This window comes from Canis lupus, unplaced genomic scaffold, assembly GCF_011100685.1.
Source record: "Canis lupus familiaris isolate Mischka breed German Shepherd unplaced genomic scaffold, alternate assembly UU_Cfam_GSD_1.0 chrUn_S2186H2386, whole genome shotgun sequence".
Lineage (NCBI taxonomy): Eukaryota > Metazoa > Chordata > Mammalia > Carnivora > Canidae > Canis > Canis lupus.
Genome location: NW_023331068.1, coordinates 28,138 through 80,040, shown reverse-complemented (window position 1 = coordinate 80,040; position 51,903 = coordinate 28,138). Strand labels below are relative to the sequence as shown.

Here is a 51,903-nt window from a genome sequence, read left to right as displayed (position 1 = left end):
TCGAATCCCACATCGGGCTCCCGGTTGCATGGAGCCTGCTTCTCCCTGCCTGTGTCTCCGCCTCTCTCTCTCTCTGTATCTGTCATAAATAAATTATAACCCTACAGATACCCTATGACCCAGCAGTTGCACTACTGGGTATTTACCACCAAGATACAGAGGTAGTGAAAAGAAGGGGCACCCAACACCAGTGTTCACAGCAGCAATGCCCACAATGGTCAAAATGTGGAAGGAGCTCAGATATCCATCGCAGATGAATGGATAAAGAAGATATGGTCTATAGATCCAATGGGATATTACTCAGCCTTTAGAAAGGATGAATTTTTAACTTCTATCCGACACGGATGGAACTAGAGGCTATTAGTCCGTGAGTGAAATAACTCAGTCAGTGAAAGACAATTATCATATGGTTTGATTCATATGTGAAATATAAGAAACATTGCACACAATTACAGGGGAAAGGAGGGAAAATTGAATGGGAAGTTATGAGAGGGAGGAGAGCAGAAAACCCCATGAGAGAAACTTAACTCTGCGAAATAAACTGAGGGTCGCTAGAGGGGAGGTGAGAGGGGGGCATTAAGAAGGGCACGTTTTGTGATGAGCACTGGGATTACCCACAAATGGTAAATTATTGATCACTACATTTGAAAACTAATGGTTTTATTATATGCTGGCAAAATGAATTCAAATTTTTAAAAAGTAAAATAAAAATATGATAAAATAACATATTTGTGTAAATAGAATGGGAAAATAGGAAACCAAAATAATGAGAGACAAGGCTGTCAGCAAGATGCCAGAAGAATAGGAACACAAAATCTCCAGTCCCTACCAATCTACCTAGATAACTTTCAAACCATCCTGAAAACCTACGAATTTGGCCTGAGATTTAAAGAGAGAACAGCTGGAAGACTACAGTAAGGCACAGCCCAGGATCTGGCGCTCCCTTCGGGACAGGCAGAAGCAAGGAGGGCACAGAACAGCAGGGACACTCCTGCCCCAAGCTGAGCAGATCAGTGGCCCCATCCCCAGAGCATCCAGGTCCCTGTAGACTGAGAGCTCCATAGTTATTGCAGGAGCTGAATGCAGGGCTCCAGAGCTGGCTGCTGCCACTGTTGTTCCTCCTGGGTCCCCACAGGATAAACAACCCCACTGAGCCTCACAGTGGCCTCACTGGATAAACAGCTTAAACATCTTTCACTAAGCCCTGCACCAGGCAGGGGGCTGAGCAGCTCCCCCAAGTGCTAACACCTTAAAATCAGCACAGCAGGCCCCTCCCCCAGAAGACCAGCTAGACGGAGAGGAGAAAAACAAATTATTGACCAAGCAGCACCGGCAAGTTCCAGGGGAAAGTCGAAGGAATTACAGTATACAGAATAAGAGGATACTCCCTCCCCTTTTTTTTGTTTTTGTTTTTTTTTATTTCTGTTTGCTCACCCCCCTGTTTTTTTCTTTTCTTCTTTTTTTCATTTTTCTTTTTCTCCTTTTCTTTCCTTCTTTCTCTTCTTCCTTTTTCTCCTTTTCACAATACAACTTGTTTTTAGCCACTCTGCACTAAGAAAAATGACTAGAAGGAAAAACTCACCATAAGAAAGTACCAGGGGCAGCCCCGGTGGTGCAGTGGTTTAGTGCCGCCTGCAGCCCAGGGCATGATCCTGGAGACCCTGGATAGAGTCCCACATCAGGCCCCTGGATCGAGTCCCATGTCGGGCTCTCTGCATGGAGCCTGCTTCTACCTCTGCCTGTGTCTCTGCCTCTCATTCTCTCTCTGTGTCTCTATGAATAAATAAATAAATAAAATCTTTATAAAAAAAAAGAAAGAAAGAAAGAACCAGAAACAGTCCTCTCTCCCATACAGTTACAAAATTTGGATTACAATTCAATGTCAGAAAGCCAATTCAGAAGAACTCTTATAAAGCTACTGGTTGCTCTAGAAAAAAACATAAAGGACTCAGGAGACATCATGACTGATCTAGAATTTAGGTCTAATCAGGCAGAAATAAAAAATCAATTGAATGAGATGTAATCCAAACTACAAGTCCTAAAGATGAGGGTTAACGAGGTGGAAGAACAAGTGATTGACATAGAAGACAAGTTGATGGCAAAGAGGGAAACTGAGGAAAAAAGAGACAAACAATTAAAAGACCATGAGGATAGATTAAGTAAAATAAAAGACAGCCTGAGGAAGAAAAACATATGTTTAATTGGGATTCCCTAGGACGCCAAAAGGGACAGAGGTCAAGAATATATATTTGAACAAATCATAGGTGAAAACTTTCCTAATTTGGGAAGGGACACAGGCATTCAGATCCAGGAAATAGAGAGATCCCCCCCCCCAATATCAATAAAACCGTTCAACATATCTACATTTAACAGTTAAGCTTGCATATTCCAAAGATAAAGAGAAGATCCTTAAAGCAGCAAGAGACAAGAAATCCCTGACTTTTATGGGGAGGAGAATTATGGTAACAGCAGACTTCTGCACAGAGACCTGGAAGACCAGAAGGAGCTGGCAGAATATATTCAGGGTCCTAAATGAGAGAACATGCAACCAAGAATACTTTATCCACCAAGGCTCTCATTCAAAATGGAAGGAGAGATAAAGAGCTTCCAAGACAGGCAGCAACTGAAAGAATATGTGACCTCCAAACCAGCTCTGCAAGAAATTTTAAGGGGGACTCTTAAAATTCCCCTTTAAGAAGAAGTTCAGTGGAACAATCCACAAAAACAAGGACTGAATAGATATCATGATGACACTAAACTCATGTCTTTCAATAGTAACTCTGAAAGTGAATGGGCTTAATGACCCCCTCAAAAGGAGCAGGGTGTCAGACTGGATAAAAAAGCAGGACCCATCTATTTGCTGTCTACAAAAGACTCATTTTAGACAGAAGGACACCTAGAGCCTGAAAATAAAAGGTTGGAGAACCATTTACCATTCAAATGGTCCTCAAAAGAAACCAGGTGCAGCCATGCTTATATCAGATAAATAAAATTTATCCCGAAGACTGTAGTGAGAGATGAAGAGGGACACTATATTATACTTAAAGGATCTATCCAACAAGAGGACTTAATAGTCATCAATATATGTGCTCTGAATATGGGAGCTGTAAAATATATCAATCAATTAATAACCAAGTTAAGACATACTTAGATAATAATACACTTATACTTGGTGACTTCAATCTAGTGCTTTCTACACTCGATAGGTCTTCTAAACACAACGTCTCCAAAGAAACGAGAGCTTTAAATGATACACTGGACCAGATGGATTTCACAGATATCTACAGAACTTTACATCCAAACTCAACTGAATACACATTCTTCTCAAGTGCACATGGAACTTTCTCCTGAATAGACTGCATACTGGGTCACAAATCAGGTTTGAACCTATAGCAAAAGATTGGGATCGTCCCCTGCATATTCTCAGACCATAATGCCTTGAAATTAGAATGAAATCACAACAAGAAGTTTGGAAGGACTTCAAACACGTGGGGGTTAAGGACCATCCTGCTAAAAGATGAAAAGGTCAACCAGGAAATTATGGAAGAATTAAAAAAAATTCATGGAAACTAATGAGAATGAAGATACAACCATTCAAAATCTTTGGGATACAGCAAAAGACTTCCTTAGGGAGAAATATATCGCAAAAGAAGCATCCATTCAAAAACTGGAAAGAACTCAAATACAAAAGCTAACCTTACACCTAAAGGAGCTAGAGAAAAAACAGCAAATAGATCCTACACCCAAGAGAAGAAGGGAGTTAATAAAGATTCGAGCAGAACTCAATGAAATCGAGACCAGAAGAACTGTGGAACAGATCAACAAATCAGAAGTTGGTTCTTTGAAAGAATTAATAAGATAGATAAACCATTAGCCAGCCTTATTAAAAAGAAGAGAGAGGATATTCAAATTAATAAAATCATGAATGAGAAAGGAGAGATCACTACCAACACCAAGGAAATACAAACGAATTTAAAAACATATTATGAACAGCTATACACCAATAAATTTGGCAATCTAGAAGAAATGGAAGCATTTCTGGAAAGCCACAAACTACCAAAACTGGACAGGAAGAAATAGAAAACCTGAACAGGCCAATAACCAGGGAGGAAATTGAAGCAGTCATCAAAAACCTCCCAAGACATAAGAGTCCAGGGCCAGATGGCTTCCCAGGGGAATTCTATCAAACGTTTAAAGAAGAAATCATACCTATTCTACTACAGCTGTTTGGAAAGATATAAAGAGTTGGAGTACTTCCAACTTCGTTCTATGAGGCCAGCATCACCTTAATTCCAAAACCAGAGAAAGACCCCACCAAAAAGGAGAATTATAGACCAATATCTCTGATGAACATGGATGCAAAAATTCTCAAGAAGATACTACCAATAGGATCCAACAATGCATTAAGAAAACTATTCACCATGACCAAGTAGGATTTATCCCCGGGATGCAAGACTGGTTCAACACTCGTAAAACAATCAATGTGATTCATCATATCAGCAAGAGAAAAACCAAGAACCATATGATCCTCTCATTAGATGCAGAGAGAGCATTTGACAAAATACAGCATCCATTCCTTATCAAAACTCTTCAGAGCATAGGGATAGAGGGAACATTCCTCAACATCTTAAAAGTCATCTTTGAAAAGCCCACAGCAAATATCATTCTCAATGGGGAAGCACTGGGAGCCTTTCCCCTAAGATAAGGAACAAGACAGGGATGTCCACTCTCACCACTGGTATTCAACATAGTACTGGAAGTCCTAGCCTCAGCAATAAGACAACAAAAAGACATTAAAGGCATTCAAATTGGCAAAGAAGAAGTCAAACTCTCCCTCTTCGCCGATGACATGATACTCTACATAGAAAACCCAAAAACCTCCACCCCAAGATTGCTAGAAGTCATACAACAATTTGGTAGCGTGGCAGGATACAAAATCAATGCCCAGAAATCAGTGGCATTTCTCTACACTAACAATGAGACTGAAGAAAGAAAAATTAAGGATTCAATCCCATTTACAATTGCACCCAAAAGCATAAGATACCTAGGAATAAACCTAACCAAAGAGGTAAAGGATCTATACCTTAAAAACTATAGAACACTTCTGAAAGAAATTGAGGAAGACACAAAGAGATGGAAAAATATTCCATGCTCATGGATTGGCAGAATTAATATTGTGAAAATGCCAATGTTACCCAGGGCAATTTACACGTTTAATGCAATCTCTATCAAAATACCATGGACTTTCTTCAGAGAGTTATAATAAATTATTTTAAGATTTGTGTGGAATCAGAAAAGACCCCGAATAGCCAGGGGAATTTTAAAAAAGAAAACCATATCTGGGGGCATCACAATGCCAGATTTCAGGTTGTACTCCCAAGTTGTGGTCATCAAGACCATGTGGTACTGGCAAATACAGACACATAGATCAATGGAACAGAATAGAGAATCCAGAATTGGACCCTCAACTTTATGTTCAACTAATATTTGACAAAGGAGGAAAGACTGTCCCCTGGAAAAGACAGTTCCTTCAATGAATGATGCTGAGAAAATTGGACATCCACATGCAGAAGGATGAAACTAGAGCACTCTCTTGCACCATACACAAAGAGAAACTCAAAATGGATGAAAGATCTAAATGTGAGACAAGAATCCATCCAAATCCTAGAGGAGAACACAGGCAACACCCTTTTTGTAGCCACAGTAACTTCTTGCAAGATACATCCACAAAGGCAAGAGAAACAAAAGCAAAAATGAACTATTGGGACTGCCTCAAAATAAAGGCTTTTGCACAGCATAAGATACAAGTCAACACAGCTAAAAGACAACCTTCAGAATGGGAGAAGATATTTGCAAATGACATATCAGATAAAGGGTTAGTTTCCAAGATCTATAAGGAACTTATCATAATCAACAGCAAGGAAACAAACAATCTAAACGTTAAATGGGCAAAAGACATGAACAGAAATCTCACAGAGGAAGACATAGACATGCCAAGAAGCATGAGAAAATGCTCTGCATCACTTGGGGTCAGGGAAATCCAAATCAATTTGACATTGAGATACCACCTCACACCAGTGAGAATGGGGAAAATTAACACAGTAGGAAACAACAAATGTTGGAGAGGATGTGGAGAAAGGGGAACCCTCATGCACTGTTGGTGGGAATGTGAACTGGTGCAGCCACTCTGGAAAACTGTGTGGAGGTTCCCAAAGAGTAAAAAATAGACATGCCCTACGACCCAGCAATTGCACTGCTGAGTATTTACCCCAAAGATACAGATGCAGTGAAACGCCGGGACACCTGCACCCGATGTTTATAGCAGCAGTGTCCACAATAGCCAAACTGTGGAAGGAGCCTTGATCCAATGAAAGATGAATGGATAAAGAAGATGTGGTTTATGTATACAATGGAATATTACTTAGCCATATGAAATAAAAAATACCCACCATTTCCTTCAACTTGGATGGAACTGGAGGGTATTATGCTGCATGAAATAAGACAATTGGAGAAGGACAAACATTATATGGGCTCATTCATTTGGGGAATATAAAAAATAGTGAAAGTAGTGAAAGGGAATAAAGGGGAATAGAGAAAAATGAGTGGGAATTATCAGAAAGGGAGACATAACATGAGATTTCCTAATTGGGAAACGAACTAGGGGTGGTTGAAGGGGAGGTGGGTGGGTGTGGGGGTGACTGGGTGGCAGGCACTGAGGGGAGCACTGGATGGGATGAGCACTGGAGGTTATTCTATATGTTGGCAAATTGAACACCAATATAAAATAATTATATAAAAAAAGAAAGTTATCTAGGTAATTTGGTGTGGACAGGTGACTGGGGACACTACTCTTTGGCCATCTTGTCCCCTCCTTCTCTGTTTTCCATTTAAACATGGTTTCTAGGCAGTGATATCAGCTGGGTCACTGAGAAAGCTATCTGACATCGGCCACCTGAGCTGCATGGTGATTGGCCACCTGAACCAGGCCACCCAAGGAGCCTGCCTGATTGGACGGGCATGTTGGTGACATCACAGAAGGGCACTCTGATGCACCTTGGCTGTTATAAAAGCATGGCAACCACGCACTCCCCTATGACAACAGAGATGGCACTTCAGGCACAGATCTCGCTACTCTCCCTAAGGTTCTCTGCCCTGTTTTCTGCCCCTGCCCATGGCAAGCCCCCTGTTTACCCCTCATGCCCCAGGCCTCTCTCCAACTCTTTGGGCTCCACCTGGATGTTTGCACCTCCCTTCATGCCCCTCTGCGGTCCAGAGAGTCCACGAACCCACAGCAGGCGACTCCTGGTCCCATATCCCACTGTGAGGTTGGCCTGGCTGCTCACGGACATATTCCCATGTAGCCTCTGGGAGCGGGACACTGTGAATCGGTACCCTGGATACTCAGACAGAGGGGAAAAATCTCTCCGACACCTCTGGGGTCAACCCAGGGCTCAACACAGGAAAGCTGCGAGTCCATGTCCTGCGGGAGCCCAGGGCACTCCCTGCTTCTCTGGAGTTCTCCAACGCAGCTCAGCACAGGAGACATGAGTGCCCTACACCTCTGGTCCACCCCCATGTGTACAATGACTGCAGTGTCTTCCTCCAGTCCACCCCCATGTGTACAATGTCTGCAGTGCCTCCAGGCACCCGGCAGAGAGGGGATTTCATGAAACAAGTAAGTCCTGGGAGAAGGAGCCACCACATCACTGGACATGGTGGGGGCATTGGAACACGGGCCCTCAGACCAGGAGCTGCCTGCCCCAGCTCAGTAGGGACAAAATGATCCTACATCTGAAACTATTGGTGTATGATATGCTGGCAGATTGAATTCAAATTTTTAAAAAGTAAAACAAAAATAATATAAAATAAAATATTTGCGTAAATAGAAAGGGAATAAGGTAATCAAAAGACTGAGAGACAAGGCTGTCTGCAAGATGGCAGAAGAGTAGAATCCCAAAATTACCTGTCCCCACCAAATTCTGGGCATTGATTTTGTATCCTGCCACACTGCTGTATGAGTTCTACCAATCTTGGGGTGGAGTCTTTTGGGTTTTCCATCTAGAGTATCATGTCATTGGTGAAGAGGGAGAGTGTGACTTCTTCTTTGCCAATCTGAATGCCTTTTATTTCTTTTTGTTGTCTGATTGCTGAGGCTAGGACTTCTAGTACTCTGTTGAATAGCTGTGGTGAGAGTGGACATCCCTGTCTTGTTCCTGATCTTAGGGGAAAGGCTCCCAGTGCTTCCCCATTGAGAATGATATTTGCTGTGGGCTTTTCAAAGATGACTTTTAAGATGTTGAGGAATGTTCCCTCTATCCCTACACTCTGAAGAGTTTTGATCAGGAATGGATGCTGTATTTTGTCAAATGCTCTCTCTGCATCTAATGAGAGGATCATATGGTTCTTGGTTTTTCCCTTGCTGATATGATGAATCACATTGATTGTTTTACAAGTGTTGAATCAGCCTTGTGTCCCGGGGAAAAATCCTACTTTGTCATGGTGAATAGTCTTCTTAATGTATTTTAGTATCCTATTGGCTAATATCTTGTGGAGAATTTTTGCATCCTCGTTCATTAGGGATATTGGTCTGTCATTCTTTTTGGTGGGGTCTTTGTCTGGTTTTGGAATTAAGGTGATGCTGGACTCATAGAACGAAGTTGGAAGTACTCCATCTCTTTCTATCTTTCCAAACAGCTTTAGTAGAATAGGTATGTTTTCTTCTTTAAACGTTTGATAGAATTCCCCTGGGAAGCCATCTGGCCCTGGACTTTTGTGTCTTGGGGTTTTTTTTATGACTCCTTCAATTTCTTTTCTGGTTATTGGCCTCTTCAGGTTTTTTATTTCTTCCTGTTCCAGTTTTGATAGTTTGTGGCTTTCCAGAAATGTGTCCATTTCTAATAGATTGTCTAATTTATTGGTGTATAATTGTTCATAATATGTTTTTAAATTGTTTGTATTTCCTTGATGTTGATAGTGATCTCCCCTTTCTCATTCATTATTTCAATTTGCCAACATATAGAATAGCACCCAGTGCCTATTCCATCAGTGCCCACCTCAGTGCCCGTCACCCAGTCACCCCCACCCCCTGCACATGTCCCCTTCCACCACCCCTAGTTCGTTTCCTGGAGTTAGGAGTCTTTCTTATTCTCCCTTTCTGATATTTCCCACTTATTTTTTCTCATTTCCCCTTTATTCCCTTCCACTATTTTTTATATTCCCCAAATGAATGAGACCATATAATGTTTGTCCTTCTCTGATTGACTTATTTCACTCAGCAAAATACCCTCTGGTTCCATCCACATTGAAGCACATGGTGGGTATTTGTTGTTTCTAATGGCTGAGTACTATCCATTGCATACATAAACCACATCTTCCTGTTGCAGTTTTGGTAGTGTGTGGTTTTCCAGACTTTTTTTTTTTTTTTTTTTGCTCATAAGTTTTTAACATCATTTGTGGTGTTGGTGATGATCTCTCCTTTCTCATTCATGATTTTAGTGAGTCCTCTCTCTCTTCTTTTTAATAAGGTTAGCTAATGGTTTATCTATATCATTAATTCTTTCAAAGAACCAACTCCTGACTTTGTTGATCCATTCCACAGTTATTCTGGACTCTACTTTATTGAGTTCTGCTCGAATCTATATTATACTCTTCTTCTGCTGGGTATAGGATCTATTTGCTGTTTTTTCTCCAGCTCCTTTAGGTGCAAGGTTCGCTTTTGTATTTCAGTTCTTTCCAGTTTTTGGATGGATACTTGTATTGTGATGTATTTCTCCCTCAGGACTGCTTGTTGTGTATCCCAAAGATTTTGAACGGTTGTATATTCATTCTCATTATTTTCCATGAAACTTTATAATTCCTCTCTAATTTCTTGCTTGACCTTTTCATCTTTTAGCAGGATGTTTCTTAACCTTCATGTGATTAAAATCCTTCTAAACTACTTCTTGTGATTTAGTTCTAATTTCAAAGCATTATGGTCTGAAAATATGCAGGGGACGATCCCAAACTTTGGGTGTCGGTTAAGACCTGATTAGTGTCCCAGTATGTTGTCTAATCTGGAGAAAGTTCCATGTGCACTTGAGAAGAATGTGTATACAATTGTGTTTGCATAGAAAGTTCTGTCAATATCTGCGAAATCCATCTGGTCCAGTGTATCATTTAAAGCTCTTGTTTCTTTGGAGATGTTGTGCTTAGAAATCCTGTCGATTGTAGAAAGTGCTACTTTCAAGTCACCACGTATATGTGTATTATTATCTAAGCATGTCTTAACTTTGGTTATTAATTGCTATACTTGGCAGCTCCCGCATTCGGGGCATGCATATTGATGATTGTTAGGTCATCTTGTTGGATAGATCCTTTAAGTATGATATAGTGTCTCTCTTCATCTCTTATTACAGGGTTTGGGATAAACTTTAGTTTATCTGATCTAAGAATGGCTACGCCTGTTTCTTTTGAGGACCATTGGAATGGTACGCAGTTCTCCAACCTTTTATTTTCAGGCTGTAGGTGTCCTTATGTGTAAAATGAGTCTCTTGTATACAGCACATAGGTGGGTTTTCCTCTTTTATCCAGTCTGTAACTGCAGCTGCACCTTTTGCTGAGGTCGTTAGGCCCATTCACGTGCAGAGCTACAACTTAAAGATATGTATTTAGTGTCATCAATGATACCTGTTCAGTCCCTGTTGTGGATTGTTCCCCTGGACTTCCTCTATTACATACTCCTCCTTAGTGTTTCTTGCAGAGCTGGCTTCATGATCACATATTCTTTCGGTTTCTGCCTATCTTGGAAGCTCTTTATCTCTCCTTCTGTTCTGAATGAGAGCCTTGCTGGATACAGTATTCTTGGCTGCATGTTCTTCTCATTTAGTACCCTGAATATATCCTGCCAGCCGTTCGTAGCCTGCCAGGTCTCTGTGGAGAGGTCTGCTGTTGTGCTAATACTTCTCCCCATAAAAGTTACAAGTTTCTTGTCTCTTGCTGCTTTAAAGATCTTCTCTTTATCTTTGGAATTTGCAAGTTTCACTATTAAACGTCGAGGTGTTGAGTCGTTTTTATTGATTTTAAGGGGGGTTTCTCTATTTCTGGATCTGAATGCCTGTTTCCCTCCCCAAATTAGGGATGCTTTCAGCTCTGATTTGTTGAAATCAGTATTCTGGACCTCTGTCCCTTTTGGCACCCTCGGGAACCCCAGGTAAACATAGATTTTTTTCCTTCTGAGGCTGTCATTTATTTCCCTTAAGATATCCTCATGATCTTTTAGTCGTTTGTGTCTTTTTTCCTCAGTTTCCCTCCTTGCCTTGTCTTCTATGTTACTCACTCGTTCTTTTACCTCATTAACCCTCATCGTTAGGACCTCTAGTATGGATTGCAACTCATTTAAGTGATTTTTAATTTCGGCCTGATTAGATCTAAATTCTGCAGTCACGAAGTCTCTTGAATCCTTTTTGCTTTTTTCTAGAGCCACCAGTAGCTTTATACTTGTGCTTCTGAATTGGCTTTCTGACATTGAATTGTAACCCAAATTTTGTAACTCTGTGGGAGAGGGACTGTTTCTGATTCTTTCCTTTGATGTAAGGTTTTTCTTCTAGTCATTTTGCTCAGTGCAGAGTGGCCAAAAATGTTATACTTGATAGAAGCATGAACTCTTCTCTCACTGTAGCATTCCAGCTGCTCTCTCCTTAAATCTCAGGCTGAATTCCTAGGTATTCAGGGTGATTTGAAATTTATTGGGTAATTGGGAATGGACAGGTAATTTGGGGACCCTACTCTTCCACCATCTTGCCTCCACCTCCTCTGTTTTCCGTTTAAGCATGGATTCCAGGCAACGATATCAAGAGGGTCACTAAGAAAGACGTCTGACATTGGCCACCTGAACTGCATGGTGATTGGCCACCTGAACCAGGCCACAATGTGAGCCTGAGTGAAGTCACAATCGCACTTTTCTCAGATGACATGATACTTTATGTGGAAATCCCAAGAGTTTGCAACTTTGCTAGGACTCATACTGTAATTCAGCAATGTGGCAGGATGAAAAATCAATGCAGAGAAATCAGTTATAACTGATTGTCTACAAATACTGAAAAAAGGGAAATTTAGGGTTGATCCTACTTAAAATTGCACCATAAAACATAAAATACCTAGGAATAAACATAATGAAAGAGGTAAAGGATCTGTAACTAAAAACTACAGAATACCTATGAAAGAAATTGTGGAAGAGCAAAGACATATATTAACACTGCATGTTCAAAGATTTGAAGAATCAATATTGTGAAAATGTCCATGATACCCAAGCAATGTACCCTTTCAAAGTAGTCCCTATCAAAATACCCTTGACATTTTTCACAGAACATAAATAAATAACTCTAGGATTTGCATGGAACTGGAAAAGACCCCAATTAGCCATAGGAATGTTGAAAAAGAAATCAAAAGCAGGTTATATCACAATGTCTGGATTTCAGGCTGTATTTTGTCTAAGGTTTTTTCTGTATGTCATAGACAAAGCTGTCATCATCAAAATGTTATCATACTGGCACAAAAACAGACACATTGATCAAGGAATGGACTAGAGAACTCAGAAATGGACCCTCAACTCTATGGTCAACTAATCTTCGACAAAGCAGAAAAGAATATCCGCTGGAAAAAGTACAGTCTCTTCAACAAATTGGACAGCCACATGCAGAAGAACTCAACTGAACCATTCTCTTACACCACACACAAAGATAAACTCAAAATGGATGAAAGACCTAAAGGTTAAATAGCAATCCATCACAATCCTAGAGAAAAACACAGGCAACAACTTCTTTGATCTTGGCCATAGCGACTTATGCAAGACATGTCTATAAAAGCAAGGGAAACAAGAGAAAAACTGAACTACTGGGACTTCATCAAGTTCAAAAGCAAAGGAAAAAGTCCATAAAACTAAGAAGCAACCTACAAAATGGGAGAAGGCATTTGCAAATGACATATGAGACAAAAGGCTAATATCTAAGATCTATAAAGAACTATGGAAGTCTACACTCAAAACAAGTATCCAGCGAAGGAATGGGTGGAAGACATGAACAGACATTTCTCCAAAAAATCCTACACGTGGAGAACAGACACATGATAAAAAATGCTCCACATCACTCATTATCAGGAAAATACAAAACTAAACAAAACCCACAATGAGATACCATCTCACATCTGTCAGAATGGCTAAAATGAACAAGGCCGCTGGCCCCTGCCAGAGTACTGGGAATCAAAGAGAGGCTCGAGCTTCCTGGCGGCGAAGCGTCCTGGCTCAATGGACTGGATGGGCACAATGACAAGGGCCTGGTCTTCGCCATCAGCATGCCCGACCACAGTATTCATCTGGTGTTGTGGAAGGAGCACGGCTGACGCCACGTGCTGGCCGCCGGTGACTGTGGGTGCTGGGGCTCCAGGGTTTCAGTGCGACCTCTGGCAGCCGACTGCATGAACCAAAGCTCTCACCTAACGGTAGCGCAGTGCACAATCATTTATCTGTGTTTGCCAGGGGGCCAGAGCTCGGGCGGGGGAGGGCTTGTTTTCTTGACACACAGCACAGCATGCTAACAGAGTACACCATTGACTTCATTTGTACTTAGTTACGTTGGTCAGTATAAGAGGATGCATTGAGGGTTCATCTTTCTTGAATATTGGTTTTCAGTAAAGAAAGTTAAATGGATAAAAAAAACTGGCGATGACAGTGTAAGTATGGCCAGCTGTCGGTGGTCTCATGGTCATTAAAGAGTTAAAGATTCTGAGTATTTAAGTGCTAATAATTACAATTTTTATCCAATTTTTTATTAAGTAAATTCTAGCAAGTAATATACATATTACTGCAGATAAAACCATCATTGGGAATTATTAAATTGATTGCATATTTTGAGCTACTCTTTATGAAGAGAAGTAAAATACTTGGTATGTGTAAGGCAGCAGAGAGTTGGCTTAGGGACTCTCAGCTATTTCTAGAAAAATTGGTTAGTAAAAATAGCATTCAGCTTATTTTCCTTAGCAAGACTATTCTGAGGATGGAATCTGTGACTCAGCAGCAGCGCAGACGCTGTCCCTTCAAACACCTGGTTGCCCATTTTCCACTGTTATGCTGATGCCTTTTTACTCATCTCATGTTTGATTAGGCGTCCTCCCTGAATGAGCTGGGCTACTTCATTTGTGGCATGGCATGCAAACAGAAGCCAGGTTCAAGGCTGGACCTTGTAGGCAAATCTCATGAATGTCAAGGAGTAACAACAGAGGGCAAATGTCATCCGCCCACTGATAATCTCTGGAGACTTTTTCATGTCATTGATGGCAGCAATGGGAAGACCCCAGTTGGCTACAGGGCCCCAGAAATGCGTACTCATGAGGCAGTCCCAAAAGTCCTTGCTCCGGACATAGTCTGCCACCAACAAGAAATGTTGGCGAGGATGTGGAGAAAGGGGAACCCTCTTGCATTGTTGGTGAGAGTGCAAACTGGTGCAGCCACTCTGGAAAAGTGTCCCCAGGACAGGAGAGCCCAGCCTGGAGAAGCAGGAGTTTCACCATTCTTCCCGGACAGGAAGGCGCTCTCAGGGAGTTAGAGCAGGATCCCAGGAGGGCAGGGATGACCTCAGACTCCCAGGGACACTAACAGACCACCTGCGCCCCAGGGAGAGCACACCACACCCCACGGCTGAGCTCCCTAAAGGGCTGCAGCGTGCCTGGCTGGACCCGTGAACAACTCAGAGGCAGCTCAGGTGGAGGCACCTGGGGCAGGGGGCTGCTCGTCCAAGGGAGCAGCTCGGAGGCAGCTTGAGCAGCGGGGGGTCTCCACAGCCCCCAGGAGCAGCTCAGATGCGGCTACAGCAGAGGCTCCACGCAGAAGGGGCTGCGCAGCTGGGAGCGCGAATCCAACAGCGCAGGCCGGGAGCACAGGGTGCCTGCGGACACAGTCCAGGATCCGGCGCTCCCCCGGGGACAGGCAGAGGCCAGGAGGGACAGGACAGCAAGGACACTCCTGCCCCAAGTTGAGCAGATCAGCGGCCCCTCCCCCAGAGCATCCAGGCCCCTGCAGACTGAGAGCTCCGTAGTTACTGCAGGAGCTGATTCCAGGGCTCTAGAGCTGGCCGCCGCCACTGTTGTTGTTCCTACTGGGGCCTCACAGGATAAAAAAACCCCAATAAGCCTCATAGTGCCCTCACTGTATAAACAGGTTAAACATCTTTCACTGAGCCCTGAACCAGGCAGGGGGCTGAGCAGCTCCCCAAAGTGCTAACACCTGAAAATCAGAACAGCAAGCCCCTACCCCAGAAGACCAGCTAGACAGACAGGAAAAAAAAATTATTGATCAACCAGTGCTGGAAAGTTCCAGTGGAAGTCGAGGAATTTACAGTATACAGAATCAGAGTGTACTCCCCTTATTTTTTTTTTGTTTTTTGTTTTTTGATTTCTGTTTGTTCCTCCCCCCCCCATATTTTTGTTTTTCTCTTTTCTTCTCTTTTTTTACTTTTTTCTCTTTTTTTCTCTTCTTTTTTAAGTTTTTTTTCTTTCCTTCCTTCTCTTCTCTCTTTTTCTCCTTTCCCCAATAGAAATTGTTTTTGGCAACTCTGCACTGAGCAAAATGACTAGAAGGAAAACCTTACCTCAAAAGAAAGAACCAGAAACAGTCCTCGCTCCCACAGAGTTACAAAATTTGGATTACAATTCAATGTCAGAAAGCCCATTCAGAAGCACTATTATAAAGCTACTGGTGGCTCTAGAAAAAAGCATAAAGGACTCAAGAGACTTCATGACTGCAAAATTTAGATCTAATCAGGCCGAAATTAAAAATCATTTAAATCACTTAAAAATCCAAACTAGAGGTCCTACAGACCAGGGTTGATGAGGTGGAAGAACGAGTGAGTAACATAGAAGACAGGTTGATGGCAAGGAAGGAAGCAGAGGAAAAGAGAGAAAAACAAAAGACCATGAGGAAAGGTTAAGGGAAGTAAATGACAGCTTAAGAAGGAAAAATCTACATTTAAAGGGGGTTCCAGAGGGTGTCGAAAGGAACAGAGGACCAGAAAGTGTATGAGAACAAATCATAGCAGAGAACTTCCCTAACTTGAGGAAGGAATCAGGCATGAAGATCCTGGAGCTAGAGTGATCCTCCCCTAAAAGCAATAAAAACCATTCAACACCCTGATATTTCATCATGAAACTTCCAAATTCCAAAGATAGAGAAGATCCTCAAAGCAACAAGATACAAAGGATCCCTAAACTTTATGAGGAGAAGTAGTAGGTTAACAGCAGACCTCTCCCCAGCGACCTGGGTGGCCAGAAAGGGCTGGCATGATATATTCAGGGTCCTAAATGAATTGCCAACATATAGCATATCTCCCATGGTCATCACGTCAAGTGCCCCCCTCAGCGCATGTCATCCAGTCACCCCAACCATCCAGGAAACTCCCTTACCAGTACCCCCTTTTTCATTGCTCAGAGTTAGGAGTCTCTCATATTCTGTCATCATCAACTGATATTTTCACTCATTTTCTCTCCGTTTCCCTTTATTCCCTTTCACTATTTTTTATTATGCCAAATGAATGAGACCATATAATGATTGCCTATCTCTGATTGACTATTTTCCCTCAGCATTATACCCTCCAGTTCCATCCACATCGAAGCAAGTAGTATCTCTTTGTCGTTTCTATTCTTTTCTTTTTTCTTTTTTTTTGTACTTAACAAATATATTCAGAACATTTCATCCTAAAGCAGCAGAAGACAGTCTTTTTGAGTGCATATGAAACATTCTCCAGAATAGATCACATACCAGGTCACAAATCAGACCTGAACAAGTACAAAAAGATGAAGACTATACCATGCATAGTTTCCAACCACAATGCCATGAAACTTAAGGTCAACCACAAGAAAAAAACTGGAAATACCACTAATACATGGGGGTTAAAGAATATCCTACTGCTTATAATGAATGGGTTAATCAGAAATTAAAGTGTAAATTAAAAAATACATGGAAGGAAATGAAAATGAAAACATGAAGGTAATATTAAAAGATGTCTTTACTGATCCTCTGATTTTCACACATGCTCTTCTTAACCTCCATTATGGAGTTCATCCAATTTCTACCGGGTATTTGGGATTAATCACCCAGCCAGCATAGTAACTTCCTTCCTTGCCTATTGATTCAGGGGCCTGAAGAGCTCAAAGTGGCCAGGCACCAGTTTCAATTTCCAGATCAGTGGGATTGTTTTTGTGTCTCTCTTTGAACCTGAGACCTCTAGGCCAGCAGAATAATAAATCGTGGGAAAGAAAGAAACATTTTGCAAGTAGATCATGACGGGTTATAGTGAGTAGTACAACTCCCAGTTCCAGTCCTTGATTCCTGCACCTGTAAATGTGAGCTATGTGAGAAACAGCATCATACATTAGAAGCTGATTTAGAAGATATATAGCCCTCTGGGGAACCTTGTCCTACCCTGCAAGGAATTGCCACCTAGATAGCACTACAGCTGAATCTTTTATTTTTAATTTTTCTTAAATTTATTTTTTATTGGTGTTCAATTTGCCAACATATAGAATAACACCCAGTGCTCATCCCATCAAGTGCCCTTCTCAGTGCCTGTCACCCAGTGACCCCCAAGCCATGCCCACCTCCCTTTCTACCACCTCTAGTTCATTTCCCAGAGTTTGGAGTCTCTCATTCTGTTTCCCTTTCTGATTTTTCAGACTGATTTTATCTCATTTCCGCTTTATTTCCTTTCACTATGTTTTATAGTCCCCAAATGAAGGAGACCATATAATATTTGTCCTTCTCCGATTGACTTATTTCACTCGGCATAATACCCTCCAGTTACAACCACATCAAAGCAAACGATGGGTATTTGTCGTTTCTAATGGGTGATTGAGTTCAAATTTTAAAGAGTAAAATGAAAGTAAGATAAAATAAAATATGTGTGTAAATTCAATGGGAAAATAGGAAGTCAAAATAATGAGAGACATGGCTGTCGACAAGATGGGGGAAGTGTAGGATCCCGAAATCACCTGTCCTCATCAACTTACCTAGATAACTTTCAAATCATCCTGAAACCCGATGAATTCGTCCTCTGATTTAAAGAGAGAATAGCTGGAAGGCTAAAGTGAGAAGCGTTTGCGCTTCTATCAAGGTAGAAACACGGAAAAATAAATGAGTACACTCCAATGGGAGAGAGCCTCCACAAGGAGCCAGGCTAAGGCCAGGCAGGAGAGACTCCAGGACGGGAAAGCCCAGACCGGGAGAATCAGGAACTTGACCAACATTCCTGGATGGAAAGGCACTCACAGGGAACTCAGGCAGGATCCCAGGATGGGCAGTGGAGCCCCCAGGTTCCCGGGGTCACTAACATAGGAAATGGGGAGAGCCGCCACAGACCATGGACGGAGCTCCAGCAATGGCTGGAGCGCGTACCCAGTGGGCCCCGGAACAGCGGAGGTGGCGGCTCTGGCAGCGGCTCGGCTAGGAGGGGAATGCATGGCCCTGGGAGAGCAATTCCAGAGGCACAGGCCCCGGACCCCAGGGTGCTGGGGGACACAGCAAGGATCCGGTGATCCCCTTGGGACATGTGGGGGCCGGGAGGACACAGGACCGCGAGGACGCTCCTGCCGCGGGGCCCCCCCGAGCTGTGCAGGTCAGTGCCCCCCATGCCCGCAGCATCCAGGCTCCCACGGACTGGGGTCTGCAGGAGTTACTGCGGGAGCTGACTCTAGGGCTGAAGAGCTGGCCACCGCCAGTGTTATTGTTCCTCCCTTATGTCACATTGTGCCTGGGATGGAGCGGGGCCACCAGGGAGCATGGGTCTCACAGGATAAACAGCTCCCAGGTAGCCATGCCCCTGGCAGGGGCCGGGGCAGCTCCCTCGGGGCACACACCTGACAATCAGAAAAGAAGGCCCCTCCCCCAGAAGATCACCTGGAAGGAAACAGGAAGAGCAAGTTCTTGACAAAGCAGCACTGGAAAGCTCCAGGGGAATTCGAGGGACTTAAACTATATAGAATCAGAGGCTACACCTCCTTGTTATTTTTTTTTAATTTTGAAATGTTTCTTTTTTTCCTTCCTTTCCCAGTACAACTTGTTTTTAGCCACCATGCACTGAGCAAAGTCCCTTGAAGGAAAAACTCACCCCAAAGAAAAAATCAGAAATAGTCCTCTCTCCCACAGAATTACAGAAATTGGGTAAAACTTCGATATCAGAACGCCGATGCAGAAGCAGAAAAATAATGCTACTGGTGGCTTTGGAAAAAAGTATGAAGGATTCAAGAGACTTCATGCCTGCAGAATATAGATCATTGATATTGGGTGGGAAAAATCTATTTCCTGTATCTGAATGCCTGTTTCCCTCCCCAATTTAGGAAAGTTTTCAGCTATGATTTCTTCAAATACATATTCTAGCCCTCTGTCCCTTTTGGTACCCTCGGTAACACCAGGTAAATGTAGATTTTTGTTTCTGAGGCTGTTATTTTTTCCCTTAACCTATCCTCATGATCTTTTTTCATTTTCTCTTTTTTCCTCAGTTTCCCTCCTTCTCATCAACTTGTCTTCTATGTCACTCACTCGTTTAATTGATTTTTAATTTTGGCCTGATTAGATCTAAGTTCTGTAGTCATGAAGTCTCTTGAATCCTTCATGCATTTTTCAAGAGCTTTATAATTGTGCTTCTGAATTGGATTTCTGACATTGAATTGTAATTCAAATTTTGTAAATCTGTGTGAGAGAGACCTGTTTCTGATTCTGTTTTTGAGGTTAGTTTTTCCTTCTAGTCATTTTATTCAGTGCAAAATGGCCAAAAACTAGTTGTATTGGGAAAAGGAGAAAAATAGAGAAGAGAAAGAAGAAAAGAAAAACAAAAAGAAAAAAGAATTTAAAAAAAAGAAAAGAAGGAAAAAAGAATAGAATAAAAGAAAAAAAGATGGGGGGGGGGCAAAAAAACAGACACATAGATCAATGGAAAGAATTGAGAATCCAGAAGTGGACCCTCATCTTTATGGACAACTAATATTCGATAAAGGAGGAAAGACTATCCACTGGAAGAAAGTATCTTCAATAAATGGAGCTGGGGAAATTACACATCCACATGCAGAAGAATGAAACTAGACCACTCTCTTGCACCATACACAAAGATAAACTCAAAATGGATGAAAAATCTAAATGTGAGACAAGATTCCATCAAATCCTAGAGGAGAACACAGGCAACACCCTTTTAGAAATCGGCCACAGTAACTTCTTACAAGATACATCCATGAAGGCAAAAGAAACAAAAGCAAAAATGAACTTTTGCGACTTCATCAAGATAAGAAGCTTTTGCACAGCAAAGGATACAGTCAACAAAACTAAAAGACAACCTACAGAATGGGAGAAGACATTTGCAAATGACGTATCAGATAAAGGGCTAGTATCCAAGATCTATAAAGAACTTATTAAACTCAGCAGCAAAGAAACAAATGATCCAAACAGGAAATGTGCAAAAGACATGAACAGAAATGTCACAGAGGAAGACATAGACATGGCCAACAAGCACATGAGAAAATGCTCTGCATCCCTGGCCATGAGGGAAATACAAATCAAAACCACAATGAGATACCACCTCACACATGTGAGAATGGGGAAAATTAACAAGGCAGGAAATCACAAATGTTGGAGAGGATGTGGAGAAAGGTGAAACCTCCTGAACTGTTGGTGGGAATGTCTAAAATGAGTCTCTTGTACACAGCAAAGAGATGGGTTTTGCTCTTTTATCCGGTCTGAATCGGCAGCTGCACCTTTTGCTGGGGTCACTAAACCCATTCATATCCAAAGTTCCTATTGAAAGATATGTATTCAGTGTCATCATGATACCTATTCCGTCCCTGTTTTTGTGGATTGTTACCTTGGACTTCCTCTATTACAGATTCCCCCTTAGTATTTCTTGCAGAGCTGGCTTCATGATCACATATCCTTTCAGTTTCTGCCTATCTTGGAAACTCTTTATCTCTCCTATTATGAATGAGAGCCTTGCTGGATAAAGTATTCTTGGCTGCATGTTCTTCTCATTTAAGACCCTGACTATATCCTGCCAGCCCTCTCTGGCCTGCCAGGTCTCTGTGGAAGGGTCTGCTGTTATGCTAATCCTTCTCCCCATAAAATTTAGAGATTACTTTTCTCTTGCTTCTTTAAGGATTTTCTCTTTATCTTTGGAATTTGCAAGTTTCACTATTAAATGTCCAGGTGTAGAGTGGTTTTTATTGATTTCATGGGGGGATCTATCCATTTCCTGATCTGAATGCCTGTTTCCTGCCACAAATTAGGGAAGTTTTCAGCTCTGATTTGTTCAAATACATATTCTGGGCCTGTGTCCCTTCGGCACCCTCGGGACCCCAGATAAAAGTAGATTTTCCTTCGGAGGTTGTCATTTATTTCCATTAGCCTATCCTCATGATCTTTTAGTCATTTTTCTCTTCTCTTTGTTTCCTCAGTTTCCCTCCTTGACATCAACTTGTCTTCTATGTCACTCATTCATTCTACCACGTTAACTCTCATCGTTCTGACCTCTAGTTTGGATTGCATCTCATTTAATTGATTTTTAATTTTGGCCTGATTAGATCTAAATTCTGCAGTCATGAAGTGTCTTGAATCCTTTAGGGTTTTTTCTAGATCCACCAGTAGCTTTATAATTATGCTTGTGATTCGGCTTTCTAACACTGAGTTGTAATACAAATTTTGTAAGTCTTTGGGAGAGAGGGCTATTTCTGATTCTTTCTTTTGAGGAGAGTTTTTCCTTCTAGTCATTTTACTCAGTGCAGAGTGGCCAAAAAGAAGTTGTATTTCATAGAAGCGTGAACTCTTCTCTCACTGTAGCATTACAGCTGTTCTCTACTTAATTCTCAGGCCAAATTCCTAGGTTTTCAAGATGATATAGTTGTTATGTAGGTAATTGGGTAAGGATAGGTGACTTGGGGACCCTACTCTTCCACCATCTTGCCCCCACCTCCTCTGTTTTCCGTTTTAACATGGTTTCTAGGCAACGATATCAGGAGAGTCACTGAGAAAGCCATCTGACATTGGCCACCTAAGCTGCATGGTGATTGGCCACCTGAATCAGGACACACTGAGAGCCTGCCTGATTGGCTGCGGCATGGTGGTGACATACAGAAGGGCACTCTGATGCACCTGGGCTGATATAAAAGCATGGCAATCACACAGGCCCCCATGATGACAGAGATGGTACTTCATCCACAGATCTCCCTGCTCTCCCTCTAGTTTGCTTCCCTGTTTTCTGGCCCTGCCCATGGCAAGCCCCCTGTCCCATCACCTGCCCCAGGCCTCTTGTCAAAACTTTGGGCTCCACCTGCATGTTTGCACCTCCCTTCATCCCCCTCTGTGGTCCTGAGAGTCCTCGAACCCACTGCAGGCAACTCCTGTTCCCTTTTCCCACTGTGAGTTTGTCCTGGCTGCTCACGGACATATTCCCATGTGACCTGTGGGAGTGGGACACTGGGAATCGGTACCATGGATACTCAGGCAGATGAGAAAAGCCCCTCCCACACCTCTGGGGACAACACCGGGATCAGCACCGGAAAGCTGTGAGTCTATGTCCTGAGGAGCCCAGGGCACTAACTGCTTCTCTTGAGCTCTCCAACCCACCCAGATCAGCACAGGGCTCATGAATGCCCTAATCTTCCAGTCCACTCCCATGTGTACAATGTCTGAAGTGCCTCCATGCACCTGGCAGAGAGGGGTATTATGAAACAAGTAAGTCCTGGGACAAGGAGTCACCACATCACTGGACACGGTGGGGGTCATTGGAACACAGGCCCTCAGACCACGAGCTGCCTGCCCCAGCTCAGTAGTGGAGAAACGGATCGTCCAGATCCCTGGCTGACCAGGAGCCTGCAAAGGACAAATCCTCGAACACAGCAGGGCATGGAGAAATGCAGTCCCCAGAACAGAGCACCTACCAGGAGCCCTCAGATTGGGAACCTGCTGATCCCAGGTGCCCCAGGGCATGTGGGTCACCCAAACACTGAAGGGACCAGGAACCCTCATACCACCAGTCTCCAGCTGAGCCCAGAAGAAGGCAAGGGGGTCCAGGGAACACTGGGTTTGCAGAATGCCTCCAAATAATGAGCCCTGCATCCCAGCTCATCATTGGGGAAATGAGGCACCTGCACAGTGGGATCAGCATGTTGCTTGGACCTGGAGACCAACATCACAGCTCAGCTTTACTCACTTAGGCCACTGGTAAGTGGGCTCACCTTGTGATTTTGGACTTGTGGTTACACAACCTAGACATGGCTAGGCCAAGCAGGCCCCTGGATAGCAGGCTCACCATGTGCCATTGGACCCCTAGACTCACAGCATATCTCAGCACTAGGGCAAGCTGGCCTCTACTTAGGAAGAATTCATGAGATTGAGAAAGCTCTCAAAGGACTTCTCAAAGAAAAGATAAAGAATCCCAACAAATAAAATCATAAATGAAATTGGCAGATCACAACCAACTCCAAATAAATGCGAACAATTATAAAGGCATTCAAACTGGCAAGGAAGAAGTCAACATCTCACTTTCCTCAGATGACATGATACTTTATTTGGAAAACACAAGAGTTTGCAACTTTGCTAGGACTCATATTGTATTTCAGCAATGTGGCAGGATAAAAAAATCAATGTAGAGAAATCTGCTTTATTTCTAGACACAAAAATGATATAGACGAAAGAGAAATTAAGGGCTGATCCTATTTACAATTGCACCGGAAACCATAAAATACCTAGGAATTAACGTAATGAAAGAGGTAAAGGATCTGTAACTAAAAACTATAGAACACCTAAAAAGAAATTGTGGAAGAGCAAAGAGATTCATTAACATTCCATATTCATGGATTTGAAGTATCAATATTGTGAAAATGTCCATGCAACCCAGGACAATGTACACTTTTGAAGTAGTCCCTATCAAAATACCCTTGACATTTTTCACAGTTCAGAAACAAATATTTCTAAGTTTTGCATGGAACCAGAGGAGACCCCAATTTGCCATAGGAATGTTCAAAAAGAAATCAAAAGCAGTTTATATCACAATGTCTGGACTTCAGGCTGTATTTTGTCTAAGGTTTTTTCTGCATGTCATAGACAAAGCTGTCATCATCAAAATGTTATTGTACTGGCACAAAAACAGACACATTGATCAAGGAATGGAAGAGGGAACCCAGAAATGGACCCTCAACTCTATAGTCAACTAATCTTCGACAAAGCAGAAAAGAATATCCGCTGGAAAAAGGATGGTCTCTTCAACAAATTGGACAGCCACATGCAGAAGAATGCAACTGGACCATTCTCTTACACCACACACAAAGATAAACTCAAAATGGATGAAAGACCTAAAGGTGAAATAGCAATCCATCACAATCCTAGAGGAAAACACAGGCAACAACCTCTTTGACCTTGGCCATAGCAACTTATGCAAGACATGTCTGTAAAGGCAAGGGAAACAAAAGCAAAACTGAACTATTGGGACTTCATCAAGATAAAAAGCAAAGGAAACAGTCCATAAAACTAAGAAGCAACCTACAAAATGGGAGAAGGCATTTGCAAATGACATAGGAGATAAAAGGCTAATATCCAAGATCTGTAAAACACTTATGGAACTCAAGACCCAAAACCAGTAATCCAGTGAAGAAATGGGCAGAAGAGATGAACAGACATTTCTCCAAAGAAGACAACACGTGGCCAACAGACACACATGAAAAAAATGCTACACATCACTCATTATCAGGAAATTACAAAACAAACCAAAACTCACAATGAGATACCACCTCACATCTGGCAGAAAGGCTAAAATGAACAAGACAGAAAAACAACAAACTTTGGCCAGGTTGTGGAGAAAAGGGTACCGTCTTGCACTGTTGGTGAGAATGCAAAGTGGAACAGCCACTCTGGAAAAGGGAGCAGGATCCTCAAGAACTTAAAAACAGAGCTACCCTATGACCTAGCAAATGTGCTACCGCGTATTTACCACAAAGATACAGAGGTAGTGAAAAGAAGGGTCACCTGCACCCCAATGTTCACAGCAGCAATGTCCACAATGGTCAAAATGTGGAACGAGTCCACATATCCATCGCCAGATGAATGGATAAAGAAGATGTGGGCTATAGTTACAATGGGATATTACCGAGCCTTTAGAAAGGACGAATCTTTACCACTTCTATCGACATGGATGGAACTGGAGGGTATTAGTCAGAGAGTGAAATAAGTCAGTCAGTGAAAGACAATTATCATATGGTTTCATTCATATGTGAAACATAAGAAACATTGCATAGAATCATAGGGGAAGGGAGGGAAAACTGAATGGGAAGTCATCAGAGAGAGAGAGAAAAACCATGACAGATTCTTAACTCTGTGAAATAAACTGAGGGTCGCTAGAGGGGAAGTGGATGGGGGATCAGGACCTGGGTAAGGGGCATCAAGGAGGGCACTGGTGTGATGAGCACTGGGTGTTACACACAAATGATAATTTATGGATCGCTACATCTGAAACTAATGGTTTATTATATGCTGGCAAATTGAATTCAAATTTTTAACAAGTAAAATAGAAATAAGATAAAATAACATATTTGTGTAAATAGAATGGGAAAATAGGAAATCAAGATAATAAGAGCCAAGACTGTCAGCAAGATGGCAGAAGAGTAGGATTCCGAAATCCCCTATCCCCAAAAACTTACTTAGATGACTTTCAAATCATCCTGAAAACCTACGAATTCGGCCTGGGATTTAAAGAGAGAACAGCTGGAAGGTTACAGTGAGAAGAGTTTGCGCTTCTATCAAGATAGGAAGACGAAAAAATAAATAACAAGACTCCAGAGTGGGAGGGGAGAACCCCCACGAAGAGCCGCGCTAAGGCCAGGCAGTAGACACTCCAGGACAGGAAAGCCAGACCGGGAGAATCAGGAACTTTACCAACATTTCCAGATGGAAAGGCGCTCACAGGGAACTCGGGCAGGATCCCAGGAGGGGCAGTGGAGCCCTCAGGGTCCCGGGGTCACTAACAGAGGAAGTGGGGAGAGAGCGCCACACACCATGGGCGGAGCTCTGAAAAGGTCTGGAGCGCACACCCATCGGATCCCGGGAGCAGCTCAGGTGGTGGCTCTGGCAGCAGCTCGGCAAGGAGGAGAATGCGTGGCCCGCAGGAAGGGAGAGTGATTTCAGCAGCGCAGGCCCGGGAGCCCAGGGCCCCGGGTGACAAAGCCCAGGATCTGGCGATCCCCTTGGGCAATCAGGGGCGGGAGGACACAGGACAGCGAGGACGCTCCTGCCACCGGGCACACCTGAGCTGTGCAGGTCAGTGCCACCAACACCCAGTGCTGCCAGGCTCTTGCGGACTGGGAACTGCAGGACTTAATGTGGGAGCTGACTTTCGGATTGGAGAGCTGGCCGCTGCCAGTGTTGTTCCTCCCAAGTCACCTTGCGCCTGGGTTGGAGTGGGGCGGCCAGGGAACATGGGCCTCACAGGATAAACAGCTCCCAGGGAGCCGAGCCCCCGGCAGGGGGTGGGGCAGCTCCCCTGGTGCTCACACCTGACTATCAGCAGAGCAGGACCCTCCCTCACAAGACCAGCTGGAAGGAAAGGGGAAGAGCAAATTCTTAACCAAGCAGCGCTGGAAAGCTCCAGGGGGAAGTTGAGGGACTTACAGTATATAGAATCAGAGGAGACCCCTCCTTGTTATATTTTTTTAAGCTTTGAAAATTTTCTTGTTTTTTGTTGATTTGTTTGTTTTTGTTTTTTGTTTCCCCCCTTTTTTCTTTATTTCCTTCCTTTTTCCAGTACGACTTGTTTTTAGCCACTCTGCACTGAGCAAAATGACTAGAAGGAAGAAGTCACCACAAAAGAAACAATCACTAACAGTCCTCTCTCCCACAGAGTTACAGAATTTGGGTGACAATTCGATGTCAGAATGCCAATACAGAAGCACAATTATAAAGCTACTGATGGCTCTGGAAAAAAGAATGAAAGATTCAAGAGACTCATGACTGCAGAATTTCGATCTAATCAAGCCAAAATTAAAATCAATTAAATGAGATGCAATCCACACTGGAGGTCCTAACGATGAGGTTAATGAGGTAGAAGAATGATGAGTGACATAGAAGACATGTTGATGGCAAGGAAGGATGCTGAGGAAAAAAGAGAAATAAAAAGACCATGAAGAAAGGTTAAGGGAAATAAATGACAGCCTCAGAAGGAAAAATCTACGTTGAAAGGGGGTTCCAGAGGCTGCTGAAAGGAACAGAGGACCAGAAAGTGTATTTGAACAAATCTTAGCTGAGAACTTCCCTAACTTGGGGAAGGAAACAGGCATCCACATCCTCGAGATAGAGAGATCCCCCCCCCACAAAAATCAATAGAAGCCGTTCAACACCCCGACATTTCATGGTGAAACTTGCAAATTCCAAAGATAAAGAGAAGATCCTCAAAACACTAAGAGACAAGTGATAACACTTATGGGGAGAAGTATTAGGTTAACAGCAGATCTCTTCACAGAGCCCTGGAAGACCAGAAAGGGCTGGAAGGATATATTCAGGGTCCTAAATGAGAAGAGTTCAATTTGCCAACATATACCATATCACCCAGGTCTCATCCCTTCACGTGCCCCCCTCAGCGCCTGTCATCCAGTCACCCCAATGACCCAACACCTCCCTTCCCACTGCCCATTGTTCCTTTCCCAGAGTTAGGAGTCTCTCAGATTCTGTCATCCTCAACTTATATTTTCACTCATTTTCTCTCCTTTTCCCTTTATTCCCATTCACTGTTTTTTATACTCCCCAAATGATTGAGACCATATAATGATTGCTCATCTCAGATTGACTTTTTTCCCTCAGCATAATACCCTACAGTCCAATCCATGTCGAAGCAAATGGTGGGTATTTGTTGTTTCTAATGCCTGAGTAATATTCTATTGTATACATAAACCACATCTTCTTTATCCATTCATCTTTCAATGGACACTGAGGCTCCTTCAACTGTTTGGCTGTTGTGGACTTTGCTGCTACAAACATCGGTGTTGGTGTCTCAGCATTTCATTGCATCTGTATATTTGGGGTAAAACCCAAGCAGTGCAATTGCTGGGTCATAGGGCAGATCTATTTTTAACTCTTTGAGGAACCTCCACACAGTTATCCACAGTGGCTGCACCAGTTCACATTCCACCAGCAGTGTAGGATTGTTCCCCTTTCTCCACATCCTCTCCAACATTTGTGGTTTCCTGCTTTGCTAATTTTCCCCATTCTCATTTGTTTGAGGTGGTATCTCATTGTGGTTTTGATATGTATTTCCCTGATGGCAAGTGATGCTGAGCATTTCCTCATGTGCTTGTTGGTCATGTCTATGTCTTCCTCTGTGAGATTTCTGTTCATGTCTTTTCACCATTTAATGATTGGATTGTTTATTTCTTTGCTGTTTAGTTGAATAAGTTCTTTATAGATCTTGGATACTAGCCCTTTATCTGATAGGTCATTTGCAAATATCTTCTCCCATTCTGTAGGTTGTCCTTGGGTTTTGTTGACAGAATCTTTTGCTGTGCAAAAGCTTCTTATCTTGATGAAGACACAATAGTTCATTCTTGCTTTGGTTTCTCTTGCTTTCATGTATGAATCTTGCAAGACGTTACTGTGGCCAGGTTGAAAAAGGGTGTTGCTTGTGTTCTTCTCTAGGACTTTGATGGAATCTTGTCTCACTTAAGATCTTTCATCCATTTTCAGGTATCTTTGTGTATGGTACAGGAGAGTGGTCTAATCTCATTCTTTTGCATCTGGATGTCCAATTTTTCCAGCATCATTTATTGGAGAGACTTTTTCCAGTGGATAGTCTTTCCTCCTTTGTCGAATATTCGTTGACCATAAAGTTGAGGGTCCACTTCTGGATTCTCTATTCGGTTCCATTGATCCATGTGTCTGTTTTTGTGCCAGTACCACACTGTCTTGATGACCATAGCTTTGTAGTACAACCTGAAATCTGGCATTGTGATGCCCTCCGCTATGGTTTTCTTTTTTTTTAATTCCCCTGACTATTCAGGGTCTTTTCTGATCCTACAGAAATCTTAAAATAATCTGTTCCAAGTCTCTGAAGAAAGTCCATCATATTTTGATCAGTGTTGCATTAAACATGTAAATTGCCCTGGGTATCATTGATATGTTCACAAAATGAATTCTTCCAATCCATGAGCATGAAATATTTTTCCATCTGTGTCTTCCTCAATTTCCTTCAGAAGTCTTCTGTAGTTTTTAGGGTATAGATCCTTTACCTTGTTGATTAGGTTTATTCCTAGGTATCTTATGCTTTTGGATGCAATGGTAAATGGATTGACTCCTTAATTTCCCTTTCCTCAGTCTCATTGTTAGTGTATAGAAATGCCAGTGACTTCTGGGCATTGATTTTGTATCCTGCCATGTGGCCAAATTGCTGTATGAGTTCTATCAATCTTGGGGTGGAGTCTTTTGGGTTTTCTACAGAGTATCATGTCATTGGCAAAGAGAGAGAGTTTGATTTCTTCTTTGCCAATTTGAATACATTTATTTATTTTTGTTGTCTGACTGCTGAGGCTAGGACTTCTGGTACGATGTTGAATAGCTGTGGTGAGAGTGGACATCCCTGTCTTGTTCCTGATCTTAGGGGAAAGGCTTCCAGTGTTTCCCCATTGAGAATGATATTTGCTATGGTCTTTTCGTAGAGGGCTTTTAAGATGTTGAGGAATGTTCCCTCTATCCCTACACTCTGGAGAGTTTTGATCAGGAATGGATGCTGCATTTTGTCAAATGCTTTCTCTGTATCTATTGAGAGGATCATATGGTTCTTGTTTTTCTATTGCTTATGTGATGAATGACATTGATTATTTTATGAGTGTTGAACCAGCCTTGCATCCCGGGGATAAATCCTACTTGATTTATCCTACTTGAATAATCCTACATGATTATTCATGGTGAATAATCTTCTTAATGAATTTTAGTACCCTATTGGCTAATATCTTGTGGAGAATTTTTGCATGCATGTTCATCAGGGATATTGGTCTATAATTCTCCTTTTTGGTGGGGTCTTTGTCTGGTTTTGGAATTAAGGTGATGCTGGCCTCATAGAACGGATTTGAAATTACTCCACCTCTTTCTATCTTTCTGAACAGATTTAGTAGAATAAGAATGGTTTCTTCTTTAAACGTTTGATAGAATTCCCCTGGGAAGCCATCTGGCCCTGGACTTTTGTGTCTTTGGAGGTTTTTGATGACTGCTTCAATTTCTTTTCTGGTTATTGGCCTGTTCAGGTTTTGTATTTCTTCCAGTTCCAGTTTTGATTGTTTGTGGCTTTGTAGAAATGCGTCAATTTCTTCTAGATTGCCTAATTTATTGGTGTTTAGCTGTTCATAATATGTTTTAAAATCATTTGTATTTCCTTGTTGTTGGTAGTTATCTCTCCTTTCTCATTCATGATTTTATTAATTTGAGTCTATTATGTCTTCTTTTTTAAAAGGCTGACTAATGATTTATCTATCTTATTAATTCTTTCAAAGAACCAACTCCTGGCTTTGTTCATCTGTTCCACACTTCTTCTGGTCTCTATTATATTGAGTTCTGCTCCAATCTTTATTAACTCTCTTCTTCTGCTGTGTGTAGGATCTATTTGCTGTTTTTTCTCCAGCTCCTTTAGGTGCAAGGTTTGCTTTCGTATTTGAGTCCTTTCCAGTATTTGGATGGATACTCATAATGCAATGTATTTCTCCCTCAGGACTGCTTGTGCTGTATCCCAAGGATTTTGAACGGTTGTATGTTCATTCTCATTAGTGCCCATGAAACTTTATAATTCTTCTCTAATTTCCTACTTGGCCCTTTCATCTTTTAGCAGGATGTTCCATAACCTCCATGTGTTTGAAATCCTTCTAAACTTCTTCTTGTGATTTAGTTCTTATTTCAAAGCATTATGGTCTGAAAATATGCAGGGGACTATCTCAATCTTTGGGTGTCTTTTAAGACCTGATTTGTGACCCAGTATGTTGTCTAATCTGGAGAAAGTACCATGCGCACTTGGATGGGAAGTTCTCTAAATATCTGTTAAATCCATCTGGTTCAGTGTCAAATCGAATCAAATCGAAATTAATCGAATCAAATCGAATCGAAACGAATCGAATGGAAATTATTCGAAATGAATCGAATCAAAAATAAACGAATCAAATCGAATCGAAACGAATCAGATCGAAAATAATCGAATCGAAACGAATCGAATAGAAAATAATCGAATCGAATCAAATAGAAAAAATCGAATCGAATCAATTCGAAACGAAGAGAATCGAAATAATCTAATCAATTCGAACCAAATCGTATCGAAAATAATCTAATCGGAGAAGAGTTCTCGCATCTATCAAGGTAGGAAGACGGGGAAAAAGAAATAAAGAAACAAAGGCCTCCAAGGGGGAGGGGCCCCGCGAGGAGCCGGGCTGAGGCCGGGGCGAGTGTCCCCAGGACAGGAGAGCCCCGTCCCGGAGGAGCAGGAGCTGCACCGACCTTCCCGGGCGGAAAGGGGCTCGCGGGGAGTTGGAGCAGGACCCAGGAGGGCGAGGATGCCCTCGGGCTCCCTGGGACAGTAACAGAGCAACTGCGCGCCCAGGAGAGTGCGCCGAGCTCCCCAAGGGCTGCAGCGCGCACGGCGGGACCCGGAGCAGCTCGGGGGGGGGGGGGGGCTCGGGGGCGGCTCCGCGGAGGGGGCTGCGCTGCCCGGGAGCACGAATCCAACAGCGCAGGCTCCGGAGCACAGGGCGCCGGGACACAGCCCAGGATCCCGCCTCCCCCGGGACAGGCAGAGGCCGGGAGGGCCCAGGACTGCAAGGACGCTCCTGCCCCAGCTGAGCAGAGCAGCGGCCCCGCCCCGGAGCCTCCAGGCCCTGCAGACGGAGTTCCTGCCGGAGCTGAATCCAGGTTTCCAGAGCTGCCCCGCCACTGGGGCTGTTCCTCCTGCGGCCTCACGGGGTAAACAACCCCCACTGAGCCCTGCACCAGGCAGGGGCACAGCAGCTCCCCCAACTGCTAACACCTGAAAACCAGCACAACAGGCCCCTCCCCCAGAACACCAGCTAGACGGACAACTTCCAGGAGAAGCCGAAGGACTTAAAGAATACAGAATCAGAAGATACTCCCCTGTGGTTCTTTTTGTTTGTTTGTTTGTTTTGCTTTTTGATTTGTTTCCTTCCCCCACCCCCTTTTTTCTCCTTTCTTTTTCTTTCTCTTTTTCTTCTTTTTTTTTTCTCTTTTTCTTCCCTTTTTTTTTTCTCTTTCTCTTTTCTTTCCTTCTTTCTCTCCTCTCTTTTTCTCTTTTTCCCAATACAATTTGCTTTTGGCCACTCTGCACTGGGCAAAATGACTAGAAGGAAAACCTCACCTCAAAAGAAAGAATCAGAAACAGTCCTCTCTCCCACAGAGTTACAAAATCTGGATTACAATTCAATGTCAGAAAGCCAATTCAGAAGCACTATTATACAGCTACTGGTGGCTCTAGAAAAAAGTATAAAGGACTCAAGAGACTTCATGACAGTAGAATTTAGAGCTAATCAGGCAGAAATTAAAAATCAATTGAATGAGATGCAATCCAAACTAGAAGTCCTAACGACGAGGGTTAACGAGGTGGAAGAAAGAGTGAGTGACATAGAAGACAAGTTGATAGCAAAGAGGGAAACTGAGGAAAAAAGAGACAAACAATTAAAAGACCATGAAGATAGATTAAGGGAAATAAACGACAGCCTGAGGAAGAAAAACGTACGTTTAATTGGGGTTCCCGAGGGCGCCGAAAGCGACAGAGGGCCAGAATATGTATTTGAACAAATTCTAGCTGAAAACTTTCCTAATCTGGGAAGGGAAACAGGCATTCAGATCCAGGAAATAGAGAGATCCCCCCCCTAAAATCAATAAAAACCGTTCAACACCTCGACATTTAATTGTGAAGCTTGCAAATTCCAAAGATAAGGAGAAGATCCTTAAAGCAGCAAGAGACAAGAAATCCCTGACTTTTATGGGGAGGAGTATTAGGGTAACAGCAGACCTCTCCACAGAGACCTGGCAGGCCAGAAAGGGCTGGCAGGATATATTCAGGGTCCTAAAGGAGAAGAACATGCAACCAAGAATACTTTATCCAGCAAGGCTCTCATTCAAAATGGAAGGAGAGATAAAGAGCTTCCAAGACAGGCAGCAACTAAAAGAATATGTGACCTCCAAACCAGCTCTGCAAGAAATTTTAAGGGGGACTCTTAAAATTCCCCTTTAAGAAGAAGTTCAGTGGAACAGTCCACAAAAACAAAGACTGAATAGATATCATGATGACACTAAACTCATATGTCTCAATAGTAACTCTGAATGTGAACGGGCTTAATGACCCCATCAAAAGGCGCAGGGTTTCAGACTGGATAAAAAAGCAGGACCCATCTATTTGCTGTCTACAAGAGACTCATTTTAGACAGAAGGACACCTACAGCCTGAAAATAAAAGGTTGGAGAACCATTTACCATTCGAATGGTCCTCAAAAGAAAGCAGGGGTAGCCATCCTTATATCAGATAAACTAAAATTTACCCCAAAGACTGTAGTGAGAGATGAAGAGGGACACTATATCATACTTAAAGGGTCTATTCAACAAGAGGACTTAACAATCCTCAATATATATGCTCCGAATGTGGGAGCTGCCAAATATATAAATCAATTATTAACCAAAGTGAAGAAATACTTAGATAATAATACACTTATACTTGGTGACTTCCATCTAGCTCTTTCTATACTCGATAGGTCTTCTAAGCAAAACATCTCCAAAGAAATGAGAGCTTTAAATGATACACTGGACCAGATGGATTTCACAGATATCTACAGAACTTTACATCCAAACTCAACTGAATACACATTCTTCTCAAGCGCACATGGAACTTTCTCCAGAATAGACCACATATTGGGTCACAAATCGGGTCTGAACCGATACCAAAAGATTGGGATGGTCCCCTGCATATTCTCAGACCATAATGCCTTGAAATTAGAACTAAATCACAACAAGAAGTTTGGAAGGACCTCAAACACATGGAGGTTAAGGACCATCCTGCTAAAAGATAAAAGGGTCAACCAGGAAATTAAGGAAGAATTAAAAAGATTCATGGAAACTAATGAGAATGAAGATACAACCGTTCAAAATCTTTGGGATGCAGCAAAAGCAGTCCTAAGGGGGAAATACATCGCAATACAAGCATCCATTCAAAAACTGGAAAGAACTCAAATACAAAAGCTAACCTTACACCTAAAGGAGCTAGAGAAAAAACAGCAAATAGATCCTACACCCAAGAGAAGAAGGGAGTTAATAAAGATTCGAGCAGAACTCAACGAAATCGAGACCAGAAGAACTGTGGAACAGATCAACAGAACCAGGAGTTGGTTCTTTGAAAGAATTAATAAGATAGATAAACCATTAGCCAGCCTTATTAAAAAGAAGAGAGAGAAGACTCAAATTAATAAAATCATGAATGAGAAAGGAGAGATCACTACCAAACCAAGGAAATACAAACGATTTTAAAAACATATTATGAACAGCTATACGCCAATAAATTAGGCAATCTAGAAGAAATGGACGCATTCCTGGAAAGCCACAAACTACCAAAACTGGAACAGGAAGAAATAGAAAACCTGAACAGGCCAATAACCAGGGAGGAAATTGAAGCAGTCATCAAAAACCTCCCAAGACACAAGAGTCCAGGGCCAGATGGCTTCCCAGGGGAATTTTATCAAACGTTTAAAGAAGAAACCATACCTATTCTCCTAAAGCTGTTTGGAAAGATAGAAAGAGATGGAGTACTTCCAAATTCGTTCTATGAAGCCAGCATCACCTTAATTCCAAAGCCAGACAAAGACCCCGCCAAAAAGGAGAATTACAGACCAATATCCCTGATGAACATGGATGCAAAAATTCTCAACAAGATACTGGCCAATAGGATCCCACAGTATATTAAGAAAATTATTCACCATGACCAAGTAGGATTTATCCCTGGGACACAAGGCTGGTTCAACACCCGTAAAACAATCAATGTGATTCATCATATCAGCAAGAGAAAAACCAAGAACCATATGATCCTCTCATTGGATGCAGAGAAAGCATTTGACAAAATACAGCATCTATTCCTGATCAAAACTCTTCAGAGTGTAGGGATAGAGGGAACATTCCTCGACATCTTAAAAGCCATCTATGAAAAGCCCACAGCAAATATCATTCTCAATGGGGAAGCACTAGGAGCCTTTCCCCTAAGATCAGGAACAAGACAGGGATGTCCACTCTCACCACTGCTGTTCAACATAGTACTGGAAGTCCTAGCCTCAGCAATCAGACAACAAAAAGACATTAAAGGCATTCAAATTGGCAAAGAAGAAGTCAAACTCTCCCTCTTCGCCGATGACATGATACTCTACGTAGAAAACCCAAAAGTCTCCACCCCAAGATTGCTGGAACTCATACAGCAATTCGGTAGCGTGGCAGGATACAAAATCAATGCCCAGAAGTCAGTGGCATTTCTATACACTAACAATGAGACTGAAGAAAGAGAAATTAAGGAGTCAATCCCATTTACAATTGTACCCAAAAGCATAAGATACCTAGGAATAAACCTCACCAAAGATATAAAGGATCTATACCCTCAAAACTATAGAACACTTCTGAAAGAAATTGAGGAAGACACAAAGAGATGGAAAAATATTCCATGCTCATGGATTGGCAGAATTAATATTGTGAAAATGTCAATGTTACCCAGGGCAATATACACGTTTAATGCAATCCCTATCAAAATACCATGGACTTTCTTCAGAGAGTTAGAACAAATTATTTTAAGATTTGTGTGGAATCAGAAAAGACCCCGAATAGCCAGGGGAATTTTAAAAAAGAAAACCATATCTGGGGGCATCACAATGCCAGATTTCAGGTTGTACTACAAAGCTGTGGTCATCAAGACAGTGTGGTACTGGCACAAAAACAGACACATAGATCAGTGGAACAGAGTAGAGAATCCAGAAGTGGACCCTGAACTTTATGGTCAACTAATATTCGATAAAGGAGGAAAGACTATCCATTGGAAGAAAGACAGTCTCTTCAATAAATGGTGCTGGGAAAATTGGACATCCACATGCAGAAGAATGAAACTAGACCACTCTCTTTCACCATACACAAAGATAAACTCAAAATGGATGAAAGATCTAAATGTGAGACAAGATTCCATCAAAATCCTAGAGAAGAACACAGGCAACACCCTTTTTGAACTCGGCCATAGTAACTTCTTGCAAGATACATCCACGAAGGCAAAAGAAACAAAAGCAAAAATGAACTATTGGGACTTCATCAAGATAAGAAGCTTTTGCACAGCAAAGGATACAGTCAACAAAACTCAAAGACAACCTACAGAATGGGAGAAGATATTTGCAAATGACATATCAGATAAAGGGCTAGTTTCCAAGATCTATAAAGAACTTATTAAACTCAACACCAAAGAAACAAACAATCCAATCATGAAATGGGCAAAAGACATGAACAGAAATCTCACAGAGGAAGACATAGACATGGCCAACATGCATATGAGAAAATGCTCTGCATCACTTGCCATCAGGGAAATACAAATGAAAACTACAATGAGATACCACCTCACACCAGTGAGAATGGGGAAAATTAACAAGGCAGGAAACAACAAATGTTGGAGAGGATGCGGAGAAAAGGGAACCCTCTTACACTGTTGGTGGGACTGTGAACTGGTGCAGCCACTCTGGAAAACTGTGTGGAGGTTCCTCAAACAGTTAAAAATATACCTGCCCTACGACCCAGCAATTGCACTGTTGGTATTTACCCCAAAGATACAAATGCAATGAAACGCCGGGACACCTGCACCCCGATGTTTATAGCAGCAATGGCCACGATAGCCAAACTGTGGAAGGAGCCTCAGTGTCCAACGAAAGATGAATGGATAAAGAAGATGTGGTTTATGTATACAATGGAATATTACTCAGCCATTAGAAATGACAAATACCCACCATTTCTTCAACGTGGATGGAACTGGAGGGTATTATGCTGAGTGAAGTAAGTCAGTCGGAGAAGGACAAACATTATATGTTCTCATTCATTTGGGGAATATAAATAATAGTGAAAGGGAAAATAAGGGAAGGGAGAAGAAATGTGTGGGAAATATCAGAAAGGGAGACAGAACGTAAAGACTGCTAACTCTGGGAAACGAACTAGGGGTGTTGGAAGGGGAGGAGGGCGGGGGGTGGGAGTGAATGGGTGACGGGCACTGGGTGTTATTCTCTATGTTAGTAAATTGAACACCAATAAAAAAATAAATTAAAAAAAAATTAAAAAACTAAAAAAAAAAAGAAAATAATCTAATCGAATCGAATGGAAATGAATCAAATCGAAAATAATCGATTCGAATCGAATCGAATCTAAAATAATCGAATCGAATCGAAACGAATCGAATTTCAAATAATCAAATCGAAACGAATCGAATAGAAAATAATCGAATTGGGCAGCCCGGGTGGCTCAGCGGTTTAGCGCCGCTTTCAGCCCATGTCCTGATCCTGGAGACCCAGGATCGAGTCTCCTGTCAGGCTCCCTCCTTGGAGCCTGTTTCTCCCTCTGCCTGTGTCTCTGCCTCTCTCTCTCTCTCTCATTCTGTGTCTCTCATGAATAAATAAATAAAATGTTTTTAAAAAAATAATCGAAACGAATCAAATAGAAAAGAATCGATTCGAATCGATTCTTAACAAAGAGAATCGAAATAATCGAATCGATTCGAATCGAATCGAATCGAAAATAATCGAATAGAATCAAATCGAAACGACTTGAATAGAAAAAAATCGATTCGAATCGAAACAAAAAGAATCGAATCGAATCGAAATGAAAAGAATCGAAAATAATCGAATCGAAATGAATCGAATAGAAAATAATCGAATCGAATCAAATAGAAAATAATCGATTCGAATTGATTCAAAACGACGAGAATCGAAATAATCCAATCGATTCGAATTGAATTGAATCGAAAATAATAGAATCAAAACGAATTGAATAGAAAATAATTGAATCAATTCAAATTGAAAAGAATCGAATCGAATTGAAAAGAATCGAATCGAATCAAAAAGAATCGTATCAAATTGAATCAAATTGAATCGAAAAGAATTGAAACGTATCGAAAAGAATCGAATGGAATAGAAAAGAATCGAATCGAAAAGAATCGAATTGAATCAAGTAGAATCGAATCGAAAAGAATCGAATCGAATTGAAAAAATTGAATCCAATTGAATCGAAAAGAAATGAATCAATAAGAATCGAATCGAATCGAAAAGAATCGAATCGAATCAAATAGAAAAGAATCTAATCGAATCGAAAAGATTCGAATCAAATCGAATCAGAAATAATCCAAACGAAACGAATCGAATCGAAAGGATCGAATTGAAAAGAATCCAATCAAAAAGAATTGAAATGGGGATCCCTGGGTGGCGCAGCGGTTTAGCGCCTGCCTTTGGCACAGGGCGCGATCCTGGAGACCTGGGATCGAATCCCACGTTGGGCTCCCAGTGCATGGAGCCTGCTTCTCCCTCTGCCTGTGTCTCTGCCTATCTCTCTCTCTCTGTGTGACTATCATAAATAAATAAAAATTAAAAAAAAAAGAATTGAAATGAATAGAATCAAGTCGAATCACAAAGAATCGAATATAATCGAATCGAAAAGAAATGAAGAGAATCGAAAAGAATCCAATCGAATAGAAACAAAAATAATCGAATCTTCTAGATCGAAAAGAATCAAATCGATTTGAATTGAATCCAACCGAATGGAATCGAATCTCACCGAAAAGAATCAAATCAAATCGAATCGAAAAGAATCGAAACAAATCGAATCAAAAAGAATCGAATCGAATCAAATAGAAAAGAATCGAATCGAATCAAGGGGTTGATCGAAAAGAATCGAATCGATCGAAAAAAACGAATCGAATCGAAAAGAATCGAATCGAATTGAATTGAAGAGAAAAGAATCGAATCGAATCGAAAAGAATTGAATCGAATCGAAAAAATCGAATTGAGTTGAAAAAATCGAATCGAATCGAATCGAAAAGAATCCAATCGATAAGAATCGAATCGAATCGAAAAGAATCAAATCGAAAAGAATTGAATCGAAAGAATCGAATCGAATCAAAAAGAATCAAATCGAATCTAAAAGAATTGAATTGAAAAGAATTGAATCGAATCGAAAAGAATCAAATAGAAAAGAATCGAATCGACGTATTGAAAAGAATCGAATCGAAAAGAATCGAATCGAAAGGAATCGAATTGAATTGAATCGAAAATAATCTAATCGAATCGAATCAAAACGAATAGAATAGAAAATAATCGAATCGAATAGAAAATAATCTAATTGAATCAAATAGAAACGAATGGAATTGAAAATAATCGAATCGAATCGAATTGGAACGAATCAACCTCAAATATTCAAATCAAATCGAATCGAAATTAAATGAATCGAACTGAATCGAAACGAGTTGAATCGAATAGAATTGAAACGAATCAAATAGAAAATAATCGGATCAAAAAGAATCAAATCGAAAATAATTGAATCGAATTGAATCAAATATAATCGAATTGAAACGAATCTAATCGATAATAATTGAATCGAATCGAAACGAATTGAATCAAAAATAATCGAATCGAAATGAATCAAATTGAAAATAATCGAATCGACTCGAATCGAATAGAAAATAATCGAATTAAATCGAAACGAATCAAAACAAAAATAATTGAATCGAAACGAATTGAATTGAAAATAATCGAATTGAATCGAATCGAAATGAATCGAATTGAAAATAATCTAATTTAATCGAATCAAAATTAATCGGATTGAAATTAATCGAATCGAATCTAAACGAATTGAAATAAATCGAATCGAATCGAAAATAATCGAATTGAAACAAATTGAAGCAAAAATAAATCGAATCGAATCAAATAAAAAGTAATCGATTCACATCGAATCGAATCAAATCGAAAATAATCGAATTGAATCGAAAATATTGAATCGAATCGAAAATAATCGAATCGAATCTAAAATAATCGAATTGAAAAGAATCGAATCGATTTGAATGGAAAATAATCAAAACAAATCGAAAAGAATCGAATCGAATCGAAAATAAACGAATCAAATCGAAAATAATCGAATCCAATCCAATCCAATCGAATCAAAAATAATCGAATCGAATCGAATCGAAAATAATCAAATCGAATCATAATTATTCGACTCAAATCGAATCGAAAATATTCGAATCGAATGGAATCGAATTGAAATGATTCAATTCAAAAATAATCGATTCACATCGAATCGAATCGAAATAATGGAAACGAATCGAATCGAATCGAATCGAAAAGAATCGAATCGAATCGAAAAGATCGAATCAAAACGAATCGAATCGAAAATAATCGAATTGAATCAAATTGAACTGAATCGAATTTAAAATTATCAAATAGAAACGAAAATAATCTAATCAAATCGATCGAAAATAATCGAATCGAATTGAATCGAAAATAATCAAATCGAATTGAATCAAATCGAATCCAAAATAATTGAAATGAATCGAATTGATTCGAAAATAATTGAATTGAATCAAATCAAATCGAATCGAATCGAATCGAAAATAATCGAATCTAATCGAATCTAATTGAATCGAATGGAATCGAATCGAATCGAAAAGATTCAAATCGAATTGAATCGAAAATAATCGAATCGAATTGAATAGAATGGAATCGAAAATAATCAAATGGAATCGAATAGAATCGAAACGAATCGAATAGAATCGAATCGAAATAAACGAATGGAATCGAAATTAATGGAATCGAAAAGAAGCGAATCGATTCAAATAGAAAAGGATCGAATTGAATCGAAAAGAATCAAATCGAATAGAAAATAATTGAATCGGATCGAATCAAATTGAATCGAAAATAATCGAATTGAATCGAAATGAAAATAATCGAATCAAATCGAATCTAATCGAAAATAATTGAAACGAATCGAATCGAATCGAAAATCATCGAATGGAATCGAATTAAAAATAATCGAATCGAATCGAAACGAATTGAATTGAAACGAATCGAATGGAATCAAAAATAATCGATCGAATTGAAAATAATCGAATCGAATCTAACCGAATCGAAAATACATGAATCGAATCGAAAGTAATCGAATCAAATCGAATTTAAAATAATCTAATAGAATCAAGTCGAATCGAATCGAATAGAAAATAATTTAAATGAATCGAATCGAATCGAAAATAATCGACTCAAATCGAAAATAATCAAATCGAATCAAATCCAGAATTATCGAATCAAATCGAAAATAATTGAATCGAATCGAAAATAATGGAATCGAAAAGAAACGATTCGATTTGAATAAAAAATAATAGAATCGAATTGAATCGAATCGAAAATATATGAATCGAATGGAATAGAATCGAAAATTATCGAATCGAATCGAATCGAAAATAATCGAATCGCAAATCGAGTCGAAAATAATCTAATCGAATAGAATCGAAACTAATCAAATCGAAAATAATCGATTTGCATCAAATCGAATCGAATTGAATTGAAAATAATCGAATCGAATCAAATCTAATCAAATATAATCCAATCGAATCGAATCAAAAATAATCGAATCGAATCGAATTGAAACGAAAATAATTGATCGAATCGAATCAAAACGAAAATAATCGAATCGACTCGAATTGAATCGAAAATAAACGATCGAATGGGATATAATCGAATCAAAAAGAGTCAAAACGAATTGAATAGAAAATAATGGAATAGAATTGAATCGAATAGAATAGAATAGAAAATATTCTAATCGAAAATAATCGAATCGAATCGAAAAGACTCGATCTAATCAAAATAATCGAATCAAATCAAAAAGAATCAAATCGAAAAGAATCGAATCTATTTGAATTGAAAATAATCGAATCGAAAAGAAACAAATCTAATCGAAAATCATCTATTCGAATCGAAAATAATCGAATCGAATCGAATCGACTCAAAAATAATCGAATTGAATCGAATCGAATCAAAAATAATTGAATCGAATCAAATCAAATCGAAAAAAAATCGAATCGAATCGAAAATAATTTAATCGAATCAAAACGAATCGTATTGAAAATAATCGAATTAAATCGAATCAAAAATAATCGATCAAATCGAATAGAAAATAATCGAACTGAATCGAATTGAAATGAAAATAATCAATTCGCATCGAATCGAATAGAAAATAATCGAATGAATTGAATTGAAAATAATCGAATCGAATCAAAAATAATCAAATCGAATCGAAAAATCGAATCGAAAATAATCAAATCGATTCAAATCCAAAATAATCGAATTGAATCGAAAATGATCGAATTGAATCGAAAATAATCGAATCTAATCCAATCGAATCGAATCGAAAATAATCAAATCGAATCGAATCAAATAGAAAATAAGCGAACCAAATCAAAAATAATCGAATCGAATGGAATTGTATCAAAAATAATCGAATCGAATCAAGCCGAATTGAATCAAAAATAATCTAATCGTATCGAAGAGAAAATAATCAAATCGAATCAAACCCAAAGTATCGAATCGAATTGAAAATGATCAAATCGAATCGAAAATAATCGAATCTAATCCAATCGAATCCAATCGAAAATAATCAAATCGAATCGAATCAAATCGAAAATAAGCAAACCAAATCAAAAATAATCGAATCGAATCGAATTGTATCAAAAATAATCGAATCGAATCAAACCGAATTGAATCAAAAATAATCGAATTGCATTGAAACGAAAATAATCAAATCGAATCAAACCCAAATTATCGAATCGAATCGAATCGAAATTAATCGAATCAAATAAAAAATAATGGAATCGAAAATAAGCAAATCGATTCGAACCAAAAATAATCTAATCTAATCAAAAATATTGAAATCGAATCGAAAATAATCGAAACGAAACAAATAGATTCGAATCGAAAATAATTGAATCGAATCGAATCGAAAATAATTGAATCGAATAGAATCAAATATAATAGATTTGCATCATATCGAATTGAAAATAGAATCGATTTGAATCAAAAATAATTGAATCGAATCGAAAATAATCGAATCGAAAATAATCGAATTGAAAGAACAGAATCGATTTGAAAAGAATCGAATCGAATCGTAAAGAATCAAATGTAATCGAATTGAATAGAACTGAAAATAATAAAATCGAATCGAAAATAATCGAATCAAATATAAAATAATCAAATTGAAAACAATCGAATCTAATCGAAAATAACCGAATCGAAAATGATCGAATCGAATCGAAAATAATCTAACCGAATCCAATCGAATCGAATAGAAAATAATCGAATCAAATCGAATCGAATCGAAAAAAATCACACCAAATCAAAAATAATTGAATCGAATCGAATTGTATCGAACATAATCGAATCGAATCGAACCGAATCGAATAAAAAATAATCGAATCGCATCGAGGTGAAAATAATCAAATCGAATCGAATCAAATCGAAAATAATCGAATTGAAAATAATCGAATCGGGATCCCTGGGTGGCGCAGCGGTTTAGCGCCTGCCTTTGGCCCAGGGCGCGATCCTGGAGACCCGGGATCGAATCCCAAGTCAGGCTCCCGGTGCATGGAGCCTGCTTCTCCCTCTGCCTGTGCCTCTGCCTCTCTCTCTCTCTCTCTCTCTCTCTCTGTGTGTGTGACTATCATAAATAAATTAAAAAAAAGAAAATAATCGAATCGATTCGAATGGAAAATAATCAAATCCATCCCTAAACCTAACCCTATCCCTAACCCTTAAACCTAACACTTAACCCTAACCCTAACCCTAAACCTAACCCTAACCCCTAACCTTAACCCAAACCCCTCACCCTAACCCTAACCCTAACACTAACCCTAACCCCTAACCCTAACCCAAACCCTAACCCGAACCCCTAACCCATACCCTAACCCGTACCCTAACCCCTAACCCGTACCCTAACCCTAACCCGTACCCTAACCCTAACCCGTACCCTAACCCGTACCCTAACCCTAACCCCTAACCCATACCCTAACCCTAACCCCTAACCCGTACCCTAACCCCTAACCTGTACCCTAACCCTAAACCTAACCCATACCCTAACCCTAACCCGTACCCTAATCCGTACCCTAACCTGTATCCTAACCCTAACCAGTACCCTAACCCATACCCTAACCCCTAACCCTAACCCTAATCCATACCCGTACCCTAACCCTTACCCTAACCCGTAACCTAACCCTAACCCGTACCCTAATCCTAACCATAATCCTAACCCGTATCCTAACCCGTACCCTAATCCTAACCCGTACCCTCCTTAACCCATACCCTAACCCGTACCCTAACCCTAACCCCTAACTCTAACCCTAATCCGTACCCTAACCCTAACCCTAACCCTAACCCTAACCACTAACCCGTACCCTAACCCGTACCCTAACCCGTATCCTAACCCTAACCCCTAACCCTAACCCTAACCTGTACCCTAATCCCTAACCCGTACCCTAACACCTAACCTGTACCCTAAACCTAGCCCTAACCCCTAGCCCAAACCCTAACCCATAACCCTAACCCTGCCTTCACCCCTTACCCTAAACTCTAACCCCATCCCCCACTCTATCTCTAACCGTATTCCCTCCCTCTATTCCCTAACCCTAAACCCTATAACCTATCAGTAACATTACCCTAATCCAGACCCTAAGTCAATTTTCTAGTCCCTAATACCTTACTTTAACTCCTACCTCTTGACCCTTACCCCATCCCTCACCCTCACCAGTAACTCGTATGCATAACCATGATCACTAATCCATATCATCTAAGCTAACCTTAACCACCTATTGCTCACCCTAAACCCTAACCCTATCTCAATTCTCCCCATTCACTTACCTTGTCGTTCTGAGTAGCCCTGCTGAGGTGGATGTGACTCTGAACAGCGCCTCCAGGGTCCTCCAGCGGTCCTGAGGAAGCCGGACTCCTGTCATGGCGGACGTGGCCCCATGTCTTCCTGAGTCATAGACAGCGGGTCCTGAGGGCGAGAGGGGGTCCTGTCACTGTGGATTAATGCGTCACATCCTCCAGAAGCCTCCCCCCGGGTCCTGAAAGGCCGGGGCTCCTGTCAGCGTAGACGCTGCCCAACGTCATCCCGAAGACTCACACCGCAGGTCCTGAGGAGGCTGGGGTTCCTGTCCCGGTGGACACAGCCCCACGTCATCCCGAAAACTCACCGTGGGTCCTAAGGAGGCCGGGGCTCCTGTCAGGGAGGACGCGGCCCCACATCTTCCTGAAGTCTCAACCAGCGGGGTCCTGAGGAGACCAGGCTCCTGTCAGCGAGGACGGGGCTCCACATCCTCTGCAAGCCTCACCGCGAGTCCTGAGGAGGCCAGGGGCTCTGTCACCGTGGAGGCAGCCCCACATGGTCCTGAAGCCTACCCGCGGGTACTGAGGAAGGCCGGGGGGCTCCTGTCAGCGTGGACCGCGGCCCCACGTCCTCCTCAGGCCTCCAGAGCGCAGAGAGGGGCTCCTGTTACTGTTGGCGGACGAGGCCTACTGCGCACGTGCGCCCTGACCCCGGGCCTGGGTTCAGGCGCCCCCTGCGGGATGCTCAGGAGCTGAAGGAGGGGCCGTGCAGGAGGCGGCGTCCCCGTGCCCAGGGCCGGACCTGCCTCCTTCCAGGCTCCAGCTGAGACCTATGAGCTCAGAAACGTCGCGCTGAAATGGAGCCCAAACACCCGGCTTCCCCAGAAATACTTAAGGACAATGGAATTGGAGCCCACAGGATGCGAAATGAAATGTAGGACCAAACTTTTACCACGTCCGCCAAGACTCACTCAACCCTCTTCCACTGTGGGCTGGACCGCGCGGGCTAGTGCAGCCAGCCCTGGAAACCGTCAGGAGGCTCCTCAGAAAGTTAACCAATAGACCGGCCCTGCGACTGGCAGGTGCACGGCCTGGAGCTCACCTCCGAAGATACAGATGCAATGAAATGCCGGGACAACCTGCCGCCCCAATGTCTACAGCAGCCGGGTCCACAGTAGCCACACTGTGGGAGGAGCCTCGGTGCCTTCAGACAGATGATGGATAAAGAGGATGGGAGATAGATGATGGTCATAGAGAGAGGAATGGTACTGAGCTATCAAAGAGAAGGAATCTTGCCATTTGCAATGATGCGGATAGAACTAGAGGGATCATGTTAAGTGAAATAAGTCAGTCAGGAAAGAGAATGACCGTGTGGTGTCATTCATAGGTGGAATTAAAGAAGCAAAGCAGATGAACTACTGTGAAGGGAAGGAAAGACAAATAAGATGAAAACAGATGCAGGAAATACAGACTCTTAATCATAGGAAACAACTGAAGATCGCTGGAGGGGAGGTGGGGAGGGGTTAACGGGGGAAGGGCACGAAGGAGGGCAGGTGATATCACGAGCACTGCTGTTCTCTCCAACTGGTGAATCCCTGAATTCTACCTCTGAAAGGTAGAATTATACTTTCGCTATAACGAAACACTATACGTTTAAATCATTGGGTTTAAATTAAATTAAGTTAAAAAATAATCAGTTGTATCAGAGCACATTTCCTTCTGAACTCTCTGTTCTGCTCCTTCAGCTTATGCTGGAACCACCCCCCTGTGGGTCTAAGTAGGTGCCACGCCTCGTTCATGGCCCAACCCAGGGCTAGAACTCAGGACCCGAGATCAGGACCAGAGGTGAGGTGAGGAGTCGGATGCTTAACCGACAGAGCCAGCCGGGGGTCCGAGAACCACACTGCTTTATCCTGTGACAATCGTTTGAAATAGGAAAGGGCTGCGTCCCACTCTATCCTGCTTTTCCAATACTGATTTGCTGTCCGGGGTCATTGTGGGGGCTGACGGATGTTAGGTTTTTTTTTTTTTTTCCTATTTCTAGGATCTACCACCATGATTTTGATAGGATGACATTGAAAACCGAGGGTGGCTTCAGGAACTGCGGACATTTTCACAAGATGAGGCTCCCACCCACGAGCCCAGGACGACCTCCCAGAGCCTGGTACGGCTCAGTGCACAAGTCTTGTGCTCCTTTGGTTCAGTCCTCATTATTTATTCTCTGTGATGCCTCCTGAGAAGGGAGTCACGTCCTTCATTTCCTTCCTGAGTGCTCATTGTCGGGACACAGCAAGGCTACTGAGCTCTGCAGGTTCAGTTGGTGTCCCGTGAAATTTACTGAATTCAATCATTAGTTCTAACAGGTTTTGGTGTGGGCTCTCGGGTTTCCTGTTTCTAGTACCGAGTCTTCAGCAAGTAGGGACAGTGTGACGTCCCTCTTCCAGGTGTGAAACCTTTGCTGTTTCCTGTCTGTTGACTACATTAGGACTTTCCAGTGCTGAGAGGGGACCTCCTTGGCTTGTTCCTCTACCTTAGGGGAGATGATTTCAGGTTTTCACCCTTGAAGATGATGTCAGCTTCCTAGCGGCCTTATCTGTTGATAGACATTTCCTCAAAAACCCACTATGCTTTTGATGCTGTATTTTGTCAAATGTTTTTTCTGCAAACTCTTGAGAGGATCGTATGCTTTTTGTCCTTTCCTCTCGTTTTTCTTTTTTTAAGATTTTATTTATATATCCTTGAGAGACACAGAGACACAGAGAGAGAAAGGCAGAGACACGGGCAGAGGAAAAGGCGGCTCCATGTAGGGAACCCGACGTGGGACTCGATCCCACGACTCCAGGATCACGCCCTGGGCTGAAGGCAGGCGCTAAACCGCTGAACCACCCGGGGCTGCCCCACGTCCTTTCTCTGGTTAATGTGATGGATCCTGCTGACTGATGGACAGAGGGGCCGTGGGTAGGACACGGGCGACATAGATGAACAATAGTAACAGCTATAAGCGTCTGGTTCGTAAATAAATAAGTCACAGTAATTAGAAAATACAGCCTAGGGAATAGTCAGTACTGTTGTGACAACTTTGTACGGGGACAGATGGTGACGCCGCTTCTCGTGGGGGGAGCTGAGTAAAGGCACAGAATTGTCCAAGTCACTAGTTGTAGCCCGTGAAACTACTGTCACATTGTGTGTTGACTGTACTTCAGTAAATATTCAAGGAAAAGGGGTTTCTGGTAGGACTCCCGGTGGGTCCGTGAAAGGCATTTACACGGTCGTTACACACACGAAGGCACCTCTGCAGAGGGGATAAAGATGCTCACGTGTCCTTCATGTTAATTTTTAGAAAAATTTACTTGAGAGAGGGTGCGGTAGGGAGGGGCAAGAGGGAGAGGGGGAACCTGGAGCGGACTCCTCACCCAACGGAGCCCGAGCCCCACGCGAGGCTCCATGCCACAACCTCGAGATCCTGACCTGAGCCAAATTAAAGAGTAGACGTGGAAACCGACTGAACCACCCAGGAGCCCCTCAAATGTTAAGTGTGACCCCATGCTGTGAACTCTGGGGGTCGGGGGGACATCTGTGGACCCCCAGTCTGCCTAGAATGGTGGGAGGGCCTGCAGGGCCCAAGGATGGGAACTGAGGATGTGGGAGGGTGCCTGCATCCCCTTCCCACCTGGTGTGGGGACAGGACCCTCCCCCAGGACCCTCGGCCTTCAGGGTGAAGGGCTAAGTGCTGATTGGACCCCGCCTGCCCACAGTGATGATGCGGGACCCCACTGTGGGCGGAAATGTGCAGCCCCCGGGTTCCACCGCTGCCTGGCGCTCACTGTGCTTCTGCAGACCTTCGGAAGCACTCGTGCTTTGGATCTGGCTCACAGCGACCCGACTCTCCTGCTCTCCCCAGTAGCTCAGTACTCCCACTCTCCTCAGTACCCCCCTCTCCCCAGTATCCCCACTCTCCCCAGTACTCACACTCACCCCAGTACCCCAACTCTCCCACTCTCCCCAGTACTCCCACTCTCCCCAGTACCCCAACTCTCCCCAGTACCCCAGAACTCCCACTCTCCCCAGTTCCCCAACTCTCCCACTCTCCCCAGTACACGGTGCATAAAGAGGAGGCACTCACACAGTGACAGGTCACAGGTGAGTGGCCCCTGATGCCTGCTCCCCGTGGACCACTCTGGGGCCTGTGTGTCTGGGTGGGGGCGTTGGCCTCCTGGGCTGGGGTCCAAAACACCCCGACCCCAATGAGATGACCTTGAGCAGCTCCTGCAGCCCTTCCACAGCCCCACGGGGTGAGGGCGGCCCCCTAAGGCCCTGTCCAGGGAAGGAGGCTGCAGTCGGAGTTCGGCAGCTCCCCCGGGACCCCCGCTCCCCTGTAAGGCCTGTGCTATGCAGGGAGACACAATACGTGACCTTTCCAGCCCGTCCTAGATGCAAGGACCCCGACAGGGATGACACCCCCCCCCCCCCCCCGCCCCACTCTGTGGTGAGGGGAGGACGGTCAGGGCCTGCTGGGTCCCCCTGACCGGTGAGCAGGCTTGCTCTTCACGCACTGGAGTGCGGGCAGAGTCCCTCGTGCTCCCCCCACCCCCCCTCAGGCTATTCACGCATCATTGCCCTCAGGGTGGGGAGTTTGGTCGCACTCTTGCTGGCATCAGGTTTTAATTTTGATGAAGTCTAGTCCGTTGCTTTCCCCCTCCCTCGTCGTTGTGCTTGTGGAATCTAAGAGAAACCTTCGATATCCCCCGGGCTGGGAGACATCACCCCGAGCATCAGATCGGCAGTTCGCCAGAGCCTCCTGGGTCCCCCGCCCGTGTGCTCCTGATACCGGGGTGGGAGCGCTCTGTGATCCCAGCGTGACGGCGTGTCCTGGGACAGTGGCTGGGAAGGTGGACTGTAGGTGGGCGAGTGACAGACAGGCAGTGAGGGCCCATGTGTGATGTTCCAGCCAAGCCTGTGCCCCTCAGGGCTATGGGGTTGTCTCCGGCTCCGGTCAGACGGAGGGGGACCTGCCCACGGGGAGCACCCGGACGCATGTGTCCTCGGAAGGTTTTCATGTGCCGTCATTCTTGGATGTGTTTGGATTGCAGCACCATGCAGGAGGACTCGGAGAACCTACTGGCCTTGGGAAGGGCCAATATCGTGGCCCAGTACCATCAGGTGAGGCCCAGAAGGGACCATAGACAATACACACCCACGACAAGGGAGACCATACCTGCAAGGCAGGGGAGGCCCAGGAGAGGATCAGAGCCAAGGATGAGTCAGGTCAGCCCAGACAAGGACCATAGTCACCAGGAACAACTGAGACCTGGGGATGGTACTGGTGTCAGTAGCAACTAAGGGTCCATCCTGGATGTTAGTCATTGGTAGCTGAGGAGCCCAGTCACCAGGTACAGTGAGGCCTGAGTGGGGACCACAGTCACCAGGTCCAGATGAAGTCCACAGCTACCATGTCCAGGTGAGGCCCAGGTGGGGACCAGAGTCACCAGGTCCAGGTGAGGTGAAGGTGGAGACCACAGTCACCAGGTCCCGGTGAAGCCAAGGTGGGGACTACAGTAGCCAGGTCCACATGAGGCCCAGATGGGGACCAGAGTCGCTAGGCTCAGGTGAGGCCCAGTTGGGGACTAGAGTCACCAGGTCTGGGTGAGGCCCAGGTGGGAACCACAGTCACCAGGTCCAAGTGAGGCCCAGGTGGGAACCGCCTTGATAGAAATGCGAACTCTTCTCATTGTAGCGTTCCAACTCTCTTTAAATCTCAGGCCGAATTCATAAGTTTTCAGGATGATTTGAAAGTTAGCTAGGTAATTTGGTGGGGACAGGTGACTTGGGGACCCTACTCTTCGACTGTCTTGCCCTTCTGACAGGAATATTTTTAGCAGTGAACAGTAAAGTCTGTTTATTAAAAGTTGTTATTGATTTGTGCAAACAAATTTCTGTAGGCTTAAAGCAACTGTGAATCACACATATCCACACTGGCTAGAAAAATTTTTTAACCTGAGTTTCTAGATCATTTTCATTATGTGAGTGATTTCTTTCTAAAACTAATTACCAAAGGAAGTAGGGCAATGTGACAAGAGAAATAGCCAAACAACATGAGAAAAAAGAAACAAACATATGGTTCTTGGTTTTTCTCTTGCTGATATGATGAATCACATTGATTGTTTTACGGGTGTTGAACCAGCCTTGTGTCCCAGGGATAAATCCTACTTGGTCACGGTGAATAATTTTCTTAATGTACTGTTGGATCCTATTGGCCAGTATCTTGTTGAGAATTTTTGCATCCATGTTCATCAGGGATATTGGTCTGTAATTCTCCTTTTTGGGGGTCTTTGTCTGGTTTTGGAATTAAGGTGATGCTGGCCTCATAGAACGAATTTGGAAGTACTCCATCTCTTTCTATCTTTCCAAACAGCTTTAGGAGAATAGTATGATTTCTTCTTTAAACGTTTGATAGAATTCCCCTGGGAAGCCATCTGGCCCTGGACTCTTGTGTCTTGGGAGGTTTTTGATGACTGCTTCAATTTCTCCCTGGTTATTGGCCTGTTCAGGTTTTCTATTTCTTCCTCTGTTCCAGTTTTGGTAGTTTGTGGCTTTCCAGGAATGCGTCCATTTCCTAGTTGCCTAGATTGCCTATTTATTGGCGTATAGCTGTTCATAATATGTTTTTAAAATCGTTTGTATTTCCTTGGTGTTGGTAGTGATCTCTCCTTTCTCATTCATGATTTTAGAACCATATGATCCTCTCATTGGATGCAGAGAAAGCATTTGACAAAATACAGCATCCATTCCTGATCAAAACTCTTCAGAGTGTAGGGATAGAGGAACATTCCTCGACATCTTAAAAGCATCTATGAAAAGCCCACAGCAAATATCATTCTCAATGGGGAAGCACTGGGAGCCTTTCCCTAAGATCAGGAACAAGACAGGGATGTCCACTCCCCACTGGTATTCAACAGTACTGGAAGTCCTAGCC

General features: G+C 42.4%; 1 pseudogene; it reads right to left on the bottom strand.

Annotated features, from left to right (window-relative positions):
• Positions 1-13,809: 13,809 nt before the first annotated feature.
• Positions 13,810-45,285, bottom strand: LOC119878986 (annotated as a pseudogene).
• Between the last annotated feature and the right edge of the window lie 6,618 nt (positions 45,286-51,903).